Source organism: Petromyzon marinus, chromosome 68, assembly GCF_048934315.1.
Source record: "Petromyzon marinus isolate PM22_M1 ecotype Great Lakes invasive population chromosome 68, UKy_Petmar_22M1.pri1.0, whole genome shotgun sequence".
Classification (NCBI taxonomy): Eukaryota; Metazoa; Chordata; class Hyperoartia; order Petromyzontiformes; family Petromyzontidae; genus Petromyzon; species Petromyzon marinus.
This window is the reverse complement of record NC_133734.1, coordinates 4582998-4655086: the sequence shown is the minus strand read 5'-3', so window position 1 is coordinate 4655086 and position 72089 is coordinate 4582998. Positions and strand designations below refer to the sequence as shown.

Below are 72089 nucleotides of genomic sequence, written 5' to 3'. Positions count from 1 at the left end.
AGTCACAGAGACCCACACTCATATGGACCCACACTCATAGAGACTCACACTCACAGAGACCCACACTCACAGAGACCCACACTCACAGAGACCCAGACTCTTAGAGACCCACACTCATAGAGATCCACACTCAATAGAGACCCACACACATTGAGACCCCCACTCATAGAGACTCACACTCACAGAGACCCACAGTCACAGAGACCCACACTCATATGGACCCACACTCATAGAGACCCACACTCACAGAGACCCACACTCATAGAGACCCACACACACAGGGACCCACAGAGACCCACAGAGACCCACACTCATAGAGACCCACACCCATCGACATCCACACTCACAGAGACCCACACTCATAGAGACCCACACTTATGGAGACCCACACTCACAGAGACCCACACTCACAAAGACCCAGACTCTTAGAGACCCACACTCATAGAGATCCACACTCAATAGAGACCCACACTCATTGAGACCCCCACTCATAGAGACTCACACTCACAGAGACCCACAGTCACAGAGACCCACACTCATATGGACCCACACTCATAGAGACTCACACTCACAGAGACCCACACTCACAGAGACCCACACTCATAGAGACCCACACACACAGGGACCCACAGAGACCCACAGAGACCCACACTCATAGAGACCCACACCCATCGACATCCACACTCACAGAGACCCACACTCATAGAGACCCCCACTTATGGAGACCCACACTCACAGAGACCCACACTCACAGAGACCCAGACTCTTAGAGACCCACACTCATAGAGATCCACACTCAATAGAGACCCACACTCATTGAGACCCCCACTCACAGAGACCCAGACTCTTAGAGACCCACACTCATAGAGATCCACACTCAATAGAGACCCACACTCATTGAGACCCCCACTCATAGAGACTCACACTCACAGAGACCCACACTCACAGAGACCCACAATCATAGAGGCTCACACTCATAGAGACTCACACTCATAGAGACTCACAATCATAGAGACCCACACTCATAGAGACTCACAATCATAGACACCCACACTCACAGAGACCCACACTCATAGAGACTCACACTCATAGAGACCCACACTCATAGAGACCCACACTCATGGAGACCCACACACACACAGACCCACAGAGACCCACAGAGACCCACACTCATAGAGACTCACACTGATAGAGACCCACACTCACAGAGACCCACACTCATAGAGACCCACACTCATAGAGACCCACACTCACAGAGATCGACACTCATAGAGACTCACACTCACAGAGACCGACACTCACAAAGACCCACAATCACAGGGACCCACACTCATAGAGGCCCACACCCATAGAGACCAACACTCATGGAGACCCACACTCATAGAGACCCACACCCATAGAGACCCATACTCATAGAGACCCACACTCACAAAGACCCACACTTATAGAGACCCACACTCACAGAGACCCACACTCATAGAGACCCATACAAACAGAGACCCACACTCACAGAGACCCACACTCATAGAGACCCACACACACAGGGACCCACAGAGACCCACAGAGACCCACACTCATAGAGACCCACACCCATCGACATCCACACTCACAGAGACCCACACTCATAGAGACCCACACTTATGGAGACCCACACTCACAGAGACCCACACTCACAGAGACCCAGACTCTTAGAGACCCACACTCATAGAGATCCACACTCAATAGAGACCCACACTCATTGAGACCCCCACTCATAGAGACTCACACTCACAGAGACCCACAGTCACAGAGACCCACACTCATATGGACCCACACTCATAGAGACTCACACTCACAGAGACCCACACTCACAGAGACCCACACTCATAGAGACCCACACACACAGGGACCCACAGAGACCCACAGAGACCCACACTCATAGAGACCCACACCCATCGACATCCACACTCACAGAGACCCACACTCATAGAGACCCACACTTATGGAGACCCACACTCACAGAGACCCACACTCACAGAGACCCAGACTCTTAGAGACCCACACTCATAGAGATCCACACTCAATAGAGACCCACACTCATTGAGACCCCCACTCATAGAGACTCACACTCACAGAGACCCACACTCACAGAGACCCACACTCATATGGACCCACAGTCATAGAGACTCACACTCACAGAGACCCACACTCACAGAGACCCACAATCATAGAGGCTCACACTCATAGAGACTCACACTCATAGAGACTCACAATCATAGAGACCCACACTCATAGAGACTCACAATCATAGAGACCCACATCCACAGAGACCCAGACTCATAGAGACCCACATCATAGAGACTCACAATCATAGACACCCACACTCACAGAGACCCACACTCATAGAGACTCACACTCATAGAGACCCACACTCACAGAGACCCACACTCATAGAGGCCCACACTCATAGAGACCCACACTCATGGAGACCCACACACACAGAGACCCACAGAGACCCACAGAGACCCACACTCATAGAGACCCACACCCATCGACATCCACTCTCACAGAGATCCACACTTATTGAGACCCACACTCACAGAGACCCACACTCACAGAGACCCACACTCTTAGAGACTCACACTCATAGAGATCCACACTCAATAGAGACGCACACTCATAGAGACCCCCACTCATAGAGACTCACACTCACAGAGACCCACACTCACAGAGACCCACAATCATAGAGGCTCACACTCATACAGACTCACACTCATAGAGACTCACAATCATAGAGACCCACACTCATAGAGACTCACAATCATAGAGACCCACATCCACAGAGACCCACACTCATAGAGACCCACACTCATAGAGATTCACAATCATAGACACCCACACTCACAGAGACCCACACTCATAGAGACTCACTGATAGAGACCCACACTAATAGAGACCCACACTCATAGAGACCCACACTCATAGAGACCCACACTCACAGAGACCCACACTCACAGAGACCCACACTCATAGAGACTCACACTGATAGAGACCCACACTCACAGAGACCCACACTCATAGAGACCCACACTAATAGAGACCCACACTCACAGAGACCCACACTCACAGAGACCCACACTTACAGAGACCCACACTCACAGAGACCCACAATCGTAGAGACCCACACTCAGAGACCCACAGAGATCCATACTAATATAGAGCCATAGAAACCCACAGAGACTCATACTCATAAAGACCCACAAAGATCCACACTCATAGAGACCCACAAAGACTCATTCGCATAGAGACCCACAGAGATCCACACTCATAGAGAGCCATAGAGACCCACAAAGACACATACTCATAGAGACCCACAGAGACTCATACTCATAGAGACCCACAGAGACTCATGCTCATAGAGACCCACAGAGACTCATACTCATAGAGAGCCACAGAGATCAATTGTCAATTTTTTTTCACTTTAATATTATTTTCATTTTCCATCTACGTGACTTCACCGAAAGAACCAAGAATCATAATTACACTTGCGTGGTTCATTTACATTGAGCCCATAACCGGCTTCGCCTGGCACAGCGATACGTGCCGAAGTCACCGTCAGTTAGTGGCGAACGGGAGGCTGCATCGGTGTTGGGAAGGGGCTGTAATGAAGTGCAAGCTCTGTGAGCTCGTTGACATTAGGCCGATGATACACGAGCCAGGGAAGAGATGGAGCCGATGTGGTCACAGGAGGACGTGGAGCTGAGTGGGACTTGCCGATGAGCGGCACCGGCGGTGTTCACGACCGGCCTCTGCGGTGGAGAAGGCTCGTGAAGGACGCTGCTGCTACTGGGGACAGTGCCAGCATAGGTGCACCTCGGGGCTACTGGGCAGTTGGGAGGCAGTCGCCCCTCCAGCAACAACGGAGGGCGGAGGAGCGACGCTCACAACAACAAGCGGAGCGCCCGGTGGCTAAAGCACAGCAGGTTGGCACAGTAGGGGGCACAGGTGGTGCATCAGCCAGTCATCTCAGTCATCTCAGTCAGTCGACCCGTGGCACCTGGGTCTGCCCGGTGACCTCCTTCCAGCAGGCGTTCGACACTTCACGTAGCCTCAACGTGCACCTGGCCTGGCACAACCGTCGTGGTGATGTCACCGCCACTTAGTGGAGAATGGTGGTTGCAAACACAAAGCGGTGTTAGAATAGAGGATGCCAAAAGGCGCCGTTTGGCATCGTCCACTGGTCTAGGACCGCTTGAGACGAGGATCTAAAGAAAGCTGTCTCTGGTGTGGACCAGTCTCGAAGACAATGCCACAGATATTAATCAGAGCGTGTTTTTTGTTTGCATTCTGACCACAAGTCTTGTGGTTAGTCCGGGCGTGATTCCTCGTAAAAGGTTTCAGTTTGGTGTTTTAACTTCTCGAAGCGGCTGTTTTGTTGCCAGACAAAAGGGGAAAACCTTTTCTCATATTTTGGTACCATCAAAGGAGGTCCCAGCGCATATTGATTGATGGTTGTGGCAAGTGCCGTTCGCCTTTTGGTATCGCCCTCTGGTCTAGCTCCGCAAGAGACGAGGCTCTAACGCAGGGGTGGGGAACGTCCGAGGCCCTCGTGCCATACAAGGCCCGCGAAATCATTTGGGTCTCTGGCCATGCCAAGGCAACCGCAGGCGGGACTCGAAATTCAATAAATCTAGGAGAGCAAACCTGGAAAAGCAGTTGCGAGTAGCAGCAACATCGTCAATACCAGCTAACATCATCAATACCAGCTAACATCATCAATACCAGCTAACATCATCAATACCAGCTAACATCATCAATACCAGCTAACATCATCAATACCGGCTGACATCATCAATACCAGCTAACATCATCACCACGCCTCGCCAACGAGAAGCAGTTCCAGCCCATCACATTAGGGGTGAGTTCATTAAATGTTTGACCGAATATAAACGGGATAATTTTTAAGTTGATCATTTTGTATGGCCCCGCGAACGATGTTTTATAAATATCCAAATGGCCCTTGGCAGAGAAAAGCTTCCCCGCCCCTGCGAGTCTAAAGAAAGCTGTCTCTGGTGTGGACCAATCAGTTTCAAAGACGATGCCACATACTGTCAGAGCGTGTGTTTTTGTCTCTTTGTTTGAATGTTCACCGCGAGTATTTGTGCTGAACGCAAACAGGATTCCTCGCAAAACCTTTCAGTTTGGTCTTTTGAACATCTTAACACACCTCCCGTGTTATTGCCGGAAAGGTGGACAACCCCTATTCTTTGATTGATTCGGGGCCCAAGGTTCAAGTGGTCGCGATAGGTGGCACTTTTTAAGACCGGAAGCAGGTGGATGGCTTCACCGTTCCGGCAAATCGCCTGACGATGCTGGATGTGGTTTCCAGCGAAACGTCGCGCCACTCAAATCGTAAATGCTGTGGATCCACTCTTCAAACAACACCTGGTGGGCTGAAGTCGTGAAACTATTTTGTCTTTTGTCAACGTGACGCATTTTGTTTTACTGATTGGCCGTGTCGGGTGGTGGAGACACAACATTTATAAATAACGTGATCTAACCCCAAAACACCTTGACCATGAATAATACCGGTCGCGACATCCTGCTAAGTGTTAAACGGATTCCTTTAAATTTTGATTTAAAGCTTTCGTGACTGCGGGAATCCAGACTCTTTGGCTCTTTCGCGTAGTAGGTAGGAAAACAAAATGAAAATAAAAAAAATTACATATCACGACGTTTCGATCGCAACACAAGCGATCGTCCTCACGCGAAACAAAATCCAGCAGTAAAACTGCTGAAGCAGTATTTCGTAATGACAGATTTAAGTTAATTTAAGAGTTTTGGTCTCTCTGTATTGGATGTGGCGGTAATGGCAGTTAAAGCAGGATAACGTAATGGATGATTTGGGATTTGTAATAATACAATGATAATTCACGTTTCTTAACACATTGCTAATTGCGATCGGACTGAAATATCGTCAAGCTGCCGTGCACAAGTCTCTTCTGAAAATGCCACGCCTCTAATTTATCCGAATCACAGGAACATTGTTTGGACAGACAGACGGACGGACACACCGATTAATTTATTCCTCCGTTTAAAAAAAGTTACACCTTACAAAAAGGATTACATGGAAAACAGTGGATGAAAACGTTGCCCAATTTACCAAAAACCTCAGCCTGGATCTGCCCCTTGGGGTTTGGGGGCGCTGATGGCAACGATTCGCCTTGAGGCGTCATTTTGCTTGCAGCTGGTTTACGGAGCACCCTTGAACCCGGCGACCGATGAACGATCTTCCCCAGGAGGTGGTCGTCGTCGTTACCGCGAACTTCCGTCCACTGCTGGAACGGCAACGACGATGACGGAGAGGCTGCCGAGAACGCTGCCGGGAGCCGGACTGATACGGCAGCCGCGTTCGGGGTCGGCCCGGATTATCCTTGGATCTCTGTCGAGTGAATAAAAGATTTAATGAATGTTGAAGATCTATGGGATATGCCTTTTTTTTGGTATTAGTATAAGAAAAAAATGTATGAATAAATAACAATATGGTGTTAAAACTCCTTTCTGACAATAAAACAGAGGGAGTGAAGATCTTCAAACCACCAAATAAGATACCCAGGGACTCCTCTATGCGCGAACATTCGACTTACGAACGTTCAGAGATATGAACAAAGCTGTCCGTATGTCTAGTTGCCTGTTCGGAACGAGAGTCGTAAGTTCAATCACTGCGCAATAGATGGCGGTGGTGGCATCTTCGTCTGCAGAACGTGAAGAACCAGTGGCATCTACATCTGCAGAACGTGAAGAACCAATGGCATCTACATCTGCAGAACATGAAGAATCAGTGGCATCTACATCTGCAGAACTTGAAGAACCAGTGGCATCTACATCTACAGAACGTGAAGAACCAGTGGCATCTACATCTGCAGAACGTGAAGAACCAGTGGCATCTACATCTGCAGAACGTGAAGAACCAGTGGCATCTACATCTGCAGAACATGAAGAACCAGTGGCATCTACACTGCAGAACATGAAGAACCAGTGGCATCTAAATCTACAGAACGTGAAGAACCAGTGGCATCTACACTGCAGAACATGAAGAACCAGTGGCATCTACATCTGCAGAACACGAAGAACCAGTGGCATCTACATTTACAGAACGTGAAGAACCAGTGGCATCTACACTGCAGAACATGAAGAACCAGTGGCATCTACATCTACAGAACGTGAAGAACCAGTGGCATCTACACTGCAGAACATGAAGAACCAGTGGCATCTACATCTGCAGAACGTGAAGAACCAGTGGCATCTACATCTGCAGAACATGAAGAACCAGTGACATCTACACTGCAGAACATGAAGAACCAGTGGCATCTACAGAACGTGAAGAACCAGTGGCATCTACACTGCAGAACATGAAGAACCAGTGGCATCTACATCTGCAGAACGTGAAGAACCAGTGGCATCTACATCTGCAGAACGTGAAGAACCAGTGGCATCTACATCTGCAGAACGTGAAGAACCAGTGGCATCTACATCTGCAGAACGTGAAGAACCAGTGGCATCTACATCTGCAGAACGTGAAGAACCAGTGGCATCTACATCTGCAGAACGTAAAGAACTAGTGGCATCTACATCAGCAGAACGTAAAGAACCAGTGGCATCTACATCCGCAGAACGTAAAGAACCAGTGGCATCTACATCTGCAGAACACGAAGAACCAGTGGCATCTACATCTGCAGAACGTGAAGAACCAGTGGCATCTACATCTGCAGAACACGAAGAACCAGTGCCATCTACATATGCAGAACGTAAAGAACCAGTGGCATCTACATCTTTAGAACACGAAGAACTAGTGGCATCTGTAGAACGTAAAGAACCAGTGGCATCTACATCTACCGGAGATTATACAACTTTTAAAGCCACGCGTTTAGTGTACATGCCACAAAACACTTTTGGAACCAATGGGAGTAAAGTTGGACTTAAAAACAAATTAACTTCAGAACAGACCTCTGGAACGTAACTCGTTCATAACCGAGGAGTCCCTGTACATTTTATTGCCATGGTATAAAGAGGCTATCCACATATACAAACACAGAGACAATGTCAACCGAGAAGATGGATTCTGGCTTAGCCATCATTGGAAGGATTTGATAAACTATTTCGGGTCTTAATTGATTGTTGACGCTTATGGTGGCTTTCAGACCGCATCCATTATTTTCGTCTCCCCCCTCCTCTTTTCCGAGCATAGATGGACTCGTCCATCTGAACAAACTGTCAAATCTCTCTCCGTGTTGCTAACGTTAACAAAACCCGCCACTTATTTCAAATTTTCTTGCTGTGGTTTTCACACCTGATGATGATTGCTTGTGTTGGAGTCGAAACGTCGTGATAATTGTATTGTTTTATATTTTATTATTTTATTGTTTCCCTTCTACGTGACTTTACCGAAAGAACCAAGAATATGGTATAAAGAGTGAAACCTTTTCTTATTTTTTTTAATGTTTGATGCTATTGAGAATAAAAGCTATCCCAGAGATAAATAACTTGCTTCGCCCGAGGTATAAGTGCCTTTGATGTTTGGCAGTGTCTCTGTGCTGTCCACCTGTTGGTGTTGGTCTCTGGTCTACTAACACTGCTGGTCCAGAGACGAGGCCACAAACAGAAGCCTGTCTCTGTCGTAGGCCAATCAGTTTCAACGACAATGGATACAATATTATTATTATTATCATCAGACATTGGATATCATATTAATATCAGAGCGTGTTTGTTTGAAAAATCTGCCACAAATACTGTGCGTGGTGAATGCAGACTTAATGACTTGGCAACACTGGGTGTCTATTTGTTGTTTGAACGTCTTTAAACAACTCCTGTTTCATTGCCGGAAAGGATGGTGGAGCTAATGATGATGATGGTGATGATAGCAATGACGGTGGGAATCATGACGACGATGTTGACGACGATGATGAAGACGACCTACCACTGAACCATCCCTTCAGCTGCGGGTAGTTGTCCTGCAGGGCGACCAGCACGTTAATGAGCACCAGGCACTCGTCCCTGTCAATGAAATCGTCGATGAGGAAGTTGGCTCTCTGCGCCCTTCCGGCGATGTCGCGAGCCTCCAGGTACTTGTCACGAGGGATCAGCTCGTTGCTGTCCAGGTAATCCAGCAGGTAGGTGGGGTCCCGGCCGATCCAATGCTTCAGCAGCGGCCTCTTTCCCTTGATCAGCTTTGAGGCGCGAGTTTCGTCCATCGCCTCCTCCTTCCTCCTCCTTCCTCCTTCCACCGGCCTCAGCTCCTCACGCCGGCTGCCCTAAAATCGCTCCTGGGGAAGTGCGCGCACACGACGGCAAAACAGCGGCGAGTTGTAGAGGTCGCTGATCGGTGGTTGTGGTAGCAGTAGTCTCTGTGTGTTTGAGTGTGTCTGTATGTGTGTCTGTATGTGTGTGTATGTATGTGTAGGGGGCACAGGTGGTGCATCAGCCAGTCATCTCAGTCAGTCGACCCGTGGCACCTGGGTCTGCCCGTGACCACCTGCCAGCGGGCGTTCGACACTCCACGTGGCCTCAAAGTGCACTTGTCCTGGCACAAGCGTCGTGGTGATGTCATCGCCACTTAGTGGCGAATGGCGGTTGTTGTTGATGTTGATATCTGTATGTATGTGTGTCTGTATGTGTGTCTGTATGTGTCTATATGGATGTGTGTCTGTATGTATGTGTGTATGTATGTGTGTCTGTATGTATCTGTGTATGTATGTGCGTCTTTATGTGTGTCTGTGTGTCTTTATGGATGTGTGTCTGTATGTATGTGTGTCTGTATGTGTGTTTGAGTGTGTGTCTGTATGCGTGTGTGTCTGTATGTGTGTGTGGACAGTGCTGTGGGGGGAGGTCCAATTTCGATTGGCTCCTCCCCTCATGGCATCTGTGTCCACCACAGGGGCTAAACGGGGGCTCTAGACGGGTGCGAGGGGCTGGTAACCCCTCCACCTTCAATTAATTACCACTGAACCGCGAAATAAGTATATAACTAATAAGCTTATGCCGAAGGCCCCGGGGGCCAGGTGTCTATGACGTCTCCTGGCCAAACCCCAATTGGCGGAGCCAGGAGATTGAATATCTACCCTCGGGGCTCACTGCGGAGAAGAGGCTGCCACTCCTCTGTCGGGAGCTGGACCGGTACCGCCTGGATCTATGTGGCATTCAGGAGGTCCGGTGGACCGGTTCTGGCTCCTGCCACCATGAGGGGTGGACAGTCCTCTACTCGGGGCAGCAGACTGCCACATAACAGGGTGTGGATCTTCTTTTGAAGGGGGCGAGGGAGCGTGGCGGTGAGGTGTGGGAAGCTGTAAGCCCCAGGCTACTTTGGGCTCGCCTTCCCATCAACCGGAGGCGAGGAATGGTGGTCGTGGTTACTTATGCCCCCACCGAAGATGAACATCCGTGGAGGGATGCAGGCAAAGCCGATGAGTCAGATGCCTTCTATGACCTCCTGTCACAGGTGCTGGCTAAAGTGGCCCCTCGGGATAGAGTCATCATGTTGGGTGACTTCAATGCCCGAGTTGGTCATGATGCTGGCACCTGGTCTGGAGTGATTGGAGGGCATGGGCCAGATCAGCTCAATAACAATGGTAGGAGGCTGCTAGATTTTTGTGCAGCCCATGGGCTTGTAATTACCAACACGCTGTTCCGGCATCGGCGCATCCACACAACATCATGGATGCATGCCGGGTCCAAGCAAGAACATCTGCTGGACTACATAGTGATGCACCAGCGGATGCGAGCCCATGTCCTCGACACCAGGACCTACCGTGGAGCTGATTTGCTCTCTGACCATCGACTAGTCATCTGTTAGATGCGCCTGCGATTCTTCCACTCCGGTGGTGGGTGTACACCCAGGACCCCATTCCAACATAAAGTGGCCTGGTCTCAGTTATCTGATGAAAGTTGCAAGCGAAAATTTCATCATCGCTTGTAGCTGGGGTTGGCATCGTCCCCGACTCCTCCTGATGTCGAGGGTAAATGGGCGAGGTTTAGGGCTGTGACTCATGCAGCTGCACTGGCTGCTTTGGGTACGCGGTCCAGACCTCCCCAGAGACCCTGGCTGACAGGGGAGGTGTTCAGGATGGTTGAGAAAAAGCGATAGGCCCACTGTTATCGGCTACAGAATCCCACGTCAGAGAATGAGGAGGCTTACCGCAGCCTTCGCTCGGAGGTTCGGAGAGCCGTGAGGCGCTGCAAGGATGGGTGGTGGTCACGGGTTGCTGAGGAGATGGCGTTTGCCTGAGTGGCCCGTGATCACAAATCTCTATTTAACTCCATCAAAAAAGTAACCTGCAGCGCCACACCTATTACCATCATTAGGGGAAAAAACGGTGATCCAATCTCCGACCCCCAGGAACAGGTTTGCAGATTTGCTGAGCATTTCTGTGAGGTCATGGGGGAGGGAAAATCCCTCAGCCAGGAAAACATCGTGGCACAAAGTGAGGATGACCCTGGACTTGCCGATGACTGGTACCAGCGGTGTCAAGATCGGCCTCTGTGGAGGAGGCTCGTGAAGGACGCTACTGGGCAGTTGGAGGCAGTCGCCCTCAACAACAACGGAGGGCGGAGGAGCGACGCTCACAACAACGAGCGGAGCGCCGGGTGGCTAAAGCACAGCGGGTTGGCACAGTAGGGGGCACAGGTGGTGCACCAGCCAGTCATCTCAGTCAGTCGACCCGTGGCACCTGGGTCTGCTCCGTGACCTCCTGCCAGCGGGCGTTCGACACTTCACGTGGCCTCAGGGTGCATATAGCCTGGCACAAGCGTCGTGGTGACGTCACCGCCACTTAGTGGCGAATGGCGGTTGTTGTTGTTGTGTGTCTGTGTGTGTGTGTCTGTGTGTGTGTGTCTGTCTGTGTGCGTGTCTGTGTGTGTGTCTCTTTGTGTACCTGCTGATCCGAGATGCTGTGGTTGGGCGCAGACACCGACACAGACAGACACAGACACACACATAGACAGACAGACACACACACAGACAGACGCCTGCCTCCGCCTCCTGCTGTCGAGTAAACTTAACGAGGAAGTGTTTCAGAGTTCACTTCTCATCCAGCCCATCTCCCTGACCCTGCCCATCGACCTCGCCCCTCCCTCCTCCCCACAGCCCCGCCCCACTCCTTTTTCCGAGAGTCCAGACCGCGACTTCTCAAAAGTGACGTCACACGAGGGCGTGACATCACCTGTTAAACCGTTTCATTGTTACACTTCATTACAATGTTACACTTCGTTACAATGTTACACTATAATACCGCTAGACTGAGTTGTAATTCAGCAGGTGTGAGGCCCTCCTGAGCTACTGTTGCTGCTGTGTAGATCTCATAGAGACCCACAATCATAGAGACCCACACTCATAGAAACCCACAATCATAGAGACCCACAATCATAGAGACCCACACTCATAGAGACCCACAATCATAGAGACCCACACTCATAGAGACTCACACTCACAAAGACTCACAATCATAGAGACTCACAATCATAGAGACTCACACTCATAGAGACCCACAATCATAGAGACCCACACTCATAGAGACCCACACTCACACTATGATTGTGAGTCTCTATGAGTGTGTGTCTCTATGAGTGTGAGTCTCTATGATTGGGGGTCTCTATGAGTTTGGGTCTCTATGAGTGTGGGTCTCTATGATTGTTAGTCTCTGTGAGTGTGAGTGTCTATGAGTGTGAGTCTCTATGATTGTGAGTCTCTATGATTGTGAGTCTCTGTGAGTCTGGGTCTCAGTGAGTGTGGGTCTCTGTGAGTGTGGGTCCTGTGAGTGTGAGTCTCTATGAGTGTGAGTCTCTATGAGTGTGGGTCTCTATGAGCATGGGTCTCTATGAGTGTGGGTCTCTGTGAGTGTGAGTCTCTATGAGTGTGGGTCTCTTCGAGTGTGGGTCTCTATGAGTGTGAGTGTCTATGAGTGTGAGTCTCTATGAGTGTGTGTCTCTGTGAGTGTGGGTCTCTGTGAGTGTGAGTCTCTATGAGTATGGGTCTCTATGAGTGTGAGTCTCTGTGAGTGTGTGTCTCTGTGAGTGTGGGTGTCTATGATTGTGAGTCTCTGTGAGTGTATCTCTGTGAGTGTGGGTCTCTGTGAGTGTGTGTCTCTTTGAGTGTGTGTCTCTGTGAGTGTGGGTCTCTATGAGTATGGGTCTCTATGGGTGTGGGTCTCTATGGGTGTGGGTCTCTGTGAGTGTGGGTCTCTATGAGTGTGAGTCTCTATGAGTGTGAGTCTCTATGAGTGTGGGTCTCTATGGGTGTGGGTCTCTGTGAGTGTGGGTCTCTATGAGTGTGAGTCTCTGTGAGTGTGTGTCTCTGTGAGTGTGGGTCTCTGTGAGTGTGTGTCTCTGTGAGTGTGGGTCTCTGTGAGTGTGGGTCTCTATGAGTGTGGGTCTCTATGAGTGTGGGTCCCTGTGAGTGTGTGTCTCTATGATTTCGAGTCTCTGTGAGTGTGAGTCTCTGTGAGTGTGGGTCTCTGTGAGTGTGGGTCTCGATGAGTGTGGGTCTCTATGATTGTGAGTCTCTGTGAGTGTGGGTCTCTGTGAGTGTGGGTCTCGATGAGTGTGGGTCTCTATGATTCTGAGTCTCTGTGAGTGTGAGTCTCTATGAGTGGGGTCTCTATGAGTGTGTGTCTCTGTCAGTGTGGGTCTCTGTGAGTGTGGGTCTCTATGAGTGTGGGTCTCTGTGAGTGTGAGTCTCTGTGAGTGTGTGTCTCTGTGAATGTGGGTTTCTATGAGTGTGGGTCTCTATGAGTGTGGGTCTCTATGATTGTGAGTCTCTATGAGTGTGGGTCTCTATGAGTGTGGGTCTCTATGATTGTGAGTCTCTATGAGTGTGGGTCTCTGTGAGTGTGATTCTCTATGAGTGTGAGTCTCTATGAGTGTGGGTCTCTGTGAGTGTGAGTGTCTGTGAGTGTGTGTCTCTGTGAGTGTGGGTGTCTATGATTGTGAGTCTCTGTGAGTGTGTCTCTGTGAGTGTGGGTCTCTGTGAGTGTGTGTTTCTGTGAGTGTGTGTCTCTGTGAGTGTGGGTCTCTGTGAGTGTATGTCTCTGTGAGTGTGGGTCTCTGTGAGTGTGGGTCTCTATGAGTGTGGGTCTCTATGAGTGTGGGTCCCTGTGAGTGTGTGTCTCTATGATTTGGAGTCTCTGTGAGTGTGAGTATCTGTGAGTGTGGGTCTCTGTGAGTGTGGGTCTCGATGAGTGTGGGTCTCTATGATTGTGAGTCTCTGTGAGTGTGGGTCTCTGTGAGTGTGGGTCTCGATGAGTGTGGGTCTCTATGATTCTGAGTCTCTGTGAGTGTGAGTCTCTATGAGTGGGGACTCTATGAGTGTGTGTCTCTGTGAGTGTGGGTCTCTGTGAGTGTGGGTCTCTATGAGTGTGGGTCTCTGTGAGTGTGAGTCTCTGTGAGTGTGTGTCTCTGTGAATGTGGGTTTCTATGAGTGTGGGTCTCTATGAGTGTGGGTCTCTATGATTGTGAGTCTCTATGAGTGTGGGTCTCTATGAGTGTGGGTCTCTATGATTGTGAGTCTCTATGAGTGTGGGTCTCTGTGAGTGTGAGTCTCTATGAGTGAGAGCCTCTATGAGTGCGGGTCTCTGTGAGTGTGAGTCTCTGTGAGTGTATGTCTCTGTGAGTGTGAGTCTCTATGAGTATGGGTCTCTATGGGTGTGGGTCTCTGTGAGTGTGGGTCTCTATGAGTGTGAGTCTCTGTGAGTGTTTGTCTCTGTGAGCGTGGGTCTCTACGATTGTGCGTCTCTGTGAGTATGGGTCTCTATGAGTTTGGGTCTCTATGAGTGTGGGTCTCTATGAGTGTTAGTCTCTGTGAGTGTGAGTCTCTATGAGTGTGAGTCTCTATGATTGTGAGTCTCTATGATTGTGAGTCTCTGTGAGTCTGCGTCTCTGTGAGTGTGGGTCCCTGTGAGTATGGGTCTCTATGAGTGTGAGTCTCTATGAGTGTGGGTCTCTGTGAGTATGGGTCTCTATGAGTGTGGGTCTCTGTGAGTGTGAGTCTCTATGAGTGTGGGTCTCTTTGAGTGTGGGTCTCTATGAGTATGAGTGTCTATGAGTGTGAGTCTCTATGAGTGTGTGTCTCTGTGAGTGTGGGTTTCTGTGAGTGTGAGTCTCTATGAGTGTGAATCTCTATGAGTATGGGTCTCTATGAGTGTGAGTCTCTGTGAGTGTGTGTCTCTGTGAGTGTGGGTGTCTATGATTGTGAGTCTCTGTGAGTGTGTCTCTGTGAGTGTGGGTCTCTGTCAGTGTGTGTCTCTGTGAGTGTGTGTCTTTGTGAGTGTGGGTCTCTGTGAGTGTGTGTCTCTGTGAGTGTGGGTCTCTATGATTGTGAGTCTCTGTGAGTGTGGGTCTCTGTGAGTGTGGGTCTCTATGAGTGTGGGTCTCTATGAGTGTGGGTCCCTGTGAGTGTGTGTCTCTATGATTTCGAGTCTCTGTGAGTGTGAGTCTCTGTGAGTGTGGGTCTCTGTGAGTGTGGGTCTCGATGAGTGTGGGTCTCTATGATTGTGAGTCTCTGTGAGTGTGGGTCTCTGTGAGTGTGGGTCTCGATGAGTGTGGGTCTCTATGATTCTGAGTCTCTGTGAGTGTAAGTCTCTATGAGTGGGGTCTCTATGAGTGTGTGTCTCTGTCAGTGTGGGTCTCTGTGAGTGTGGGTCTCTATGAGTGTGGGTCTCTGTGAGTGTGAGTCTCTGTGAGTGTGTGTCTCTGTGAATGTGGGTTTCTATGAGTGTGGGTCTCTATGAGTGTGGGTCTCTATGATTGTGAGTCTCTATGAGTGTGGGTCTCTATGAGTGTGGGTCTCTATGATTGTGAGTCTCTATGAGTGTGGGTCTCTGTGAGTGTGATTCTCTATGAGTGTGAGTCTCTATGAGTGTGGGTCTCTGTGAGTGTGTGTCTCTGTGAGTGTGGGTGTCTATGATTGTGAGTCTCTGTGAGTGTGTCTCTGTGAGTGTGGGTCTCTGTGAGTGTGTGTTTCTGTGAGTGTGTGTCTCTGTGAGTGTGGGTCTCTGTGAGTGTATGTCTCTGTGAGTGTGGGTCTCTGTGAGTGTGGGTCTCTATGAGTGTGGGTCTCTATGAGTGTGTGTCTCTATGATTTGGAGTCTCTGTGAGTGTGAGTCTCTGTGAGTGTGGGTCTCTGTGAGTGTGGGTCTCGATGAGTGTGGGTCTCTATGATTGTGAGTCTCTGTGAGTGTGGGTCTCTGTGAGTGTGGGTCTCGATGAGTGTGGGTCTCTATGATTCTGAGTCTCTGTGAGTGTGAGTCTCTATGAGTGGGGACTCTATGAGTGTGTGTCTCTGTGAGTGTGGGTCTCTGTAAGTGTGGGTCTCTATGAGTGTGGGTCTCTGTGAGTGTGAGTCTCTGTGAGTGTGTGTCTCTGTGAATGTGGGTTTCTATGAGTGTGGGTCTCTATGAGTGTGGTTCTCTATGATTGTGAGTCTCTATGAGTGTGGGTCTCTATGAGTGTGGGTCTCTGTGAATGTGAGTCTCTGTGAGTGTATGTCTCTGTGAGTGTGAGTCTCTATGAGTATGGGTCTCTATGCGTGTGGGTCTCTGTGAGTGTGGGTCTCTATGAGTGTGAGTCTCTGTGAGTGTGTGTCTCTGTGAGCGTGGGTCTCTACGATTGTGCGTCTCTGTGAGTGTGGGTCTCTATGGGTGTGGGTCTCTATGAGTGTGAGTCTCTATGAGTGTGAGTCTCTGTGAGTGTGGGTCTCTATGAGTGTGGGTCTCTATGAGTGTGCGTCTCTAGGAGTGTGGTCTCTGTGAGTGTGGGTCTCTATGATTGTGAGTCTTTGTGAGTGTGGGTCTCTATGAGTGTGGGTCTCTATGAGTGTGGGTCTTTGTGAGTGTGTGTCTCTGTGAGTGTGGGTCTCTATGATTTCCAGTCTCTGTGAGTGTGAGTCTCTGTGAGTGTGAGTCTCTGTGAGTGTGGGTCTCTATGAGTGTCGGTCTCTGTCAGTGTGAGTCTCTGTGAGTGTGGGTCTTTGTGAGTGTGGTTCTCTATGAGTGTGAGGCTCTATGATTGTGAGTCTCTATGAGTATGGGTCTCTGTGAGTGTGAGTCTCTATGAGTGTGGGTCTCTATGAGTGTGGGTCTCTATGAGTTTGAGTGTCTATGAGTGTGAGTCTATATTAGTGTGAGTATTTATGGGTGTGGGTCTCTGTGAGTGTGAGTCTCTATGAGTGTGGGTCTCTATGAGTGTGGGTCTCTATGGGTTTGGGTCTCTATGAGTGTGATTCTCTATGATTGTGAGTCTCTATGAGTATGGGTCTCTGTGAGTGTGTGTCTCTGTGAGTGTGAGTCTCTATGAGTGTGGGTCTCTATGAATGTGGGTCTCTATGAGTGTGAGTGTCTATGAGTGTGAGTCTCTGTGAGTGTGTGTCTCTGTGAGTGTGGGTCTCTGCGAGTGTGAGTCTCTATCAGTGTCTGTCTCTATGAACTTGCGTCTCTATGAGTGTGAGTCTCTGTGAGTGTGAGTCTCTATGAGTGTGTGTCTCTGTGAGTTTGGGTCTCTGTGAGTGTGAGTCTCTATGAGTGTGAGTCTCTATGAGTATGGGTCTCTATGGGTGTGGGTCTCTGTGAGTGTGGGTATCTCTGAGTGTGAGTCTCTGTGAGTGTGTGTCTCTGTGAGTTTGGGTCTCTGTGAGTGTGAGTCTCTATGAGTGTGAGTCTCTATGAGTATGGGTCTCTATGGGTGTGGGTCTCTGTGAGTGTGGGTCTCTATGAGTGTGAGTCTCTGTGAGTGTGTCTCTGTGAGTGTGGGTCTCTATGAGAGTGAGTCTCTATGAGAGTGAGTCTCTATGAGTGTGGGTCTCTATGAGAGTGAGTCTCTGTGAGTGTGAGTCTCTATGAGTGTGAGTCTCTATGAGTGTGAGTCTCTATGAGTATGGGTCTCTATGGGTGTGGGTCTCTGTGAGTGTGGGTCTCTATGAGTGTGAGTCTCTGTGAGTGTGTCTCTGTGAGTGTGGGTCTCTATGAGAGTGAGTCTCTATGAGTGTGAGTCTCTATGAGTGCGGGTCTCTGTGAGTGTGAGTCTCTGTGAGTGTATGTCTCTGTGAGTGTGAGTCTCTATGAGTATGGATCTCTATGGGTGTGGGTCTCTGTGAGTGTGGGTCTCTATGAGTGTGAGTCTCTGTGAGTGTTTGTCTCTGTGAGCGTGGGTCTCTACAATTGTGCGTCTCTGTGAGTATGGGTCTCTATGAGTTTGGGTCTCTATGAGTGTGGGTCTCTATGAGTGTTAGTCTCTGTGAGTGTGAGTCTCTATGAGTGTGAGTCTCTATGATTGTGAGTCTCTATGATTGTGAGTCTCTGTGAGTCTGCTTCTCTGTGAGTGTGGGTCTCTGTGAGTGTGGGTCCCTGTGAGTGTGAGTCTCTATGAGTGTGAGTCTCTATGAGTGTGGGTCTCTGTGAGTATGGGTCTCTATGAGTGTGGGTCTCTGTGAGTGTGAGTCTCTATGAGTGTGGGTCTCTTTGAGTGTGGGTCTCTATGAGTATGAGTGTCTATGAGTGTGAGTCTCTATGAGTGTGTGTCTCTGTGAGTGTGGGTTTCTGTGAGTGTGAGTCTCTATGAGTGTGAATCTCTATGAGTATGGGTCTCTATGAGTGTGAGTCTCTGTGAGTGTGTGTCTCTGTGAGTGTGGGTGTCTATGATTGTGAGTCTCTGTGAGTGTGTCTCTGTGAGTGTGGGTCTCTGTCAGTGTGTGTCTCTGTGAGTGTGTGTCTCTGTGAGTGTGGGTCTCTGTGAGTGTGTGTCTCTGTGAGTGTGGGTGTCTATGATTGTGAGTCTCTGTGAGTGTGAGTCTCTGTGAGTGTGGGTCTCTATGAGTGTCGGTCTCTGTCAGTGTGAGTCTCTGTGAGTGTGGGTCTTTGTGAGTGTGGTTCTCTATGAGTGTGATTCTCTATGATTGTGAGTCTCTATGAGTATGGGTCTCTGTGAGTGTGAGTCTCTATGAGTGTGGGTATCTATGAATGTGGGTCTCTATGAGTTTGAGTGTCTATGAGTGTGAGTCTATATTAGTGTGAGTATTTATGGGTGTGGGTCTCTGTGAGTGTGAGTCTCTATGAGTGTGGGTCTCTATGAGTGTGGGTCTCTATGGGTTTGGGTCTCTATGAGTGTGATTCTCTATGATTGTGAGTCTCTATGAGTATGGGTCTCTGTGAGTGTGTGTCTCTGTGAGTGTGAGTCTCTATGAGTGTGGGTCTCTATGAATGTGGGTCTCTATGAGTGTGAGTGTCTATGAGTGTGAGTCTCTGTGAGTGTGTGTCTCTGTGAGTGTGGGTCTCTGCGAGTGTGAGTCTCTATCAGTGTCTGTCTCTATGAACTTGCGTCTCTATGAGTGTGAGTCTCTGTGAGTGTGAGTCTCTATGAGTGTGTGTCTCTGTGAGTTTGGGTCTCTATGAGTGTGAGTCTCTATGAGTGTGAGTCTCTATGAGTATGGGTCTCTATGGGTGTGGGTCTCTGTGAGTGTGGGTATCTATGAGTGTGAGTCTCTGTGAGTGTGTGTCTCTGTGAGTTTGGGTCTCTGTGAGTGTGAGTCTCTATGAGTGTGAGTCTCTATGAGTATGGGTCTCTATGGGTGTGGGTCTCTGTGAGTGTGGGTCTCTATGAGTGTGAGTCTCTGTGAGTGTGTCTCTGTGAGTGTGGGTCTCTATGAGAGTGAGTCTCTATGAGAGTGAGTCTCTATGAGTGTGGGTCTCTATGAGAGTGAGTCTCTGTGAGTGTGAGTCTCTATGAGTGTGAGTCTCTGTGAGTGTGAGTCTCTATGGGTTTGGGTCCCTGTGAGTGTGAGTCTCTATGAGTGTGAGTCTCTATGAGTATGGGTCTCTATGGGTGTGGGTCTCTGTGAGTGTGTGTCTCTGTGAGTGTGGGTCTCTATGAGTGTGGGTCTCTGTGAGTGTGGGTCTCTATGAGTGTGTGTCTCTGTGAGTGTGTGTCTCTGTGAGTGTGGGTCTCTATGAGTGTGGGTCTCTGTGAGTGTGAGTCTCTGTGAGTGTGGGTCTCTATGATTTTGAGTCTCTATGAGTGTGGGACTCGAAGGCACGGCCAACCTCGAACTCTGCTGTGTCACGTGTTCGCGTGACATTTCATCATTTCCCAAAGCTGCCTTTTGTTTGGCTTGGCAGGAGGCAGTAGCGGGGAGGGAGTGTTCAGGGGTCCAGGTCACTCACCCTGTCACCTGATTAAACTTGTGAAAAATAATAGGCAGAATCATTCATACTCAAAGAGACCCATAGAGACCCACACTCATATGCGTCTCTATGACCCTTCCTCATATGAATCTCTATGCGTCTCTGTGAGCATGGGTCTCAATGGGTCTCTATGAGTATGGGTCTCTTCAGTATGAGTCTCAGTGGGTATCTGAGTATGGGTCTCAGGCAGTGTGTGTCTCAGTGGGTCTCTATGAATATTAATCTATCTGCGTCTCTGTGAGTATGTGTATATATGAGTATCGTTGAGCTGAGTTTCGTTTGAAGGGTACTCATCAAGCCATCTGAATTTCGTCACCCTGAGTCGGGATTTTCCCCGGTGCTTTACCTGAGAACCCCTTTGTCACGCCGCACCTGTCCAAGCTACACCTGTCCAAGCCTCACCTGTCCAAGCAGCACCTGTCCAAGCCTCACCTGTGGGCTCAAATGTCAGGGAAATCACTTTGAGGCTGTTACACTATTACACTGTTACACTGTTAAACCATTACATTGTTAAACTATTACACTTTTACACTATTACACTGTTAAACGATTACACTGTTACTCTATTACACTGTTACACTATTACACTGTTACACTATGTTCTATGTTACACTATTACACTTACACTGTTACACCATTACACTGTTACACTATTACACTGTTACACTGTTAAACCATTACATTGTTAAACTATTACACTTTTACACTATTACACTGTTAAACGATTACACTGTTACTCTATTACACTGTTACACTATTACACTGTTACACTATTACACTGTTAAACCATTACATTGTTAAACTGTTACACTTTTACACTATTACACTGTTAAACTAATACACTGTTACTCTATTACACTGTTACACTATTACACTGTTACACTATGTTCTATGTTACACTATTACACTGTTACACTATTACACTGTTACACTGTTACACTATTACACTGTTACACTATGTTCTATGTTACACTATTACACTGTTACACTATTACACTGTTACACTGTTAAACCATTACATTGTTAAACTGTTACACTTTTACACTATTACACTGTTAAACTATTACACTGTTACTCTATTACACTGTTACACTGTTACACTATTACACTGTTACACTATTACACATTACACTGTTAAACTATTACACTTTTACACTATTACACTATTACACTGTTAAACGATTACACTTTTACACTATTACACTGTTACACTATTACACTGTTACACTATTACACTGTTACACTGTTAAACCATTACATTGTTAAACTATTACACTGTTACACTATTACACTGTCACACTGTTACACTATTACACTGTTACACTGTTACACTATTACACTGTTACACTATTACACTGTTACACTGTTACACTATTACACTGTTACACTATTACACTGTTACACTATGTTCTATGTTGCCTGGTGTAAGACACCAATGGGCTGCTGTTTATCTCGGCCTGGCCAACACAAACAAGAGCAGCTGGACCAAGTGCCTGATATCATCGCCAAAGACTCTGAACGCGTGATTCTACAAACTCATAGGGACCCATAGAGATTTATATAGAATAGAGAGACCCATACTCATAGAGACCCACAGAGACCCATACTCACCTTGTGTGTACGTATGAGTGGCTCTTCTTCGGAACAAAAAAATGAAGGGGATGGGGGCATTGTAGCGTGGCGGTGAGGTGTGGGAAGCTGTAAGCCACAGGATACTTTGGGCTCGCCTTCCCATCAACCGGAGGCGAGGAGTGGTGGTCGTGGTTACTTATGCCCCCACCGATGACGAACGTCCGTGGAGGGATGCAGGCAAGGCCGATGAGTCAGATGCCTTCTATGACCTCCTGTCACAAGTGCTGGCTAAAGTGGCCCCTGGGATAGAATCATCCGGCGGGGTGACTCTAATGCCCGAGTTGGTCATGATGCTGACATCTAGGCTGGGGTGATTGAAGGCATGGGCAAGATCAGCTCAATAACAAGCAACGGAGCATGCACACATCCACACAACATCATGGATGCATGCCGGGTCCAAGCAAGAACATCTGCTGGACTACATAGTGATGGAACAGCGGATGAGGGTCTATGTCCTTGACACCAGGACCTACCGTGGAGCTGATCTGCCCTCTGACCATCGACTTGTCATTTGTAAGATGCGCCTGCCATTCTTTCACTCCGGTGGTGAGTGTACACCCAGGACCCCATTAAAACCCATAGTGGCCTGGTCTCAGCTAGCTGATGAAAGTTTCCAGCGAGAATTTCATCATCGCTTGCGGATGGGGTTGGCATCGTCCCCCACTCCTCCTGATGTCGAGGGTAAATGGGCGAGGTTTAGGACTGTGACTCATGCAGCTGCAATGGCTGCTTTGAGTACACGGTCCAGACCTCCCCAGAGACCCTGACTGACAGAGGAGGTGTTCAAGCTGGCTGAGGAAAAGTGACAGGCTCACTCTCATCGTCTACAGCATTCCACGTCAGAGAATGAGGAGGCTTACCGCAGCCTTCGCTCAGAGGCGCTGCAAGGATGGGTGGTGGTCGCGGGTTGCTGAGGAGATGGAGTCTGCCTCAGTGGCCCGCGATCACAAATCTCTATTTAACTCCATCAAAAAAGTAACCTGCAGCGCCACACCTATTACCATCATTATAGGAAAAACGGTGACCCAATTTCCGACCCCCAGGAACAGGTTTGCAGATTTGCTGAGCATTTCTGTGAGGTCCTGAGGGAGGGAAAATCCCTCAGCCAGGAAAACATCGTGGCACAAAGTGAGGATGACCCTGCTGAGGTTGCAGTGCCTCAAATATTGGAAGAAGTCACCCCCTGTGAGTGGCTGGCTGAGGTGCCATCTGTTCAGGAAGTACTGAAGGTGATCCAGAGTCTGAGACCAGGAAAGGCACCGGGCAGAGATGATCTCCCAAGCAAAATGCTGAGGGAGGGTGGCGTTTGTACACAAACTGTCCTATATGACATCATAACAACAGTCTGGACCACTGGACGGGTTCCGCAGGACTGGAAGGATGCCCTGATGGTCCCCCTCTTTAAGAAGGGGGACCACACAGACTGTAACAACTACAGGGGCATTTTACTCCTCAATGTGCCAGAAAAGGTCCTGGCAAGGGTTATTCAACATCGCCTTGCCAGGCACGCTGAGGAGAAGCTTGCGGAGCCCCAATGCAGTTTCAGGAAAGGGCGGTCCTGCACAGATTCCATATTTTCTGTCCGTCTGCTACAGCAGAGGTGTAGGGAATTCCAACAAGACCTACATCTCTGCTTCATTGACCTGGTCAAGGCCTATGATACCATCAGGAACCCTGAGCTCTGGGTTGTTCTTCGTGCTTTTGGAGTCCCTAACCCTCTGCTCACGATCATTAAGGACCTTCATGATGGTGAGCGGGCCCGGGTAAAGCTACGTGGCCGGGAGTCAGAGCCATTCCCTGTACACCTTGGGGTGCGACAGGGATGTCCTCTGGCTCCCACATTATTTACCATCTATTTTGACCACGTAGTTCGTGAAGCCTTCAAATGCTGTACCGGCGGAATCTCCATCTGGTACAGATACGGTGTTGTAAATGTTGACGAGTAAACTTTTTTTACGAGGCACACGTTGTTTTATTGTCTTTCACTGCAGGGTCCCGAGCATGAAGGGCATATCGGTCCCTTCACCTAGCCGCTATGGCCTCCGAACTATACGGGACCTACTCTGGTGACCTGTTCCCTATCGTCCACCGGCTGGGACGGAGGTGAGGCTGACTGACCCCGACCTCCTGGTCCGTGGGTCCTGACCACTGTCCTCACTGAGCTACAGGCCTTAGAAGGGCTGCAGAGCTTGGGGTCCAGGGTCCTGTTCTCCAGCCCGGGCTTCAGTCTTCGGCGTGTAGATAACTGAGCCAGAGCTCCCTGAGCCCTGACTTGTATACAAGTTCGTGGCCGGCTCCGCCCTGGCCACGCCTTCCTTCTGGAACACTCTCTGGAAGGTGACATCATTCTCCCGGTTGCCCCCCACCCGGGGGCACGGGGAATGTGTCCCAGCATCCGTTGACTGGGATCCACCGTTGGCCTTTACTCTGTGCCCTGGCGAGGTAATACCTCTGCACGCAATTGACAGTAAGTGGAACTACAGGCTGTTGAATGGTGAGTGACAATCACCCAAACACAGATACAATGGGAGGCTGATCGTTGCCCGGGTGCGGTCAAGGGATGGCTCCCTTTTGGTCAACCACGTGATGTGTGCCGATGTTCTGGTGATTGCTGCTTACTCAGAGGAGGAGTTGGAGACGCTGCTGCTGAGACTGGAGCGTGCCACTAAGAGATGGGGCCTTACCATCAGCCCCACCAAAACTAAGCAACTGCCTGGGTATTTTGTGCCATCGGACACTCCACTCCCAAAACTCTCAATCGGTGATGGGGCAGTTGTGGAGAAAGTGGAGAGTTTTCCATACCTAGGCAGTGTACTCATGACCAGCTCCGGTTCGATAGCAGAGGTCTCACAATCGAGTGGCAATATCTTTCATCGGTTGCGTAACGCTGTGTGGAAGCTACCTGGTCTGTCGCTCCACATGAAGCTTCAGGTCTTCTCGGCTACAGTCATTCCCTCTCTTCTCTATGGGTCTCAGTGTTGAGTCTATGGGTTTCAGTGGTGAGTCTATGGGTCTCAGTGCTGAGTCTATGGGTCTCAGTGTTGACTCTATGGGTCTCAGTGTTGAGTCTATGGGTCTCAGTGTTGAGTCTATGGGTCTCAGTGTTGAGTCTATGGGTCTCAGTGCTGAGTCTATGGGTCTCAGTGTTGAGTCTATGGGTCTCAGTGTTGAGTCTATGGGTCTCAGTGTTGAGTCTATGGGTCTCAGTGTTGAGTCTATGGGTCTCAGTGTTGAGTCTATGGGTCTCAGTGGTGAGTCTATGGGTCTCAATGGTGAGTCTATGGGTCTCAGTGTTGAGTCTATTGGGCTCAGTGTTGAGTTCATGGGTCTCAGTGGTGAGTCTATGGGTCTCAGTGTTGAGTCTATGGGTCTCAGTGTTGAGTCTATGGGTCTCAGTGTTGAGTCTATGGGTCTCAGTGGTGAGTCTATGGGTCTCAGACTTGAGTCTATGGGTCTCATTGTTGAATCTATGGGTCTCAGTGCTGAGTCTATGGGTCTCAGTGTTGAGTCTATGGGTCTCAGTGTTGAGTCTATGGGTCTCAGTGTTGAGTCTATGGGTCTCAGTGCTGAGTCTATGTGTCTCAGTGTTGAGTCTATGGGTCTCAGTGTTGAGTCTATGGGTCTCAGTGTTGAGTCTATGGGTCTCAGTGTTGAGTCTATGGGTCTCAGTGTTGAGTCTATGGGTCTCAGTGTTGAGTCTATGGGTTTCAGTGCTGAGTCTATGGGTCTCAGTGTTGAGTCTATGGGTCTCAGTGTTGAGTCTATGGGTCTCAGTGCTGAGTCTATGGGTCTCAGTGCTGAGTCTATGGGTCTCAGTGTTCAGTCATTGGGTCTCAGTGTTGAGTCTATGGGTCTCAGTCCTGAGTCTATGGGTCTCAGTGTTGAGTCTATGGGTCTCAGTGCTGAGTCTATGGGTCTCAGTGCTGAGTCTATGGGTCTCAGTTTTCAGTCATTGGGTCTCAGTGTTGAGTCTATGAGTCTCAGTGTTGAGTCTATGTGTCTCAGTGTTGAGTCTATGGGTCTTAGTGTTGAGTCTATGGGTCTCAGTGTTGAGTCTATGGGTCTCAGTGTTGAGTCTATGGGTCTCAGTGTTGAGTCAATGGGTCTCAGTGTTGAGTCTATGGGTCTCAGTGTTGAGTCTATGGGTCTCAGACTTGAGTTTATGGGTCTTAGTGTTGAGTCTATGGGTCTCAGTGTTGAGTCTATGGGTCTCAGTGTTGAGTCTATGGGTCTCAGTGTTGAGTCTATGGGTCTCAGTGTTGAGTCTATGGGTCTCAGTGTTGAGTCTATGGGTCTCAGTGTTGAGTCTATGGGTTTCAGTGCAGAGTCTATGGGTCTCAGTGCTGAGTCTATGGGTCTCAGTGTTGAGTCTATGGATCTCAGTGCTGAGTTTATGGGTCTCAGTGTTGAGTCTATGGGTCTCAGTGCTGAGTCTATGGGTCTCAGTGCTGAGTCTATGGGTCTCAGTGTTCAGTCATTGGGTCTCAGTGTTGAGTCTATGGGTCTCAGTGTTGAGTCTATGGGTCTCAGCGCTGAGTCTATGGGTCTCAGTGCTGAGTCTTTGGGTCTCAGTTTTCAGTCATTGGGTCTCAGTGTTGAGTCTATGAGTCTCAGTGTTGAGTCTATGTGTCTCAGTGTTGAGTCTATGGGTCTTAATGTTGAGTCTATGGGTCTCAGTGTTGAGTCTATGGGTCTCAGTGTTGAGTCCATGGGTCTCAGTGTTGAGTCTATGGGTCTCAGTGTTGAGTCTATGGGTCTCAGTGTTGAGTCTATGGGTCTCAGGCTTGAGTTTATGGGTCTCAGTGTTGAGTCTATGGGTCTCAGACTTGAGTCTATGGGTCTCAGTGTTGAGTCTATGGGTCTCAGTGTTGAGTCTATGGGTCTCAGTGTTGAGTCTATTGGTCTCAGTGTTGAGTCTATGGGGTCTCAGTGTTGAGTCTATGAGTCTCAGTGTTGAGTCTATGGGTCTCCGTGCTGAGTCTATGGGTCTCAGTGTTGAGTCTAGGGGTCTCAGTGTTGATTCTATGGGTCTCAGTGTTGAGTCTATGGGTCTCAGTGTTGAGTCTATGGGTCTCAGTGTTGAGTCTATGGGTCTCAGTGTTGAGTCTATGGGTCTCAGTGTTGAGTCTATGGGTCTCAGTGTTTAGTCTATGGGTCTCAGTGCTGAGTCTATGGGTCTCAGTGTTGAGTCTATGGGTCTCAGTGTTGAGTCTATGGGTCTCAGTGTTCAGTCATTGGGTCTCAGCGTTGAGTCTATGAGTCTCAGTGCTGAGTCTATGGGTCTCAGTGTTCAGTCATTGGGTCTCAGTGTTGAGTCTATGGGTCTCAGTGCTGAGTCTATGGGTCTCAGTGTTGAGTCTATGGGTCTCAGTGCTGAGTCTATGGGTCTCAGTGTTGAGTCTATGGGTCTCAGTGTTGAGTCTATGGGTCTCAGGGCTGAGTCTATGGGTCTCAGTGTTGAGTCTATGGGTCTCAGTGTTGAGTCTATGGGTCTCAGAGCTGAGTCTATGGGTCTCAGTGTTGAGTCTATGGGTCTCAGTGTTGAGTCTATGGGTCTCAGTGTTGAGTCTATGGGTCTCAGTGTTAAGTCTATGGGTCTCAGTGTTGAGTATATGGGTCTCAGTGGTGAGTCTATGGGTCTCAGTGTTGAGTCTATGGGTCTCAGTGTTGAGTCTATGGATCTCAGTGCTGAGTCTTTGGGTCTCAGTGTTGAGTCTATGGGTCTCAGTGCTGAGTCTATGGGTCTCAGTGCTGAGTCTATGGGTCTCAGTGTTGAGTCTATGGGTCTCAGTGCTGAGTCTATGGGTCTCAGTGCTGAGTCTATGGGTCTCAGTGTTCAGTCATTGGGTCTCAGTGTTGAGTCTATGGGTCTCAGTGTTGAGTCTATGGGTCTCAGACTTGAGTCTATGGGTCTCAGTTTTGAGTCTATGGGTCTCAGTGTTGAGTCTATGAGTCTCAGTGTTGAGTCTATGGGTCTCAGTGCTGAGTCTATGGGTCTCAGTGTTGAGTCTAGGGGTCTCAGTGTTGAGTCTATGGGTCTCAGTGTTGAGTCTATGGGTCTCAGTGTTGAGTCTATGGGTCTTAGTGTTGAGTCTATCGGTCTCAGTGTTGAGTCTATGGGTCTCAGTGTTGAGTCTATGGGTCTCAGTGTTGAGTCTATGGGTCTCAGTGTTTAGTCTATGGGTCTCAGTGCTGAGTCTATGGGTCTCAGTGTTGAGTCTTTGGGTCTGGGCGTTTAGCTCATGTGGCTGCTACTATGAATCCCCCACGTGTCATGATGATGATGATATCAGCCACTACGATGACGAGCTATCGTCATGCACGCAATAACCAAGTCGGGTTCACCTGGTGAGAAATGAAAAACAAAAATGGTTCATGAGGGAAGCGATTTCAGTTCTGAGACCGCAGCGACCGGCAGAGGGAGGCAGAGCGTCTCAGAATCGGAATATTTATTTGTTTATACCACTGGTAGGATTCTGACGAATTACAAAGATCTCAATCGCGACCCGAAAGCTTTCGTGACTGCAGGAATTCACATTATTTGGGTCTTTCGGTAAATGTCACGTAAAGTGGTTCTTTTTTTTGTGTCATTTTCTTTGAACCTATCGAAAGACCCCAAGAATTTGAATTCCTGCAGTCACGAAAGCTTTCGAGTCGAGATTTTGCCGAGAGACCCAGACAATGCGAAGATCTCCTTCACAGACGTCCAGCGTGGTGGGGGGAGAGACTCCAGCGATGGACCTCGGGGAAGATGAAGACATCGCGCAACGCTTCCGTCCCACGTGGCTCTTCGGCCTCTCATTTTTGCCCAGGCCTCTCAGAACTCGTCGAAGATGTCCAGCAGGCGCGTGTAGGTGTCACGCGTGGCCCACAGCGCCAGCCAGAACTTCCGCGCCTCGCGGCGGCCCTTCTGCTCGACGATGTCCAGCAGCTCAGTGGCGGCAGCGGCACCTCCATTGTTTGACCTGGCCTTGACCTTCTACTCTCAAGCAACCACGACAAGACACACACACAGAACATCAACACACACAGCATCATCAACACGACACACACACATCATCATCAACACAACACACACACAACATCAACGCACACATCATCAACATGACCCACACACAAAATCAACACACACACACAACATCAACACACACATCATCAACACGGCACACACACACAACATCAACACACACACAACATTAACATGACACACACACACATCATGAACACGACACACACACACATCATCAACACGACACACACAACTCAATCACTCATTCACCCACTCACCCACCCACTCACTCATTCACCCACTCACTCACTCACCCACTCACTCACTCACCCACCCACTCATTCACTTCGTTGTGAGCAAGGCAGTGGCGACATCTTGTCCAGCGGCTGGACGAAGTAACAATGCGTGAACAGTGGCGGTAGTAGTGGTGACCTTGGTGGGCAGCAGTAGCCACCGTTGGGACGTTATCACTGAAGAGACTTACGGAACAGAAGTGCCCAGGGCCTTTAAAAAAAATAACAACCTTAATCCACCTCTGCCTATATCCCCGAATCGTCAGCTCCGCTTGGGAGGCGACAGAGCCTCACGTCTCTCTCGGCCACCGTGATGACCTCCCTGGCGCTCAGCTCGTTGAGTATCGGCAGGAGGTTGCCCTGCAGGGCTTGCACGAGCTGCGGCGTCAGAGGAACGATCCTCCGCAGGAGCTCCTTGTCGTCGCCGCAAGCTTGCAGCTTCGCCTCGAACGACGTCGCAGCGGGAGGCCGAGAGGCTGCCGGTAACGCCGCCGGGAGCTGGACAGATACCGTGGCGGCAGCAGCGGATCCTGGGCCCGGCTGCCCCCGGGCCGTGCTGTCGGAGTCGGCCCTCGCTACGGAAATGGAGACAGAGTGGGGGGGGTGGGTGGGGAAAGCTGCTGAAAGCCTCGGCCACGGAGGGCGGTAATCGATGAAGTGGAATCTTTTATTTATTTTTTATACGCGCAGAGTAGTGGCGCTGGCCGCTGACGGAAAGTTGTACCTGCAGCGTACGGCAGTGCACACGTCAGCAGGCGACAGTATACACGGCGGGGGGGGGGGGGGGGGGGTAAGACAGCAAAGTTCCTGAAGGGGTCCGTCCGGAAGCCGCTGGAAACCCTTCCTGCGTGGACGAAAGCTTTAGGTCAAGATTTGACCGCCTCTGCGGGGGGGAGGGTTTCCACACAACCATTCGATCATCTTTTAACGGACTCCGAGACGCAGGAAGGCCTCATCTGATCGAGTCTCCTCACTTCTCTGAAGAGATGCCGCGACACCGAGGTCATTCCGACCGCGCTGTTATTTTGTTTGCATTCCGGCCACGAGTATCGTGGATCAATGCGGCGACGCGATTCCTCGTAGCAAGCTTTCAGTTTGGCGCTTTAACATCTTAACGCAGCTGTTTTGTTGCCGGGAGGAAAGGGGGGGGGGGGGGGAACCTACGGTCTTGTTTTGGTGCCGGCAAAGGAGTTCCCGTGATGTAAAAGTTACTCTCTTTCATTTTGTTTCTTACTTTTAACATATCTCACCACACCAACCCCCACCCCAACCCCAGCGCGCCCCCCCACCCACCCTCTCTCTCTCCCACCTCTCCTCCTCAACATTCGCTACTCCACGACCGGTGTGGCCCTCTCGTCCGAGACGCGAACACGAAGACGAGAGTGTCGCAAGGGCTACCAGCAAAGACGAGAGTGTCGCAAGGGCTACCGGCGAAGACGAGAGTGTCGCAAGGGCTACCGGCGAAGACGAGAGCGTCGCAAGGGCTACCGGCAAAGACGAGACCGTCGCAAGGGCTACCGGCGAAGACGAGACCGTCGCAAGGGCTACCGGCGAAGACGAGAGCGTCGCAAGGGCTACCGGCGAAGACGAGAGTGTCGCAAGGGCTACCAGCAAAGACGAGACCGTCGCAAGGGCTACCGGCGAAGACGAGAGCGTCGCAAGGGCTACCGGCGAAGACGAGAGCGTCGCAAGGGCTACCGGCCGCTCACGGAGGGTCGAGGCTAAACCGCCCCGCGCGCACGGCACTGGCGAGGGAGAGGGGGTGGAGGCGGGAATCGCTCACGGAGGCTGTCGAGGAGCCCGACGAGGCCCTCGTATTTGTCCCGCAGCTCGCGGAGAGCCTCGAGGAGGTCGACCGCCGCCGGCTGCCCCAGGGCGAGCATCTCGGAGATCAGCCGCTCGGCCTGAAGCTCCTGCCGTGGGGGGGGGGGGGGGCGGTCACCGGCCGACATTACGACGTCCACCATCGCCATCATCGTGATCGCCGCCATCGCCGCCGCCGCCATCATCACCATGATGACCACCAACATCATCACCACCATCGCGACTGTCACCATCGCCGATGCCACCACCGCCGATGCCACCACCACAATCATCGCCATCGCCACCATCGCCACTGCCACCACCACCATCATCACTATCGCCACTGCTACCACCACCACCATCGCCACGGCCACCACCACCACTATCACCACCATCACCACTATCACCACCAACATCATCATCGCCACCGCCACCATCACCACTGCCACCACCGCCACCACCATGATCACCAGCATCACGGCCTAAGCCTGAGTACCACGCTGGCTAGGAGACATTACCTACCTCGCCTGGTATGGAAGAGGTCGTGGGTTCGATGCAGGACCCTGTGTGGTAGATCTATGGGTCTCTGTGCGGTGAGTCTGTGGGTTTTTATTTTTTTATTTAAAGCTTTCGTGACTGCAGGGATTCATATTCTTGGTTCTTTCGGTAAAGTCACCACGTAGATAGGGAAACAATAAAATAATAAAAAATATAAAACAATCAAATTCTCACGACGTTTCGGCTGCAACACAAGCAGTCATCATCAGGTGTGAAAACCACAGCAAGAAATTTTTTTATTATTTTATTGTTTCCCTTCTACGTGACTTTACCGAAATAACCAAGAATATGAGTATATGGGTATCTGTATGAGTGATGAGTCTATGGGTCTCTGTGTGGTGAGTCTATGGGTCTCTGCGTGATGAGTCTATGGGTCTCTGTGTGATGAGTCTATCGGTATCTGTGTGGTGAGTCTGTGGGTTTCTGTGTGGTGAGCCTATGGGTCTCTGCGTGATGAGTATATGGGTATCTGTATTAGTGATTAGCCTATGGGTCTCTGTGTGGTGAGTCTGTGGATCTCTGCGTGATGAGTATATGGGTATGTGTGAGTGATGAGTCTATGGGTCTCTGTGTGGTGAGTCTATGGGTCTCTGTGTGGTGAGTCTATGGGTCTCTGCGTGTTGAGTATATGGGTATCTGTATGAGTGATGAGTCTATGGCTCTCTGTGTGGTGAGTCTGTGGATCTCTGCGTGATGAGTATATGGGTATCTGTGTGAGTGATTAGCCTATGGGTCTCTGTGTGGTGAGTCTGTGGATCTCTGCGTGATGAGTTTATGGGTATTTGTGTGAGTGATTAGCCTATGGGTCTCTGTGTGGTGAGTCTGTGGATCTCTGCGTGATGAGTATATGGGTATCTGTGTGAGTGATTAGCCTATGGGTCTCTGTGTGGTGAGTCTGTGGATCTCTGCGTGATGAATATATGGGAATCTGTGTGAGTGCTTAGCCTATAGGTCTCTGTGAGTCTCCATGGGTCTACAAGTCTCTTGGGTCTCACGTCAGTGGTGGCGGTTCTGGCCTTTTCGTAGACGTCGCTGTAGCCCATGGACTCCACCTCGTCCATGAGGGCTCCCGGATCGGCACAGACGAGACGCAGGAGCTCCCCGCGGTTCTCCATGAGGAAGAGCAGCTCCATCGCTGCAGAGACTCATAGACTCACCACACAGAGACTCATAGACTCACCACTCACACAGAGACTCAGACTCACCACACAGAGACTCATAGACTCACCACTCACACAGAGACCCATAGACTCACCGCTCACACAGAGACCCACAGACTCACCACACACACAGAGACCCGCAGACTCACCACTCACACAGAGACCCATAGACTCACCACACAGAGACCCACAGACTCGCCACACGGAGACCCATAGACTCACCACACAGACACCCATAGACTCATCACACAGAGACCCACAGACTCACCACACGGAGACCCATAGACTCACCACACAGAGACCCACAGACTCACCACTCACACAGAGACCCATAGACTCACCACACAGAGACCCATAGACTCACCACACAGAGACCCACAGACTCACCACACGGAGACCCATAGACTCACCACACAGAGACCCATAGACTCACCACACAGAGACTCATAGACTCACCACGCAGAGACCCATAGACTCACCACACGGAGACCCATAGACTCACCACACAGAGACCCACAGACTCACCACACGGAGACCCATAGACTCACCACACAGAGACCCATAGACTCACCACGCAGAGACCCACAGACTCACCACACAGAGACCCATAGACTCACCACACAGAGACCCATAGACTCACCACACAGAGACCCACAGACTCGCCACAGGGAGACCCATAGACTCACCACACAGAGACCCATAGACTCACCACACAAAGACCCATAGACTCACCACACAGAGACCCACAGACTCACCACACGGAGACCCATAGACTCACCACACAGAGACCCATAGACTCACCACACAGAGACTTATAGACTCACCACGCAGAGACCCATAGACTCATCACACAGAGACCCACAGACTCACCACACGGAGACCCATAGACTCACCACACAGAGCCCCACAGACTCACCACTCACACAGAGACCCATAGACTCACCACACAGAGACCCATAGACTCACCACACAGAGACTCATAGACTCACCACGCAGAGACCCATAGACTCACCACACAGAGACCCATAGACTCACCACACAGAGACTCATAGACTCACCACACAGAGACCCATAGACTCACCACACAGAGACCCACAGACTCACCACACGGAGACCCATAGACTCACCACACAGAGACCCATAGACTCACCACACAGAGACCCATAGACTCACCACACAGAGACCCACAGACTCACCACACGGAGACCCATAGACTCACCACACAGAGACCCATAGACTCACCACACAGAGACCCACAGACTCACCACACGAAGACCCATAGACTCACCACACAGAGACCCATAGACTCACCACGCAGAGACCCATAGACTCACCACTCACACAGAGACGTTGATGGTGGTGATGGTAGTGGTGATGGTGGTGATGGTAGTGGTGGTGATGGTAGTGGTGGTGATGGTTTCTGTTGAAGTTTCGGGCGTTTTCCCTCGAAAGTGAAACTGGAGCAGTTCCGCTGCCGCTTCCTCAGTCTCACAGAGACAAAAGTCCCCCAGGTAGCCTCTAGTAGGGCTGTAGGGGCAAGTGCTGATACACAGACAAATATCCCCCAGGTAGCCTCTAGCAGGGCTGTAGGGGCAAGTGCTGTTACACAAACACAAAGATCCCCCAGGTAGCCTCTAGCAGGGCTGTAGGGGCAAGTGCTGTTACACAAACACAGACAAATATCCCCCAGGTAGCCTCTAGTAAAGCTGTAGGGGCAAGTGCTGTTACACACACAGACAAAGATCCCCCAGGTAATCTCTAGCAGGGCTGTAGGGGCAAGTGCTGTTACACACGAAGATCCCCCAGGTAGCCTTTAGTAGGGCTGTAGGGGCAAGTGCTGTTACACACACAAAGACAAAGGTCCCCCAGGTAGCCTCTAGCAGGGCTGTAGGGGCAAGTGCTGTTACACACACAAAGACAAAGGTCCCCCAGGTAGCCTCTAGCAGGGCTGTAGGGGCAAGTGTTGTTACACACACAGACAAAGATCCCCCAGGTAGCCTCTAGCAGGGCTGTAGGGGCAAGTGCAGTTACACAAACACAGACAAAGATTCCCCAGGTAGCCTCTAGCAGGGCTGTAGGGGCAAGTGTTGTTAAAACAACCGTCATTCGCTACTAAGTGGCGGTGACGTCACCACGACGCTTGTGCCAGGCCATGTGCACCTTGAGGCCATGTGAAGTGTCGAACGCCCGCTGGCAGGAGGTCACGGGGCAGACCCAGCAGGTGCCACGGGTCGACTGACTGAGATGAGTGGCTGATGCACCACCTGTGCCCTCTACTTTGCCAACTTGCTGTGCTTTAGCCACCCGGCGCTCCGCTCGTTGTTGTGAGCGTCGCTCCTCCGCCGTCCATTGTTGTTGCTGGAGGGGCGACTGCCTCCCAACTGGCCCAGTAGCCCCAAGGTGCACCTAGCCTGGCACCAGCCCCAGTAGCAGCAGCGTCCTTCACGAGACCCCTCCTCCTCCTCCACAGAGGTCAAGTAGCTGCTGCTCGATCGCTACTTTGTGCAATTCGTTCATTCATGCCCATGGGTAGTAAGTGTTACTTTCCTTATTGCTTATTCCTCAAAAGTACGGAAAATTGGCTGTCAGAGAATCATTACTACCCACAAACTTTGTGACCAGGACACAGAATGCTGCTGCATTGGCATTGCTACTGCATAGCCAGCATAGCTAGTGTAAGTGTATACACATAGCCAGCATAGCTAGTGTAAGTGTACACACATAGCCGACCGAGCTAATGTAAGTGTACACACGTAGCCGACCGAGCTAATGTAAGTGTACACACATAGCCAGCATAGCTAATGTAAGTGTACACACATAGCCGCCCGAGCTAGTGTAAGTGTACACACATAGCCGACCGAGCTAGTTTAAGTGTACACACATAGCCGACCGAGCTAATGCAAGTGTACACACATAGCCGATCGAGTTAGTGTGAGTGTACACGGATAGCCGACCGAGCTAATGTAAGTGTACACACATAGCCGACCGAGCTAGTGTAAGTGTACACACATAGCCGACCGAGCTATTGTAAGCGTACACACATAGCCGACTGAGCTAATGTAAGTGAACACACATAGCCAGCATAGCTAGTGTAAGTGTACACACATAGCCGACCGAGCTAGTGTGAGTGTACACACATAGCCGACCGAGCTAATGTGAGTGTACACACATAGCCGACAGAGCTAGTGCAAGTGTACACACATAGCCGACCGAGCTAGTGGAAGTGTACACACATAGCCGACCGAGCTAGTGGAAGTGTACACACATAGCCGAGCGAGCTACTGTAAGTGTACACACATAGCCGACCGAGCTAATGTAAGTGTACATACATAGCCGACCGAGCTAATGTAAGTGTACACACATAGCCGACCGAGCAAATGTAAGTGTACACACATAGCCGACCAAGCTAATGTAAGTGTACACACATAGCCGACCGAGCTAGTGTAAGTGTACACACATAGCCGACCGAGCTAATGTAAGTGTACACACATAGCCGACCGAGCTAATGTAAGTGTACACACATAGCCGACCGAGCTAGTGTAAGTGTACACACATAGCCAGCATAGCTAGTGTAAGTGTACACACATAGCCGACCGAGCTAGTGTGAGTGTACACACATAGCCGACCGAGCCAATGTAAGTGTACACACATAGCCGACCGAGCTAGTGTAAGTGTACACACATAGCTGACAGAGCTAGTGGAAGTGTACACACATAGCCGACCGAGCTAGTGTAAGTGTACACACATAGCCGACCGAGCTAATGTAAGTGTACACACATAGCCGACCGAGCTAATGTAAGTGTACACACATAGCCGACCGAGCTAATGTAAGTGCACACACATAGCCGACCGAGCTAGTGTAAGTGTACACGGATAGCCGACCGAGCTAGTGTAAGTGTACACACATAGCCGACCGAACTAATGTAAGTGCACACACATAGCCGACAGAGCGAGTGTAAGTGTACACACATAGCCGACCGAGCTAGTGTAAGTGTACACACATAGCCGACCGACCTAATGTAAGTGTACACACTATTCTTAAGAATGCTAAGAAACCCATTAGTAACATCAGCAAAAATGAACGCTCTGAACTCGCGAATTTAAAAAACAGAAGTGATATAGTCATCCTCTCAGCCGATAAAGGAAACGCTACTGTTATTATGGATAAAGATTCATACAACAACAAAATCCAGAATCTGCTCAACGATGGAAGTTACTCAAAAATAAAAAAATGACCCCACTAATAGCCTAGCGATAAAAACCAACAAGATCATTACAAGTTCGACCTCCCTAATCGACCCAACTAAACGTCCCTCCCTAAAACCTTCTGCTGCAAGACCCCCTAGATTCTATGGTCTTCCCAAGATTCATAAAGAAGGCCCCCCACTACGACCCATCGTATCCACGATCAACTCCCCTACCTATAGACTAGCCCGTTTTCTGTCAGATACCTTGCTGCCTTTCACTGGCAAGACCGCCTCAGCAGTACTTAACTCAGCCCAATTGGTCTCTATGGTCAAAGACGTTGTACTGTCCCCTGACGATATCCTTGTCAGCTTCGATGTGGTCTCTTTGTTCACCAAGGTCCCAGTACCTGATACCATTGAAATAATTGAAAATTTGGTCCAACATGGACTAGACCCCGACACACCTGCACTGGTTAGGCACTGCCTCAACAATACCTACTTTACTTGGAATGGCACCTTCTACAAACAAAATGAGGGTACCCCCATGGGTTCCCCCTTGTCATCAGTGATAGCCAATATTTTCATGGAGAAATTTGAATCAGACGCCATCCAGACTTCCACCCTCAGACCTTCCCTGTGGAAGAGATATGTGGATGACACTTTCGTCATTTGGCCACATGGCCTCCCAGCTCTGAACCTTTTCCTACACCACATCAATTCCAGACATCCCGCCATCAAATTCACCATGGAAGTGGAGAAAGATGGCAAGCTACCATTCTTAGACGTTCTGTTTCAGAGGAGACCTGATGGCTCATTGGGGCATTCTGTCTACAGGAAACCCACCCACACAGATTCCTACTTGAAACCTGATTCCCACCACCACCCAGCCCAAAAGAATTCTCTCATCAAAACTTTATACCATAGGGCTCATTGCATTTCGGACCAACACCACCTGACCAGTGAATTAAAACATGTACACCTGGCCCTCAAAAGGAATGGTTACTCTGACCGTACCATCCGCCAAGCTGTCTCTCCCTCCATACGGAAACAACCACTTGATACTCCGGTCAAAACCATCACACTTCCATATATAGCAGGCGTTACTAAAAAGATTTCCAAAATTCTAAACAAACACAAGATCCAGGTCCGGTTCAATACAGTACACAAAATTCGTGATCTGATCCCATCCGTGAAGGATGTCATTCCTGATTTACAGTACCCCGGGGTTTACAAATTGAGTTGTACCTGCGGTTATTGCTACATCGGTGAGACAAAGCGACATGTCTCTGACCGAATTCGCGAGCACAAATCAGATTTGAAACACGACAAAACGAATTCTTCTGCCGTAGCTGATCACTGTTACAACACTGTGGGGGATCACGATATAATTTTTTCCGATACCAAGGTTCTTTGCAAACCCACGGGCTTTTATCAGAGATTTGTTCATGAAGCAATTCAGATCTACAAACACAGACACAATTTCAACCGAGAGGATGGTTTCAAATTAAGCAACCATTGGAAAGATGTTCTAAATCGAACTAAACATTAAACTAATTTCAATGGTACAGTATATTTTTCGAGTAGTGGTACCCCAAACTTTCGCAGCTCTTATAAATTCCCATTTTCACACCATCAATAGGTAAAATCCCCCTCCCCCCTTCCCCCCCGTGCCAAACTGCAAGTCCACCGGCACGTACACCACCTCTTTCCTAAAATCCGCCAATCAAATGCTAATTTTTATGCTAATCTCTTTGTCAGAACACCTTGTAGGCTCGCACACAGGTCCGATGTCTGAGCGTGGTTGTGTTTCGCTAAATTCTCCTGTTTGATGAGTACTAGGTGCCTCGGTGAATGTATATGCTCTGACTTTAACATAGCTATTTCTGTGACCAGTTACTAGCTAATCACTCAGCTATTTCAATGCTAAATTCGATGCTAATTCCTTTGTCAAGGGGCACCTCTGCGGATGTGTATACTTTAACTTAGCTATTTCAATGAGCCATTTCAATGCTAAATTATATGCTAATTCCTTTGTCAAAGCCCGTGGTATTTTTCTTCTTCTCACACAGCTTAAATGTCGTGATCTAAGCGTGGCTTCTTCCACTCCAGCGCTGTCCTCCAGACAGGCTCGTCCCTTCACCTGATGAAGGCTGCTTGTGTTGTGGCCGAAACGTCGTGATTTTTTGTTATTTTATTTTCACCTACGTGACTTTACCCAATAGAACCAAAGAGTATGTACACACATAGCCGACAGAGCTAATGTAAGTGTACACACATAGACGACCGAGCTAATGAAAGTGTACACACATAGCCGACCGAGCTAATGTAAGTGTACACACACAGCCGACCGAGCTAATGTAAGTGTACACACATAGCCGACCGAGCTAATGTAAGTGTACACACATAGCCAGCATAGCTAGTGTAAGTGTACACACATATAGAATGAGAAAAAAATAATAAATTGATAAAATAAAATAACACAATAATATTCTCACGACGTTTCGGCCACAACACAAGCGGCCTTCATCAGGTGAAGGGACGAGACTGTCACTCCAGCGCTGTCCTACCAGTCTCGTCCCTTCACCTGATGAAGGCCGCTTGTGTTGTGGCCGAAACGTCGTGAGAATATTATTGTGTTATTTTATTTTATCAATTTATTATTTTATTCTCATTCTACGTGACTTTACCGAAAGAACCAAAGAAGATGAATCATTGCAGTCACGAAAGCTTTAAATCGAAATTTGTACACACATAGCCGACCGAGCTAATGTAAGTGTACACACATAGCCGACCGAGCTAATGTAAGTGTACACACATACTCTGTTTTTTTTTCGGTAAAGTCACGTCGGTGAAATAAAACAATTAAATCACGACGTTTCGGAGGCAACACAAGCTTCCGTCTTCAGGTGGCAGTCACAGCAAGATCGCTCCATTGATGCAGCGATCTTGCTGTGACTGCTGTGACTGTTCCACCTGAAGGCGGAAGCTTGTGTTGCCTCCGAAACGTCGTGATTTAGTTGTTTTCTCTCATTTCACCTACGTGACTTGACCGAAAAAAAACAAAGAGTATGAATCCTTGCAATCACGAAAGCTTCAAATCTAGAATGTACACACATAGCCGACCACGCTATCGTACGCACGTTGAACCTCTTTCATGCCGCGCGTAGCAAAAACAAAACCCGCGGACTCGGAAGGCATTCGGTGAGTTTGTTGTTGTTATTATTTTTTATTATTGAACGCATCGCGGGTGTCGCATCGTCTCAATCGCTTAAGGCAGATCCCGTCGAAGAGAAAGCGAGCGACCAGCAGGGGGCAGCACTGCCGGTCGGTCAGCAAGTCTCAGACAGGGAGGGGCTTTGCTTGCGTCACTTTCCTTCGAATCACCATCATCATCAATCTCTCTCCATCACCATATCTCTCTCTCCACCATCTCACTATCATCTCTCCATCACCATCTCTCTCTCCATCACCATCTCTCTCTCTCCATTACCAACTCTCTCTCCACCATCTCTCTCCATCCCCATCTCTCCCTCCATCACCATCTCACTATCATCTCTCCATCACCATCTCTCTCTCCACCACCATCTCTCTCCATCACCATCTCTCTCCATTCCCATCTCTCTCTCCATCACCATCTCTCTCTCCATCACCATCTCTCTCTCCATCTCCATCTCCACCATCTCTCTCCACCATCTCTCTCCATCACCATCGCGTTTAAAACAAATAAGACAGCAGTCAGACCGCTTACAAAAATATATATCGATGTGTATATATATAAGCATTGAGTAGTAATCATCACCTATAGCGATCCCAGCCGTCAATAAAAACATATAGAGAGTGTATGTGTGTGAGTCTGTGTGTGTGGGAGTGTGTGCGTGTGCACGAGTACGGTCAAGGGATGGCTCCCTATTGCTCAACCACGTTCTGCATGCCGATGATTTGGGAACAGCTGCTCATTCAGAGGAGTTGGAGACGCTGCTGCTGAGACTGGAGCGTGCCACTAAGAGGTGGGGCCTTACCATCAGCCCCACCAAAACTAAGCACCTGCCTGGGTATTTTGTACCATCGGACACTCCACCCCCACAACTCCCAATCGGTGATGGGGCAGTTGTGGAGAGTAGAGAGTTTCCCATACCTGGGCAGTGTGCTTATGACCGGCTCCAGTTTAACAGCAGAGGTCTCACTCCGAATCAGTAAAGCGGCAATATTTTTTCATCGGTTGCGTAACGCTGTGTGGAAGCTACCTGGGCTGTCGCTCCGCACTAAGCTTCAGGTCTTCTTGGCCATGGTCATTCCCTCCCTTCTCTTCGCTTGCGAAACGTGGACCCCCTTAATGGAACATCTTCGCCGGTTAGAAACATTTAGGCTAGCCTGCCTACGATCCATCCTGGGTTTAAGCAGGCTGGATTGTGTGAGCTCACAAATCCTTGAAAGATCTGGGCAAGGTCCCATCGGTGAGCTCCTCCGGCAGGCAAGGCTGTGTTGGCTGGAACATGTAGCCCGCATGCCCAGCCACCGCATGCCGAAACAGCTTTTGTTCGGCCGGATTGAGGGGGCTAAACAGGCGCGGCATGGGCTAGATAAGAGGTGGAGTGATGTGGTACAGGAGGACGTGAAGCTGAGTGGACTTGCCTATGACTGGTACCAGCGGTGTCAAGATCGGCCTCTGTGGAGGAGGCTCGTGAAGGACACTGCTACTGGGCAGTTGGAGGCAGTCGCCCTCCAACAACAACGGAGGGCGGAGGAGCGACGCTCACAACAACGAGCGGAGCGCCGGGTGGCTAAAGCACAGCAGGTTGGCACAGTAGGGGGCACAGGTGGTGCACCAGCCAGTCATCTCAGTCAGTCGACCCGTGGCACCTGCCAGCGGGCGTTCGACACTTCACGTGGCCGCAAGGTGCACATGGCCTGGCACAAGCATTGTGGTGACGTCACCGCCACTTAGTGGCGAATGGCGGTTGTTGTTGTGCGAGTGTGTGAGACGAGCCAGTGGAGCGGTGGTGGAGCGGTTAGCGCTACGCTGCGCTACAAAACCCGGAGACCCGGGGGTTCGATTCCCGCTCACGGCCAACGCCGGTGGCGATTATCCGAACCGGTTCTGGGCCTCCCGTAGGTCGACTCAGCCTCAAATGAGTGCCTGGCGCAGTGGTGGTGCAGTGGTGGTGCTGGTAGCTACCCACCCCCTCTGCGTGTGCCCACAGTGACGGTAGCCTTCACAGGTGATGCTCGCTAACAGCACTTGCCCCTACAGCCTGTTAGAGGCTACCTGGGGGATCTTTGTGTGTAACAGCACTTGCCCCTACAGCCTGTTAGAGGCTACCTGGGGGATCTTTGTCAGTGTGTGTAACAGCACTTGCCCCTACAGCCCTGCTAGAGGCTACCTGGGGGATCTTTGTCTGTGTGTGTAACAGCACTTGCCCCTACAGCCCTGCTAGAGGCTACCTGGGGGATCTTTGTCTGTGTGTGTGACAGCACTTGCCCCTACAGCCCTGCTAGAGGCTACCTGGGGGGTCTTTGTCTTTATAGAACACAGTCTTGAGACGCTTCAACCGCAGGTGAAATGATGGGTAAAGAATCTCATAAGCACCAACAGTGACCCCCACACACAGACCCATAGACACACAGACACATAGACACATAGACACCCACTCACAGGAAGACCCATAGACAGACACATACACATAGGCACAAAGATCCCCCATGTAGCCTTAACAGACTGTAGGGGCAAGTGTTGTTAGCGAGCACCTATGAAGGCCCGAACGGCACACGAGGGGCTGGGTGGCCAGCACCACGCCCGGCCGCCTTTGTCTCCCCAGTGGCGATGTTTACACACCGCACCAGGTACTCATTTGAGGGTGAGTCGACCTAGGGGAGGCCCGGGACCGGTTCAGATAATCGTCACTGGTGTTGGCCGTGAGCAGGAATCGAACCCGGGTCGCCAGGTTCATAGCGCAGTGCGCTAACCGCTACACTACCGCTCCCCACACACACAGACACACACACAGACACATAGACACACACATAGACACACAGACACACAGACACATAGACACACACACAGACACATAGACACACACATACATACACACACATGAAGTGAGCAGAGTTGATGCTGAACGGCAACGCTGTTACGGTGCCAGGCTAAGTGCAGGTGGAGGTCACGTGACAGACCCTGCAAGTGCCATGGGTTGACTGCTGTGCCAGGCTAGGTGCAGGTGATCACGGGATAGACCCTAGCACGTGCCACGGGTTGACTGCTGTGCCAGGCTAGGTGCATGAGGTGATCACGGGATAGACCCTGCACGTGCCACGGGTTGACTGCTGTGCCAGGCTAGGTGCAGGAGGAGGTCATGGGACAGATCCTACAGGTGCTATGGGTTGACTGCCATGCCTGGCTAGGTGCTGGAGGTCACGGGACAGACCCTGCAGGTGCTATGGGTTGACTGCTGTGCCAGGCTAGGTGCAGGAGGAGGTCACGGGACAGACCCTGCAGGTGCCACGGGTCGACTGCTGTGCCAGGCTAGGTGCAGGAGGTCACGGGACAGACCCTAGCAGGTGCCACGGGTCGACTGCCGTGCCAGGCTAGGTGCAGGAGGAGGAGGTCACGGGTCAGACCCTAGCAGGTGCCACGGGTCGACTGCCATGCCAGGCTAGGTGCAGGAGGAGGTCACGCAGACGATCGCTCCGGGCGTAGGCGTGGCTGTGTGTGCGTGTGGCGAGGCGGGGTGGGGCAGGTGGGATGGGTGGTGAACCCCACAGCGTCGGCCCCTCCTCCCGCCTCTAACCCCTCCCCTTACTCCTGGGGTAACCTCCGGGAGAGACAGCGACAGGTGCCGCCTCTCCACCACCCCTGGCTCCTCCCCCTCATGGGGGTGGGGGACCGGGGTGGGGCGGGGGGTGGGGCGGGGGGTGGGGCGGGGGGAGGAGCCAGCGCGCAGACGCAGGCAGGGAGCGCCATCGCTGCTGCTGCCGTTGCTCCCGTTGCTACTGCTGGGGGTGGGCGTGGCTGTGTGTGTGGGGGGGTGGGGGCGTGGCTGTGTGTGTGGGGGGTGGGGGCGTGGCTGTGTGTGGGGGGGGTGGGCGTGGCTGTGTGTGTGGGGGGTGGGGGCGTGGCTGTGCGTGTGGGGGGTGGGCGTGGCTGTGTGTGTGGGGGGGTGGGCGTGGCTGTGCGTGTGGAGGGTGGGGCGTGGCTGTGTGTGTGGGGGGTGGGCGTGGCTGTGTGTGGGGGGTGGGCGTGGCTGTGCGTGTGGGGGGTGGGCGTGGCTGTGTGTGTGGGGGCGTGGCTGCGTGTGTGGGGAGTGGGGGCGTGGCTGTGTGTGTGGGGGCGTGGCTGTGTGTGGGGGGTGGGGGCGTGGCTGCGTGTGTGTGAGGGATGGGTGAACCCCACAGCGTTGACCCCACCTCTAACCCCCTCCAACTCACTGGGGACGCTACTCAGGGGCAGCCTCCGGGAGAGACGGCCGAGCCCCGAGCAGCGCGGAGGGGCTGTAGTCGCCGGCGGGCAGACGGCAGGGCGTGCCACCACTATGCCGCCAAATCGGGGGCAGCCGTGGTTTGTGTGGGTGGTGGCACGGGTGGTGGACCCCGCAGCTTTAACCCCCCCCCCCCCTCCACATCTAACAACCACCGCCGCCACCGCTCCCACTCACTGGGACGCTACTCAGGGGTAGCTGCCGGGAGACAGCCGCGCCCCGTACAGTGCGTAGGGGCTGTAGTAGCCTGCGGTCGCCGCCCCTCCGCCGCCCCCGGCTCCTCCCCCCGGCGGCTGCGGCGGCGGTGGGGGGGGCGCGGCGGGAGGGGCCAGGGCGTAGACGGCGGGGGGCGTCGCCGCCGATGCCGCCGTAGCCGCCGAAGTCGCCCCCAGGGCGTGCGCCTTCACGTACGGGTGGTAGCGGCCCATCCCCGGCACCAGCCCCACCGGGCTGTAGGCCCCTCCTCCCCCGTAGGCCCCTCCTCCCCCGTAGGCCCCTCCTCCCACGTAGGCCCCTCCTCCCCCGTAGGCGCCTCCTCCGACGTAGGCAGCTCCTCCCCCGTAGGCTCCTCCTCCCCCGTAGGCCCCTCCTCCCACATAGGCTCCTCCCACGTAGGCCCCTCCTCCCACGTAGGCCCCTCCTCCCACGTAGGCCCCTCCTCCCACGGCCGCTGCCGCCGACGCGGACCGCAGCGGCGAACCCCCCCGGCCGCTCGCGAGCCCCGCCAGCAACAGCTGCTGCTGCTGCTGCACCTGCTGCTGCTGCTGCTGCAGCATCGCGTGGTAGTGGGCGGCGCTGGCGTAAGGGGACTGCTGGAACTTCTCCGGGGGCGACGAGCAGAGGGACGCTTTGTCGTGGAGGCCCGCGGACGGACGCCCTGCTGCTGCCGCCGCCGCCGCCGCTGCGGCCGGCCAGACGTGGCAGGCCTTGTCAGCGTAGGCGTCCGGCGGCGGAGGCGACGAAGCAGCCGCCGCCGCCGCCGCCGCAGCAGCGGCGGCCGCTCGCCCTCGCGGCTGCGGCTGCGGCTGCTGTGGGCCCGCCAGGAGGAGGAGGAGGTGGTCGTCGGCGGCCGGCGGTCGCCGCTCGCCCGACGCCAGCCAGCGGCACGCGGAGGAGTAGGCGGCGGCGGCGGCGGCGTCGCCGCGGTCGCCGGAGGACGCGGAGGCGGCGGCGGAGGCCGCGGCGTTTTGTAGGAGGAGGCCGTAGGGGTAGGCCGTGGCGGCCGTGGCGGCGAGGGACAACGCCGGGTAGCAGCCCGCGTAGTAGGGGGAAGAGGAGGAGGAGGAGGAGGGCGCCGGCGCCCCCCCGGAGTAGGCGGCGTGGGCCGACTCGGGCGCCAGCGCCAGCGCCAGCGGCAGCGAGGCGGCGGCGGCGGCGGCGGACGACGACGACGACGACGGGGAGGCGGCGGCCATCAGGGCGGCGCGGGTGGCGGCGTCGTGGACGCAACCGCCGGGAGCGTGGAACCCCAGGCAGCAGCAGCCGCCGGCGCTGCCGCCGGCGCCGCCTCCGTAGAAGTAGTTGTAGTTGCCAACGCTGCCTCCGCTGACGCCGCCGTTGTAGAAGTAGTAGGGCTCGTGGCCGCACGACGCAGACTGCTGCTGCTGCTGCTGCAGCAGCTGCTGGTACTGCAGCTGCTGCTGGTACTGCTGCAGCTGCTGCTGGTACTGCAGCTGTAGCAGCTGCTGCTGCTGCTGCTGCTGGTGGTGCTTGGAAGGGGAAGCGCAGGCGGCGGCGGCGGCGGCGGGGGGAGCGAAGGGGTGCGGCGAGGAGTATGACGTGGGGCGGGAGTGGTGGGACAGCGTTGACGGCTGCGCGTCGCCGGGTTTGTAGGGAGAGACGGGCACCACGTGGCCGTGCTGGTGGGCCGCCGGCGGCGGCGGCGGTGGCGGCGGCGAATGGCGATTCACCTGCAAACAAACGGCAACGGCGGACCCTGTGACGTTCGCGGACGCCGCACGGTGGAGGTTTTGTTGGGGTGGATCGCCGCGTAAATGTATCAATGTTGTGTCGTTAAAAGCCGCCGCCGCCGCCGCCCGGCACGGCCCAACTGGTAAGAGGTTTGTGTCACGTAAACAGAACGTGGCCACTTCGTCACTAGTACAGCACTAGTGTGTAGTGTAGTAGTGTAGTGTATAATAGTGTAGTGTAGTAGTGTGTAGTATATAGTGTAGTGTATAGTAGTGTATAGCGTGTAGTGTAGTGTATAGTGTAGTGTATAGTGTAGTGTATAATAGTGTAGTGTATAATAGTGTAGTGTATAGTGTAGTGTGTAGTGTATAGCGTAGTGTATAGTGTAGTAGTGTATAGTGTAGTAGTGTATAGTATAGTAGTGTATAGTGTAGTAGTGTATAGTGTAGTGTATAGTGTAGTAGTGTATAGTGTATAGTATAGTGTAGTGTATAGTGTAGTGTATAGTGTAGTAGTGTATAGTGTAGTAGTGTATAGTGTAGTGTATAGTATAGTGTAGCAGTGTATAGTGTAGTGTATAGTGTAGTGTAGTAGTGTATAGTGTAGTGTATAGTGTAGTGTGTAGTGTATAGTGTAGTGTATAGTGTAGTGTAGTAGTGTATAGTGTAGTGTATAGTGTAGTGTAGCAGTGTATAGTGTAGTGTAGTAGTGTATAGTGTAGTGTAGTAGTGTATAGTGTAGTGTATAGTATAGTGTAGCAGTGTATAGTGTAGTGTAGTAGTGTATAGTGTAGTAGTGTATAGTGTAGTGTACAGTGTAGTGTGTAGTGTATAGTGTAGTGTATAGTGTAGTGTATAGTATTGTGTAGCAGTGTATAGTGTAGTGTAGTAGTGTATAGTGTAGTGTATAGTGTAGTAGTGTATAGTGTAGTGTATAGTGTATAGTGTAGTGTGTAGTGTATAGTGTAGTGTATAGTGTAGTGTATAGTGTAGTGTATAGTGTAGTGTAGTAGTGTATAGTGTAGTGTATAGTATAGTGTAGCAGTGTATAGTGTAGTGTAGTAGTGTATAGTGTAGTGTATAGTGTTTTAGTGACAAACGGCGGCCGGGCGTGGTTGTGGTAGCCACCCACCCCCCATGTGCCATGCCAGTAGCATTCACAGGTGCTGCTCGCTAACAGCGCTTGCCCCTACAGTCTGTTACAGGCTACACGGGGGATCTTGGTCTTTGGCAGCGTTCATGGGCACTGCCGCTACCCGCTGATATAATCCCGTTGTGTTTTCGGCCGTTATCTGCACTGCAATTAAATATTGCGGATTTAAATGGGCAATCTTTCGTTGATAGATGCAGCGTGCTATTTGACAATAATCCACGTTTCACTTAATTTTTCTCATTAACAAAAATATATTTTTTTAAAGTCACATTGCGATTTGCTGGCAAGCAATTCCTCCTTTCTTTCTCCCTCTCGCTCGTCTGCCATTGTTCATTGTTGCCGGACTGATTTTACCGTGGAGACACTCATGCAGCCAGCTATGGCTCTAGGATTTGGTGTTACATGTTATTTATGTAGTTTATTGTAAAAATTCGGTCACAGTCCCTGTGATCAACTGTCCGTTGCAATTATGGCTTATTTTTGGTGATTTCGAAAACGTTTTTTGGTTTGGACATGTTTGTTTTATTGTAGTACGGAGTGAGACTGATGGCCTAAATCTAAGTTTCTTGTGGCTGTTGTTGTTGTTTGACTTGCATCCCACTGGGATTTTTTTGCACACAGCGTTGGTGTACGGTGCTTTTTTTTTCAGGAATATTTTGCCGTTTTTTGCATGGATTTTCTGTTTGCACAGTCACACAAAGGCACTTTAAGATGTTTTTCTTGTTCATGTTTTTGTTTTTTTGCTTGTTGCGGTTGCACCCGATTCAAGAGATGAATGGCTCACAGGGCTATACCAAAATAAATAAACTGAAACTGAAACCGCGACCCGCGGCGTAGCGTCGGTGCAGCACGTGGTTTTGTTGTCGTTGATGAAATGCGATTAAGGAGACGGCAAGGGGCCCCTGCCGTCTGTGTTGAGGCTACGCGGAGAGGCGCTTTGTGTGAGCGCGTGGGGAGGCTGAGGTGGTGTCGCTGCTAGCGCTGCGAACCCGGCGAACCCAGGTTCGATACCCGCTCACGGCCAACACCGGCGACGGTTATCTGAACCGGTCCTGGGCCTCCCCTAAGGTCGACTCTGACTCAAATGAGTAGTTGGTGTAGCGGTGGTGGTGGTGTGGTGGTGGTGTAGCGGTGGTGGTGGTTAAGCTGTGGTGGTGTAGCGGTGATGGTGGTGTAGCGGTGGTGGTGGTGGTGGTGGTGTAGCGGTGGTGGTGGTGGTGTAGCGGTGGTGGTAGCAGTGGTGGTGGTGTAGCGGTGGTGTAGCAGTGGTGTAGCGGTGGTGGTAGCGGTGGTGGTGGTGTAGCGGTGGTGGTAGTGTAGTGAACATCGCTAGCACTGAGGAGACAAAGGCGGCTGGGCGTGGTGCTGGTAGCCACACAGCCCCTCATGTGCCGTGCCGGCCTTCATAGGTGCTCCTCGCTAACAGCACTTGCCCCAAAAGTCTGTTACAGGCTACACGGGGGATCTTTGTCTTTGTGTGTGCGTGCGTGTGTCCGTGTGTGTGCGTGTGTGCGCGTGCGTGCGTCCGTGTGTGTGCGTGCGTGTGCGTGCGTGTGTGTGTGTCCGTGTGTGTGTCCGTGTGTCTGTGTGTGTGTCCGGCAAAACAACCCCCTACCTTCTCGCGGTGCCGGACGGGCAACTCTGTCGTGGACAGTGCTGTGGGGGGAGATCCAATTTTGATTGGCTCCTCCCCTCATGGCATATGTGTCCACCACAGGGGCTAAACGGGGGCTCTGGACGGGTGCGAGGGGCTGGTAACCCCTCCACCTTCAATTAATTACCACGAAACCACGAATTAAACTGAAATATGTAACTAATAAGCTTGTGCCGGAGGCCCCGAGGGGCCAGGCGTCTATGACGTCTCCTGGCCAAACCCCAATTGGCGGAGCCAGGAGATTGAATACCTACCCTCGGGGCTACTCCAGAAACAACGAAAAGCCACTACGGGTGGCCACGTGGAATGTTCGAACGCTCACTGCAGAGGAGAGGCTGCCACTCCTCTGTCGGGAGCTGGACCGGTATCGCCTGGATCTATGCGGCATTCAGGAGGTCCGGTGGACCGGCTCTGGCTCCTGTCACCATGAGGGGTGGACAGTCCTCTACTCGGGGCAGCAGACTGCCAAACAACAGGGTGTGGGTCTTCTTTTGAACAAAAGAATGAAGGGGGCGTGGGAGCGTGGCGGTGAGGTGTGGGAAGCTGTAAGCCCCAGGCTACTTTGGGCTCGCTTTCCCATCAACCGGAGGCGAGGAATGGTGGTCGTGGTTACTTATGCCCCCACCGAAGATGAACATCCGTGGAGGGATGCAGGCAAAGCCGATGAGTCAGATGCCTTCTATGACCTCCTGTCACAGGTGCTGGCTAAAGTGGCCCCTCGGGATAGAGTCATCATGTTGGGTGACTTCAATGCCCGAGTTGGTCATAATACTGGCACCTGGTCTGGAGTGATTGGAGGGCATGGGCCAGATCAGCTCAATAACAACGGTAGGAGGCTGCTAGATTTTTGTGCAGCCCATGGGCTTGTAATTACCAACACGCTGTTCCGGCATCGGCGCATCCACACAACATCATGGATCCATGCCAGGTCCAAGCAAGAACATCTGCTGGACTACATAGTGACGGACCAGCGAATGCGAGCCCATGTCCTTGACACCAGGACCTACCGTGGAGCTGATCTGCCCTCTGACCATCGACTAGTCATCTGTAAGATGCGCCTGCCATTCTTCCACTCCGGTGGTGGGTGTACACCCAGGACCCCATTCCAACATAAAGTGGCCTGGTCTCAGTTATCTGATGAAAGTTGCAAGCGAGAATTTCATCATCGCTTGCGGCTGGGATTGGCATCGTCCCCGACTCCTCCTGATGTCGAGGGTAAATGGGCGAGGTTTAGGACTGTGACTCATGCAGCTGCAATGGCTGCATGAGTACGCGGTCCAGACCTCCCCAGAGACCCTGGCTGACAGAGGAGGTGTTCAGGATGGTTGAGAAAAAGCGACAGGCCCACTGTCATCGGCTACAGAATCCCACGTCAGAGAATGAGGAGGCTTACCGCAGCCTTCGCTCGGAGGTTCGGAGAGCCGTGAGGCGCTGCAAGGATGGGTGGTGGTCGCGGGTTGCTGAGGAGATGGAGTCTGCCTCAGTGGCCCGTGATCACAAATCTCTATTTGACTCAATCAAAAAAGTAACCTGCAGCGCCACACCTATTACCATCATTAGGGGAAAAAATGGTGATCCAATCTCCGACCCCCAGGAACAGGTTTGCAGATTTGCTGAGCATTTCTGTGAGGTCCTGGGGGAGGGAAAATCCCTCAGCCAGGAAAACATCGTGGCACAAAGTGAGGATGACCCTGCTGAGGCTGCGGTGCCTCAAATATTGGAAGAAGTCACCCCCTGTGAGTGGCTGGCTGAGGTGCCATCTGCTGAGGAAGTATTGAAGGCGATCCGGAGTCTGAGACCAGGAAAGGCAGCGGGCAGAGATGATCTCCCAAGCGAAATGCTGAGGGAGGGTGGCGTTTGTGCACAGACTGCCCTATATGACATCATAACAACAGTCTGGACCACTGGACGGGTTCCGCAGGATTGGAAGGATGCCATGGTGGTCCCCCTTTTTAAGAAGGGGGACCGCACAGACTGTAACAACTACAGGGGCATCTCACTCCTCAGTGTGCCGGGAAAGGTCCTGGCAAGGATTATTCAGCATCGCCTTGCCAGGCACACTGAGGAGAGGCTTGCGGAGCCCCAATGCGGTTTCAGGAAAGGGCGGTCCTGCACAGATGCCATATTTTCTGTCCGTCTGCTACAGCAGAGGTGTAGGGAATTCCAACAAGATCTACATCTCTGCTTTATTGACCTGGTCAAGGCCTATGATACCATCAGTAGGCCTGGGCTCTGGGTCGTTCTTCGTGCTTTTGGAGTACCTGACCCTCTGCTCACGATCATTAAGGACCTTCATGATGGTGAGCGGGCCCGGGTAAAACTACGTGGCCGGGAGTCAGAGCCATTCCCTGTACACCTTGGGGTGCGACAGGGATGTCTTCTGGCTCCCACATTATTTAACATCTATTTTGACCACGTAGTTCGTGAAGCCTTCAATAGCTGTACCGGGGGAATCTCCATATGGTACAGATATAATGGGAGGCTAATCGATGCCCGGGTGCGGTCAAGGGATGGCTCCCTATTGCTCAACCACGTTATGTATGCTGATGATTTGGTAATAGCTGCTCAGTCAGAGGAGGAGTTGGAGACGCTGCTGCTGAGACTGGAGCGTGCCACTAAGAGGTGGGGCCTTACCATCAGCCCCACCAAAACTAAGCACCTGCCTGGGTATTTTGTACCATCGGACACTCCACCCCCACAACTCCCAATCGGTGATGGGGCAGTTGTGGAGAGAGTGGAGAGTTTCCCATACCTGGGCAGTGTGCTTATGACTGGCTCCAGTTTAACAGCAGAGGTCTCACTCCGAATCAGTCGAGCGGCAATATCTTTTCATCGGTTGCGTAACGCTGTGTGGAAGCTACCTGGTCTGTCGCTCCGCACTAAGCTTCAGGTCTTCTCGTCCACGGTCATTCCCTCCCTTCTCTACGCTTGCGAAACGTGGACCCCCCTAATGGAACATCTTCGCCGGTTAGAAACATTTAGGCTGGCCTGCCTACGACCCATCCTGGGTTTAACCAGACTGGATTGTGTGAGGAGCTCACAAATCCTTGAAAGATCTGGGCAGGGTCCCATCGGTGAGCTCCTCCGGCAGGCAAGGCTGCGATGGCTGGGTCATGTAGCCCGCATGCCCAGCCACCGCATGCCGAAACAGCTTTTGTTTGGCCGGATTGAGGGGGCTAAGCGGGCGCGGCACGGGCTAGAGAAGAGATGGAGTGATGCGGTACAGGAGGACGTGGAGCTGAGTGGACTTGCCGATGACTGGTACCAGCGGTGTCAAGATCGGCCTCTGTGGAGGAGGCTCGTGAAGGATGCTACTGGGCAGTTGGAGGCAGTCGCCCTCCAACAACAACGGAGGGCGGAGGAGCGACGCTCACAACAGCGAGCGGAGCGCCGGGTGGCTAAAGCACAGCAGGTTGGCACAGTAGGGGGCACAGGTGGTGCATCAGCCAGTCATCTCAGTCAGTCGACCCGTGGCACCTGGGTCTGCCCCGTGACCTCCTGCCAGCGGGCGTTCGACACTACACGTGGCCTCAGGGTGCACATAGCCTGGCACAAGCGTCGTGGTGACGTCACCGCCACTTAGTGGCGAATGGCGGTTGTTGTGTGTGTGTCCGTGTGTCTGTGTGTGTGTCTGTGTGTGTCCGTGTGTGTGTCCGTGTGTGTGTCCGTGTGTGTGTCCGTGTGTCTGTGTGTGTGTGTGTCCGTGTGTGTGTCCGTGTGTGCGCGTGTGTACCTGGCTCACTTCCACGTTGATGCCCGCGCAGCTGACGCTGATCTTGTTGCGGCCGGCGCTGACCTCCGCCTGCGCAGAGACGCACACGGACGCCGAGACGGACACGGACGCCGCCACTCCCGCCCCTCCCGCCCCTCCCGCCACTCCCGCCACTCCCGCTCTCTCCTCTCTCCCCCGGCCGCCGGAACCGCTCCCCCCGCACCCCGAGCCGCAGGACACTCCGGTGGCATCGGCAGTTGGCCGTGCGCCACCTCCTCCTCCACCTCCTCCGCCGCCTCCACCTCCTCCGCCTCCTCCGCCTCCTCCGCCGCCTCCGCCGCCACCAAACGGGCCGGGTGCTGCCGCGTCCCTCCTGATTCCCACGGTGGGCATCCCTGGCGGCGGTGGCGTTCCGTCTCCTCCTCCGCCGGAGGAGGAGGAGGAGGAGCAGGAGCCGCCGCTGTCCCCCTCGGGAAGCATGCGGTGACCCGACTCCTGCTGCACCGCCACCGCCGTCGCCGTCACCGCGCCGCCGCCGCCGCGGTCGACCGATCGCTCCTCCGTGCCCACGTCCAAACATCTCGGCCCGGACTTGACCTGAGGTTTAGCCGGTGCCGCCATCGCCTGCTGATGTTGCTGCTGCTGATGAAGATGATGCTGGTGCTGCTGCTGCTGCTGATGCTGCTGATGCTGCTGATGATGCTGCTGGTGCTGCTGACCCTCCTCCTCCTCCTGCTGATGCTGCTGCTGATGCTGGTGCTGCTGCTGATGCTGCTGCTGATGCTGATGCTGCTGACCCTCCTCCTCCTCCTGCTGCTGATGATGATGGTGGTGCTGCTGCTGGTGCTGCTGCTGATGATGCTGCTGATGCTGAGATGCGGGCAAACCCAGGCCCAGCGTTCCACCGCAAAAGCCGCTGGCACCGGCGTCGATACCGTGGGTCGTGGCGGCGCTGGCGGCGGTCGTGGCGGTGGAGGTTGTTGTGGTTGTGAGCTGACCGTCGCTGCTGCTGCTGCTGCCGCTGCTGCTGCAACCGCTGGAGAGTGGCGGCGTCGCCGCCGCTGCCGTCGCCGGTGGCCTTTGACGCGATGTCCTGTGGGCGCCCTCGGAGCGGCCGATGAGCGAGCAGGTCTGAGCCAGCAGTGCCAGGGGGCTCTTCTTCGTGTCCAGCTGGACAATGGGGGGGGGAGGGGGGCGACACGAGGGGGTCACGTGGGGGTCACGTGGGGGTCACGTGGGGGGGGTCACTCATTCTGGCTGTCCTTCCCCCGACCCCCGCGCACCTCCGATGAGCGCGGATGGCTACGTACAGTGGTGCAAAAGAAGTTTGGCATACGCACAAAATACACTACACTATACACTACACTATACACTACACTAACACACTACACTATACACTACTATACACTACACTAATACACTACACTATACACTACTATACACTACTACACTATACACTACACTACACTATACACTACTACACTATGCACTACACTATACACTACACTACTATACACTAGACTATACACTACATTATACACTACACTATACACTACTATACACTACATTACTATACACTACACTATACACTACTACACTATACATTACACACTACGACACTAATACACTACACTATATACTACACTAACACACTACACTATACACTACACTCTACACTACTATACACTACACTAATATACACTACTACACTATACACTACACTCTACACTACACTATACACTACTACACTATGCACTACACTATACACTACACTACTATACACTAGACTATACACTACATTATACACTACACTATACACTACTATACACTACACTACTATACACTACACACTACATTCTACACTACACTGTACACTACTTCACCATACACTACACTTTACACTACACTACTATACACTACATTATACACTACACTATACGCTATACACTACACTATACACTACTACAAACTACACTACTACACTCACACTACACTATACACTACACACTACACTATACACTACTACACTCTAGACTACTACAAACTGCACTATACACTACACTACTATACACTACTACAAACTACACTATACACTGCTACACTATACACTACACACCACTATACACTACTACACTATACACTACACTATACACTACTACACACTACACTACTACAAACGACACTACTATACACTACACTATACACTACTACAAACTACACTACTATACACTACACTATACACTACTACAAACTACACTACTATACACTACACTATACACTACTACAAACTACACTACTATACACTACACTATAAACTACACTATACACATCTACACTACACTATACACTACAATACACTACATTACTATACACTACACTCTACACTACTATACACTACACTCTACACTACTACAAACTACACTTCACACTACTACAAACTACACTACTATACACTACACCATACACTACTACACTACTATACACTACACTATAAACTACACTATACACTACTACAAACTACACTATACACTACTACAGACTACATGATTAGAGACCCACAGAGATACATGGAGATACACAGAAAACCATAACTGATTAGAGACCAACAGAGATACATGGAGAACTACAGAATCCCTTAACTGATTGGAGACCCACAGCGATACATAGAGAACCACAGAATCCCATAACTGATTAGAGACCCACAGAGAAACATGGTGATCCACAGAATCCCATAACTGATTAGAGAGACCCACAGAGATACAGACTCAAATGGAATCACTAGCGGGAAGTACCCGGCGTTGCCCTGGCGAAAAAGACACACACATTCATCGACTTACACACACAAACATCGACTTATGATTAGAGACCCACAGAGATACATGGAGAACTACAGAATTCCATAACTGATTAGAGACCCACAGAGATACATGGAGATCCACAGAATCCCATAACTGATTAGAGACGCACAGAGATACATGGAGAACCACAGAATCCCATAACTGATTAGAGACCCACAGAGATACATGGAGAACCACAGAATCCCATAACTGATTAGAGAGACCCACAGAGATACAGACTCAAATGGAATCACTAGCGGGAAGTACCCGGCGTTGCCCTGGCGAAAAAGACACACACATTCATCGACTTACACACACAAACATCGACTTATGATTAGAGACCCACAGAGATACATGGAGCACCACAGAATCCCATAACTGATTAGAGACCCACAGAGATACCTGGAGAACCACAGAATCCCATAACTGATTAGAGACCCACAGAGATACATGGAGAATCACAGAATCCCATAAATGATTAGAGACCCACAGAGACACATGGAGAACCACAGAAACCCATAACTGATTAGAGACCCACAGAGATACATGGAGATCCACAGAATCCCATAACTGATTTAGAGACCCACAGAGATACATGGAGAATCACAGAATCCCATAACTGATTAGAGACCCACAGAGATAAATGGAGATCCAGAGAATCCCATAACTGATTAGAGAGACCCACAGAGATACAGACTCAAATGGAATCACTAGCAGGAAGTACCCGGCGTTGCCCTGGCGAAAAAGACACACACATTCATCGACTTACACACACAAACACATCGACTTACACACACACAAACATCGACTTACACACACAGACATCGACTTACACACACACAAACATCGACTTACACACACACAAACATCGACTTACACACACAAACATCGACTTACATACACACACAAACATCGACTTACACACACACAAACATCGACTTACACACACACACAAACATCGACTTACACACACACACAAACATCGACTTACACACACAGACATCGACTTACACACAGACATCAACTTACACACACACACACATCGGCTTAAACACACACAAACATCGGCTTACACACACACAGACATCGACTTACACACACACACCGACTTACACACACACACACACACATCGACCCACACACATACATAGACTCACAGACACATCTACCGATACACGCACACACATACGGACTTACACACACATTGATTAAAACACAAACACAAGGACTTACATACAAAGACAAAAATCTCCATATAGCCTTAACAGACTGTAGGGGCAAGTGCTGTTAGCGAGCACCTATGAAGGCCGGCATGGCACACGAGGGGGTGGGTGGCCAGCACCACGCCCGGCCGCCTTTGTCTCCCCAGTGGCGATGTTCACTACACACCGCACCAGGTACTCATTTGAGGCTGAGTCGACCTAGGAGAGGCCCAGGACCGGTTCAGACAATCGTCACCGGTGTTGGCCGTGAGCAGGAATAGAACCCGGGTCGCCAGGTTCATAGCGCAGCGTAGCGCTAACCGCTCCACTACCGCTCCCCATACATACTTACACACACACATGGACCCACGCACACACATCAACTTACACACACACACGCATCAGAGAGACCCACAGAGACCCCCATAGCGACCCACACTCATCAACGACCCAAACTAAAACTAACCCAAGTGACCGACATCATCGTCGCCGTCGCGAGGAAACTCACAGTAACCAAATGCTCTGAACGCATGGCGATGCATCGTAAAACTAAACGATTTTTTTTGTATCTTGCAAGATGACGCCCAACGAGCTGTGTACGGACCTGGCTATCACGAACGATGCTCGACCAGGTGGCTTGCCGCGTGGACATTTACAGCACTCTGAACGCGCGCGGTGGCGTCGATTCGAAATGTTGGGAGGGAAAAACAAAATCCAGGCGACCACGGAGGAAGAGAGACGCAGACTTCAAATATACAGCAGCAGGCATCGTCAGGGTCACGGGATCGAGCCCACGATCTCCTGTAGCCCTGGCGAGGTAGTCAACATCTCCCTAGCCACCGTGATGATGATGAGAGAGAGAGACGCAGACTTCAAATATACAGCAGCAGCAGGTATCGTCAGGGTCATGGGATCGAGCCCACGATCTCCTGTATACCAGGCGAGGTAGTCAACATCTCCCTAGCCACCGTGATGATGATGAGAGAGAGAGACACAGACTCCAAATTATACAGCAGCAGATATCGTCAGGGTCACGGGATGGAACCCACGACCTCCTGTAGACCAGGCGAGGTAGTCAACATCGCACGTATGTTGAACTCCTTCTGCACCAGTGCGGAAGCCATCCGTGCTAATCAGCAGTGCGGGCAGGGTTCAAGGACGACAAACTAGACATGGAAACAAGGAGAGGCAGTTCTAAAGAAGTGGGTTTGTCAATCTAGAGAGTGATTTAAAAGCGCATAGCTCCCTGTGGCTTCCTAATAATGACAGAGGAGCGTTCCAGACGGCCGCAGAAGCGCATCTGAAACCGCGCAGTGCGGTGACGGTACACTGTAGACTCCACACTATACATCACACACTATACACTATACATCACACACTGTACACCACACACTATACACTGCACACTATACACCACACACTACACACCATACACCCCACACACTATACACTATACACACTACACACCACACACTATACACTCCACACACTATATACTACAAACTACACACACCACACACTATCCACTACACACACCACACACTATACACTACACACCACGCACTATCCACTACACACTACACACTATCCACTATACACCACGCACTATACACCACACACTCTACACTATACACCACACACTATCCACTATACACCACGCACTATACACCACACACTCTACACTATACACCACACACTATCCACTATACACCACGCACTATACACCACACACTATACACACCACACACTATACACTACACACTCTACACTATACACCACACACTATCCACTATACACCACGCACTATACACCACACACTATACACACCACACACTATACACTACACACTCTACACTATACACCACACACTATACACCACACACTATACACACCACACACTATACACTACACACTATCCACTACACACTCTACACTATACACCACACACTACACACCACACACTCTACACTATACACCACACACTACACACTCTACACCACACACTATACACCATACACCACACACACTATACACCATACACCACATACACCATACACTATACACTCTACACTATACACCACACACTACACACCACACACTATACACCATACACACCACACTATACACCACACACTCTACACCACACTATATACACTCTACACAATACACCACACACTACACACCACACACTATACACCACACACTATATACTACACTACAAAACACACTACAAACCACACACTATACACCACACATTACACACTATACACTACACACCACACACTATACACCACACACTATACACTACACACCACACACTATACACCACACACTACACACCACACACTATACACCACACACTACACACCACACACTATACACTGTACACCACACCATACACCCCACACACTATACACTATACACTGTACACCACACACTATACACCACACACTATACACTACAAACCACACACTATACACCACACACTACAAACAACACACTATACACTACAAACCACACACTGTACACCACACTACGCACTGTACACCACACACTGTACACCACGCACTGTACTCTAACAATGTGAACGCAGCAAATGTGTACAGTGCAGTAGCATTGAGATACAAAAAAAATAAACTAGGATACAAAATTTACTATTTCATATTTGTTTACAACTATTACAACTATTCCACACACTATACACTACACACCACACACTACACACCACACACTACACACCACACACTACACACCACACACTATACACTGTACACCACACCATACACCCCACACACTATACACTATACACACTATACACCACACACTATACACTACAAACCACACACTATACACCACACACTACAAACAACACACTATACACTACAAACCACACACTGTACACCACACTACGCACTGTACACCACACACTGTACACCACGCACTGTACTCTAACAATGTGAACGCAGCAAATGTGTACAGTGCAGTAGCATTGAGATACAAAAAAAATAAACTAGGATACAAAATTTACTATTTCATATTTGTTTACAACTATTCCATGTTAAAACGTAAGTCTTTTAATTAGCAACTAAAGAAAATAAAAATAAATTTCCCGTTTCTTAAAAGTTTTGCGAGTCCCACCCCCCACCCCCCTCACCTCTATGGGGCTTGCGGCCATGGGCTGCGCGTAGTCGGGCGGGGCGGCCAGGCAAGCATGGGGGCCCGAGGCGGGGCCTGGGCCTCCGCGGGCCCCCCCCTGTTGCATGATTCTCTGCCCGGGTAGAGGCGTCTCGACCCCGGGCAGGGAGGGCGGCGGGGTGCCTTGGATCTGTAGGCCCGAATAGTCGGGCCGCTATAACAGATTAACTATATATATTTTTTAAAAAATCGCCGTTATTAATGTTTATTTGTATTATTCTTATTTTGCATTTGTTGTTCAATCGTTCGACTGAAGCGTTTGCGAGTAACAAGCCGTTAAACGTTGCGCCCCACGCAATGCAAGGCCACTTACGCTTCGCTTAACGTTACGATTATAAACATAAAATTTATCAGCGGCTATCGTCAAAACTTCGACCTTCTTCGTCCAATAGTACAAGCGAGCGTTACCAAGAGACACATTTGGATCATCGCAAGTGTTACGATGGGCTAAATAATAACAAAAAAAAAGATCGCAATCGCACATCTGCAATTTTGCACTATTGCAGTGTCTGTGTGTGTAGTGTAGTGTCTGTCTGTGTGTGTTGTGTCAAGTGCGTATCACAATATAAACATTCCCCTCCCACTAAACATACACCTAACTTCATCAATCGACTAGGGTGTGCACGTCGATATCCTTCGCGATAAACTTCTCCAGTAACTCTGCGTCAACGTGGCCTCGATATTTCACAGTGCTACCTTGGACAGCCATGTAAAAAAAACCCTTAAGTTTGTGCTCGTATATTGCGTTATATTGTACTATTTCAATTAGTTAAACACACTTTTGCTGTACACACACGCACTATATGAGTGTGTGTGTGTATATATCAGAATCAGAACATGTATCTTAGAGTGGAGGAATATATTCTGCTACTGTATGTGTGTGTGTTAATATCACTGTTCATATTGTATTGTGTACAATTTGTACACACACACCTACATCTGTATGTATAGTGAACGCTTTTGTACTGTGTATGTGTATATATATCAGAATCGGAATATGTATTAGCCTGGAGGAATATATCTCGATGCATAAGTGCTATGTGTGTGTTTATAGCCCTGTTTACATTCAACTTGATCAATTTGTATATTGTACACATGTACTATATGTGAGTGTATCAGAATCAGTTTTGATGTGTTAATATTGTACTATTTAAATTGTACACACACCCCTATCTGTTTATTGTACACATGTACTATATGAGTGTATCAGAATCAGTTTTGATGTGTTAATATTGTACTATTTATATTGTACACATGTACTATATGAGTGAGTGTGTCAGAATCAGTTTTGATGTGTTAATATTGTACTATTTCAATTGTACACACACCCCTCTATCTGTATATTGTACACATGTACTATATGAGTGAGTGTATCAGAATCAGTTTTGATGTGTTAATATTGTACTATTTAAATTGTACACACACCCCTCTATCTGTATATTGTACACATGTACTATATGAGTGAGTGTGTCAGAATCAGTTTTGATGTGTTAATATTGTACTATTTCAATTGTACACACCCCTCTATCTGTATATTGTACACATGTACTATATGAGTGAGTGTATCAGAATCAGTTTTGATGTGTTAATATTGTACTATTTAAATTGTACACACACCCCTCTATCTGTATATTGTACACATGTACTATTTGAGTGTATCAGAATCAGTTTTGAGTCTGGAGGAATATATTGTGCCGAAATAAGTGTGTTAATCTGTGTTTATATTGTACTATTTAAATTGTACACACACCCCTCTGTACACACGTGCTATATTAGTGTGTATATATCAGAATATATACTTCAATGCATCGGGTTCAATCGAGTCTAGTTATTTTTTAAACCTAGGATAGTGGTGGTGATGGTGTGTGTGTACAGTACTATGTATTATATCCACTTCAGGTCTCTGTGTGGCGAGTCTATGGGTCTCTGTGTGAGTGGTGAGTCTATGGGTCTCTGTGTGGTGAGTCTATGGGTCTCTGTGTGAGTGGTGAGTCTATGGGTCTCTGTGTGAGTGGTAAGTCTATGGATCTCTGTGTGAGTGGTGAGTTTATGGGTCTCTGTGCGGTGAGTCTATGGGTCTCTGTGTGAGTGGTGAGTCTGTGGGTCTCTGTGTCAGTGGTGAGTCTGTGGGTCTCTGTGTGAGTGATGAGTCTATGGGTCTCTGTGTGAGTGGTGAGTCTGTGGGTCTCTGTGTGAGTGGTGAGTCTATGGGTCTCTGTGCGAGTGGTGAGTCTATGGGTCTCTGTGTGAGTGGTGAGTCTATGGGTCTCTGTGTGGTGAGTCTATGGGTCTCTGTGTGAGTGGTGAGTCTATGGGTCTCTGTGTGAGTGGTAAGTCTATGGATCTCTGTGTGAGTGGTGAGTTTATGGGTCTCTGTGCGGTGAGTCTATGGGTCTCTGTGTGAGTGGTGAGTCTGTGGGTCTCTGTGTCAGTGGTGAGTCTGTGGGTCTCTGTGTGAGTGATGAGTCTATGGGTCTCTGTGTGAGTGGTGAGTCTGTGGGTCTCTGTGTGAGTGGTGAGTCTATGGGTCTCTGTGCGAGTGGTGAGTCTATGGGTCTCTGTGTGAGTGGTGAGTCTATGGGTCTCTGTGCGGTGAGTCTATGGGTCTCTTTTTTAATGGGTCTCTGTGAGTGGTGAGTCTATGGGTCTCTTGTGTGTGTGAGTGGTGAGTCGATGGTTCTCTGTTGGATGAGTCTATGGGTCTGTGTGTGTGTGGTAAGTCTATGGGTCTGTGTGGTGAGTCTATGGGTCTCTGTGTGTGTGTGAGTGGTGAGTCTATGGTTCTCTGTATGATGAGTCTATGGGTCTCTGTGAGTGGTGAGTCTATGGCTCTCTGTATGATGAGTCTATGGGTCTGTGTGTGTGTGGTAAGTCTATGGGTCTGTGTGTGTGTGTGAGTGGTGAGTCGATGGTTCTCTGTATGATGAGTCTATGGGTCTGTGTGTGTGTGGTAAGTCTATGGGTCTCTGATGAGTCTGTGGGTCTTTGCGTGATGAGTTTACGGGTCTGTTTGATAAGTCTATGGGTACTCTTTGGTTTTATTCGGTAAAGTCACGTGACTTTACCGAATAAGACCAAAGAGTATGAATACTTGCAATCTAGAATTAAGTCTATGGGTCTCTGTGTGGTGAGTCTATGGCTGTCTGTGTGGCGAGTCTATGGGTCTCTGTGTGGTGATTCTATGGCTCTCTGTGTGGCGAGTCTATGGGTCTCTGTGTGGTGATTCTATGGCTCTCTGTGTGGCGAGTCTATGGGTCTGTGTGTGTGTGTGGTGAGTCTATGGGTCTGTGTGTGTGTGTGGTGAGTCTATGGGTCTGTGTGTGTGTGGTGAGTCTATGGGTCTCTGTGTGTGTGTGGTGAGTCTATGGCTCTGTGTGGTGAGTCTGTGGGTCTCTGTGTGTGTGTGGTGAGTCTATGGGTCTCTGTGTGATTCTATGGGTCTCTGTGTGGTGAGTCTATGGCTCTGTGTGGTGAGTCTATGGCTTGTCTGTGCGGTGAGTCTATGGCTTCTCTGTGCAGTGAGTCTATGGGTCTCTGTGTGTGTGTGGTGAGTCTATGGCTCTCTGTGTGGTGAGTCTGTGGGTCTCTGTGCGGTGAGTCTATGGGTCTCTGTGTGTGAGTGCGGTGAGTCTATGGCTCTCTGTGCGGTGAGTCTGTGGGTCTGTGTGTGTGTGGTGAGTCGATGGGTCTCTGTGTGATTCTATGGGTCTCTGTGTGGTGAGTCTATGGCTCTGTGTGGTGAGTCTATGGCTTGTCTGTGCGGTGAGTCTATGGCTTCTCTGTGCAGTGAGTCTATGGGTCTCTGTGTGTGTGTGGTGAGTCTATGGCTCTCTGTGTGGTGAGTCTGTGGGTCTCTGTGCGGTGAGTCTATGGGTCTCTGTGTGTGAGTGCGGTGAGTCTATGGCTCTCTGTGCGGTGAGTCTGTGGGTCTGTGTGTGTGTGGTGAGTCGATGGGTCTCTGTGCGGTGAGTCTGTAGGTCTCTGTGCGGTGAGTCTATGGCTCTCTGTGTGGTGAGTCTATGGATCTCTGTGTGTGTGGTGAGTCCATGGGTCTCTGTGTGGTGAGTTTATGGCTCTCTGTGTGGTGAGTCTATGGGTCGCTGTGTGGTGAGTCTGTGGGTCTCTGTGTGGTGAGTCTATGGGTCTCTGTGTGGTGAGTTTATGGCTCTCTGTGTGGTGAGTCTATGGGTCTCTGTGTGGTGAGTCTGTGGCTCTCTGTGCGGTGAGTCTATGGGTCTGTGTGTGTGTGGTGAGTCTATGGCTCTCTGTGCGGTGAGTCTATGGGACTCTGTGTGTGTGGTGAGTCTATAGGTCTCTGTGTGTGTGGTGAGTCTATGGCTCTCTGTGCGGTGAGTCTATGGGACTCTGTGTGTGTGGTGAGTCTATAGGTCTCTGTGTGTGTGGTGAGTCTATGGCTCTCTGTGCGGTGAGTCTGTGGCTCTCTATGCGGTGAGTCTATGTGTCTCTGTGTGGTGAGTCTATGGCTCTCTGTGCAGTGAGTCTATGGGTCTCTGTGTGTGTGGTGAGTCTATGGGCCTCTGTGTGGTGAGTCTATGGGTCTCTGTGTGTGTGGTGAGTCTATAGGTCTCTGTGCAGTGAGTCTATGGCTCTCTGTGCGGTGAGTCTACGGGTCTCTGTGCGGTGAGTCTATGGCTCTCTGTGTGAGTGGTGAGTCTATGGCTCTCTGTGTGCGTGGTGAGTCTATGGCTCTCTGTGTGCGTGGTGAGTCTATGGGTCTCTGTGTGCGTGGTGAGTCTATGGCTCTCTGTGTGCGTGGTGAGTCTATGGGTCTCTATGGGCGTCTGTGCGGTGAGTCTATGGGTCTCTATGCGCCCTCCGCACAACCATAATCAGCGCTTGCCCTCCACGTTCTGCTGAGGCTACACTGCTGCTGCTGCTGGGAGGGGGGCCCTTTTGCCTCTATCTCTGCGTGAATCTTCGTCACCCTTTGGAGCAGCAGGGAGCCCCGCCTGCAAGAGACAGGGGGGGGGGGGGGCGGAGGTGAGAGTTAAGACTCCGGGACATGCGTGAGAGTTTGATCGCAACGGGGGGGGGGGGTTGTGGGGGCGATCCATTTTACAGGTGAATCTGTGATTCGAAGCTTCGGTGACTGCGGGAAATCCGTACTCTCTGGTTCTTTTCGGTAAAAGTCCACGTAGGTGGACAAGGCGACAGGGTCACGACGGCGTTTACCGGCCGCCACGCGGGGGAAGAACTCGGCCTGCCGAAGCAGCCTCCCGCCTGATGTCGATCGCTAGCGTTGCGACCGGGAAAGCGTCGTCGTGATCTGCTGTTTGTCTGCCTACGAACCAAAGAGGGCATTTACAGATAACCCCGCTGAGGCAGGCCCCAGCAGAATTCCATCGGGTTCAGGTCACCGCTGGCGGATTATGTGGAACCTTCTTGGTTGGAGCGAGAGGGTGGTGGCTCGCCCGAGGGTCTATGGGTCTCTATCTGTGTGTGTGTGTGTGGTGAGTCTATGGGTCTCTGTGTGGTGAGTCTATGGGTCTCTGTGTGGTGAGTCTATGGGTCCCTGTGTGTGTGTGGTGAGTCTATGGGTCTGTGTGTGTGTGAGTGGTGAGTCTATGGGTGTCTGTGTGTGTGGTGAGTCTATGGGTCTCTGTGTGTGTGTGGTGAGTCTGTGGGTCTCTGTGTGTGTGGTGAGTCTATGGGTCTCTGTGTGTGAGTATGTGGTGAGTCTGTGGGTCTCTGTGTGAGTGGTGAGTCTATGGGTCTCTGTGTGAGTGGTGAGTCTATGGGTCTCTGTGTGTGAGTGTGGTGAGTCTATGGGTCTCTGTGTGTGTGGTGAGTCTATGGGTCTCTGTGTGTGAGTGTGTGGTGAGTCTATGGGTCTCTGTGTGTGTGTGGTGAGTCTATGGGTCTCTGTGTGTGTGTGGTGAGTCTGTGGGTCTCTGTGTGTGTGTGGTGAGTCTATGGGTCTCTGTGTGTGAGTGTGTGGTGAGTCTGTGGGTCTCTGTGTGTGAGTGTGGTGAGTCTATGGGTCTGTGTGTGAGTGTGGTGAGTCTATGGGTCTGTGTGAGTGGTGAGTCTATGGGTCTCTGTGTGTGTGTGGTGAGTCTATGGGTCTCAATGTGTGCGTCTATGGGTCTCTGTGTGTGAGTGTGGTGAGTCTATGGGTCTGTGTGTGAGTGGTGAGTCTATGGGTCTCAATGTGTGAGTCTTTGGGTCTCTGTGTGTGTGTGGTGAGTCTATGGGTCTCTGTGTGGAGGATACACTCACAATAAACACACTACAGTACACACACAACTACAGTATACACACAACTACAGTACACACACAACTACAGTGCACCCACAACTACAGTGCACACACAACTACAGTACACACACACAACTACAGTGCACACACAACTACAGTACACACACAACTACAGTACACACACAACTACAGTGCACACACAACTACAGTACACACACAACTACAGTGCACACACAACTACAGTACACACACAACTACAGTGCACACATAACTACAGTACACACACAACTATAGTGCACACACAACTACAGTACACACACAACTACAGTACACACACAACTACAGTACACACACAACTACAGTGCACACACAACTACAGTATACACACAACTACAGTACACACACAACTACAGCACACACAACTACAGTGCACACACAACTACAGTAAAGTAATGACACGTGGCTAGGAACAGGCGAATACATTTACACACCACATAGCACTCATTCCTAACACACACACACACTCCCACACACACTCACACTCCCACACACACTCACACTCTCACACACTCTCAAACACACTCACACACTCTCACACACACACTCACACACACTCTCACACACACACACACACTCTCACACACACACTCATACACACACTCACACACACACTCACACACTCTCACACACACACTCACACACTCTCACACACACTCACACACACTCTCACACTCACACACTCAGACACTCACACACACTCAGACACTCACACACTCCAACACACACATTTAGACACTCACACACAGTCACACACACTCACTCACACACACACTCACACACACACTCAGACACTCACAAACACACTCCAACACACACATTTAGACACTCACACACACTCACACACTACCACACACACACTCAGACACTCACACTCAGACACACATTCCTAACACTCACACACACCCCCACACACACACTCAGACACTCACTCTCACACACACACTCCCACACACACTCACACACACTCATACGCACACTCACACACACATTCCTAACACTCACACACTGCCACACACACACTCAGACACTCCCACACACACTCACACACACTCCCACACACACACCCACCCACACACACACACCCACACACTCCCACACACACTCAGGCACTCACTCACACACACACTCCAACACACATTTAGACACTCACACAGTCACACACTCCCACACACACACTCAGATACTCACTCACACACATACACTCAGACACTCACTCACACACACATTCCTAACACTCACACACACCCCCACACACACACTCAGACATTCACTCTCACACACACACTCACACACACACACTCATACACACACACTCATACACTCATTCACACACACATTCCTAACACTCACACACTGCCACACACACTCAGACACTCACTCCCACACACACACACTCAGACACTCACACACACACATAATCCAACACACATTTAGACACATACACACACTCACAGACACACACTCACACACACTCACAGACACACATTCCTAACACACACTCACACACAGACACACATACTCACACACACTAACACACACACAGACACACACACACTCCCTCACACACACATTCCTAACACACTCACACTCCCACACACACAGACACACACACACTCACTCACACACATTCCTAACACACTCACACTCCCACACACACACAGACCCACACACACACAGACCCACACACACACTCACACACATTCCTAACACACACGATCTCGCGTTAACCTAATACGCTGTGTAAATGTGTATACGTGTCTGTGTGTATACGTGTGTATATGTATCTGTTTGTCCGTGTGTGTCTGTGTGTATGTGTGTCTGTGTGTATACGTGTCTGTGTGTGTGTGTCTGTGTGTATATGTGTCTGTGTGTCTGTGTGTGTGTCTGTGTGTGTGTGTGTCTGTGTGTGTCTGTATGTCTGTGTGTGTCTGTGTGTCTGTGTTGTCTGTCTGTATACGTGTCTGTGTGTGCCTGTGTGTATACGTGGCTGTGTGTCTGTGTGTATATGTATCTGTGTGTATACGTGTCTGTGTGTATATGTATCTGTATCTGAGTGTGTATACGTGTCTGTGTGTATACGTGTCTGTGTGTATACGTGTCTGTGTGTGTGTATGTGTGTCTGTGTGTGCGTCTCTGTGTGTGTCTATATGTGTGTCTATGTGTGTGTCTGTATGTCTGTGTGTGTGTCTGTATGTCTGTGTGTGTGTCTGTGTGTAAACGTATGTCTGTGTGTATACGTGTCTGTGTGTGTCTGTGTATACGTGTGTGTCTGTGTGTATACGTGTCTGTGTGTCTGTGTGTATGTGTCTGTGTGTGACCTCGTGCCAGCGGGCGTTCGACACTTCACGTGGCCTGAACGTGCACCTAGCCTGGCACAAGCGTCGTGGTGACGTCACTGCCACTTAGTGGCCAATGGCGGTTGTTGTTGTGTGAACGTGTGTCTGTGTGTGCGTCTGTGTGTGTCTGTGTGTGTGTCTGTCTGTGTGTGTGTCTGTCTGTGTGTGTGTCGTGTGCGTCTGTGTCTGTCTGTGTGTGTGTTTGTGTGTGTGTCTGTGTGTGTGTAGGGTGTCTGTGTGTGTCTGTGTGTGTGTCTGTGTGTGTGTAGTGTCTGTGTGTGTCTGTGTGTCTGTCTGTGTGTGTGTTTGTGTGTGTGTCTGTGTGTGTGTCTGTGTGTGTCTGTGTGTGTGTGTAGTGTGTCTGTGTGTGTGTGTCTGTGTGTGTAGTGTGTCTGTTTGTCTGTGTGTGTGTCTGTGTGTGTGTAGTGTGTCTGTGTCTGTGTGTGTAGTGTGTCTGTCTGTGTGTGTCTGTGTGTGTGTCTGTGTGTCTGTCTGTATACGTGTCTGTGTGTGTGTCTGTGTGTGTCTGTGTGTGTAGTGTGTCTGTGTGTGTGTCTGTGTGTGTGTAGTGTGTCTGTGTGTCTGTGTGTGTAGTGTGTCTGTGTGTGTAGTGTGTCTGTGTGTGTGTCTGTGTGTGTGTCTGTGTGTGTGTAGTGTGTCTGTGTGTGTGTCTGTGTGTGTGTGTGTGTAGTGTGTCTGTGTGTGTAGTGTGTCTGTGTGTGTGTCTGTGTGTGTGTGTCTGTGTGTGTGTCTGTCTGTGTAGTGTGTCTGTCTGTGTAGTGTGTCTGTGTGTGTAGTGTGTCTCTGTGTGTGTCTGTGTGTGTGTCTAGTGTGTGTGTAGTGTGTGTGTCTGTGTGTCTGTGTGTGTGTCTGTGTGTCTGTGTGTGTGTCTGTGTGTGTGTATGTCTGTGTATCTGTGTGTGTGTCTGTGTGTGTTTGTGTGTGTGTCTGTGTGTGTGTTTGTGTGTGTGTCTGTGTGTGTGTGTCTGTGTGTGTGTGTCTGTGTGTGTGTATCTGTCTGTGTGTCTGTGTGTGTATCTGTGTGTGTGTGTGTCTGTGTGTTTGTGTGTGTGTGTCTGTGTGTGTGTGTCTGTGTGTGTGTGTCTGTCTGTGTGTGTGTCTGTGTGTTTGTGTGTGTGTACCTACTGTATGTTGCACGGGGGATACAAAGGCGGCCGGGATCGTGGTAGTCGCCCACTCCACCCCCCACTGCTGGAGGCTACCCGGGTGAGCTTTGTCCGTCGCGCACTGTACGCCTACTGTACCTCGCCGTGCCACCTCGACCGCCTTTGTCTTCCCGCCTCCTCTACCGCCTTTGTCTTCCCGATGTCCCCTCCGCTCCTCCCTCTGAGTGTCGCCCCCTGCTCCCTGCGGACATCTCTCCACTCTCTACTCACGGCAACACCAACACCACCACCACACCTCACTCTCTACTCACGGCAACAACACCAACACCTCACTCTCGCTCTTCCTTCTTCACTGTACGCAGCTCTCTCTCTAGACTCCTCCCACTCTCTCTAGACTCCGCCCACTCTCTCTAGACTCTTCCCGCGCTCTCTAGACTCCTCCCACTCTCTCTAGACTCCTCCCACTCTCTCTAGACTCCTCCCACTCTCTCTAGACTCCGCCCACTCTCCTCTCTAGACTCCGCCCACTCTCTCTAGACTCCTCCCACTCTCTCTAGACTCCGCCCACTCTCTCTAGACTCCTCCCATTCTCTCTAAACTCCTCCTACTCTCTAGACTCCTCCCACTCTCTCTAGACTCCTCCCACTCTCTCCTCTCTAGACTCCTCCCACTCTCTCTAGACTCCTCCCACTCTCTCTAGACTCCTCCCACTCTTATTTTAGCTCTTTCGGTAAAGTGACGTTGAAGGGAAACAATAAAATAATAAAAAAATATATATCCTTAGTTTTTTCGGTAAAGTCACGTTGAAGAGAAACAACAAAATAATAAAATATATAAAACAATAAAAAATTCTCACGACGTTTCGACCGTTTGAGTTATGGTCGAAACGTCGTGAGAATTTTTTTTATTGTTTTATATATATTTTATTATTTTGTTGTTTCTCTTCAACGTGACTTTACCGAAAAAATTAAGAATATGAATTACTGCACTCACGAAAGCTTTAAATAAAAAAATATATAAAACAATAAAAAAAATATCACGACGTTTCGACCATACACCGACACACCTGATGACGACCGTTTGTGTTATATATATATAGTTTATTATTTTATTGTTTCCCTTCAACGTGACTTTACCGAAAGAGCTAAGAACATGAATTACTGCAGTCACGAAAGCTTTAAATAAAAATTTAAATCCTCCCACTCTCTCTAGACTCCTCCCACTCTCTAGACTCCTCCCACTTCTCTCTCTACTCTCTAGACACCTCCCACTCTCTCCGACTCCTCCCACTGTCTCTAGACTCCTCCCACTCTCTCTAGACTCCTCCCCCACTCTCTACTCTCTAGACTCCTCCCACTCTCTCTACTCTCTAGACTCCTCCCACTCTCTAGACTCCTCCCACTCTCTCGACTCATCCCACTCTCTAGACTCCTCCCACTCTTATTCTTAGTTTTTTCGGTAAAGTCACGTTGAAGAGAAACAACAAAATAACAAAATATATATAAAACTCAAACGGTCATCATCAGGTGTGATGATGACCGTTTGAGTTATGGTCGAAACGTCGTGAGAATTTTTTATTGTTTTATATATATTTTGTTATTTTGTTGTTTCTCTTCAACGTGACTTTACCGAAAAAACTAAGAATATGAATTACTGCAGTCACGAAAGCTTTAAATCAAAATTTCCTCCCACTCTCTCAACTCTCTAGACTCCTCCCACTCTCTCTAGACTCCTCCCACTCTCTAGACTCCCACTCTCTGTACTCTCTAGACTCCTCCCACTCTCTCTAGACTCCTCCCACTCTCTAGACCCTCCCACTCTCTCTAGACTCCTCCCACCACTCTACTCTCTAGACTCCTCCTACTCTCTAGACTCCTCCCACTCTCTCTACTCTCTAGACTCCTCCCACTCTTATTCTTGGTTTTTTCGGTAAAGTCACGTAGAGAGTGGGAGGAGTCTAGAGAGAGTGGGAGGAGTCTAGAGAGAGTGGGAGGAGTCTAGAGAGGAGAGATGATTGCTTGTGTTGCAGTCGAAACGTCGTGAGAATTTTATTGTTTTATATTTTTATTATTTTATTGTTTCCCTTCTACACGGTGACTTTACCGAAAGAACCAGGAGTATGAATCCCTGCAGTCACGAAAGCTTTAAATATAAAAAAAAATCCTCTCACTCTCTCTACTCTCTAGACTCCTCCCACTCTCTAGACTCCTCCTACTCTCTCTAGACTCCGCCCACTCTCTCTACTCTCTAGACTCCTACTCTCTCTCTACTCTCTAGACTCCTCCCACTATCTAGACTCCTCCCACTCTCTCTCCTCTCTAGACTCCTCCCACTCTCTAGACTCCTCCCACTCTCCCGACCCTCTCTCTCCT

At 50.5% G+C, this 72089-nt stretch overlaps 2 protein-coding genes across 11 annotated transcripts; both read right to left on the bottom strand.

The window, feature by feature from the left end:
- Positions 1 to 28264: 28264 nt before the first annotated feature.
- On the bottom strand, positions 28265 to 34195 carry LOC116956976 (uncharacterized). Of its 4 annotated transcripts, none has more exons than XM_076054822.1 (5): positions 33988 to 34195; positions 32489 to 32628; positions 30916 to 31045; positions 29427 to 29707; positions 28265 to 28809 (listed from the first exon to the last, which is right to left on the bottom strand). In XM_076054822.1, the coding sequence occupies exons 2-5, from the start codon at positions 32624 to 32626 to the stop codon at positions 28648 to 28650; spliced, it is 711 nt and encodes a 236-aa protein (XP_075910937.1). In that variant the 5' UTR covers positions 32627 to 32628; positions 33988 to 34195; the 3' UTR covers positions 28265 to 28647. The 4 variants fall into 4 exon arrangements, with proteins under 4 accessions (XP_075910937.1, XP_075910938.1, XP_032834778.2 ...); XM_076054823.1 differs by having other exon boundaries at positions 33995 to 34195; XM_032978887.2 differs by having other exon boundaries at positions 32489 to 32645; positions 33995 to 34194.
- A 5842-nt stretch (positions 34196 to 40037) lies between these two features.
- LOC116956919 (uncharacterized) lies at positions 40038 to 70216 on the bottom strand. Of its 7 annotated transcripts, none has more exons than XM_076054819.1 (4): positions 69856 to 70216; positions 59935 to 60105; positions 52763 to 53911; positions 40038 to 46222 (listed from the first exon to the last, which is right to left on the bottom strand). In XM_076054819.1, exons 2-4 carry the CDS (start codon positions 60040 to 60042, stop codon positions 44501 to 44503), a joined length of 2979 nt encoding a protein of 992 aa, XP_075910934.1. In that variant the 5' UTR covers positions 60043 to 60105; positions 69856 to 70216; the 3' UTR covers positions 40038 to 44500. The 7 variants fall into 7 exon arrangements, with proteins under 7 accessions (XP_075910934.1, XP_075910931.1, XP_075910933.1 ...); XM_076054816.1 differs by having other exon boundaries at positions 59935 to 64945; positions 69856 to 70178; XM_076054818.1 differs by having other exon boundaries at positions 59935 to 64945; positions 70029 to 70177.
- Positions 70217 to 72089: the final 1873 nt, after the last annotated feature.

What these genes read in the sequence shown, in the direction of transcription:
- LOC116956976 (XM_076054822.1), bottom strand. Translation starts at nt 32,626, where the DNA reads ATGGAGCTGCTCTTCCTCATGGAGAACCGCGGGGAGCTCCTGCGTCTC. An exon ending in CGGGCTCCTCGACAGCCTCC is followed by an intron (nt 29,708 to 30,915) that starts GTGAGCGATTCC and finishes CCATTTCCGTAG; the next exon opens with CGAGGGCCGACTCCGACAGC. An exon ending in TCACGGTGGCCGAGAGAGAC is followed by an intron (nt 28,810 to 29,426) that starts GTGAGGCTCTGT and finishes GCTTGAGAGTAG; the next exon opens with AAGGTCAAGGCCAGGTCAAA.
- LOC116956919 (XM_076054819.1), bottom strand. Translation starts at nt 60,042, where the DNA reads ATGCAACAGGGGGGGGCCCGCGGAGGCCCAGGCCCCGCCTCGGGCCCC. An exon ending in TGGCCGCAAGCCCCATAGAG is followed by an intron (nt 53,912 to 59,934) that starts GTGAGGGGGGTG and finishes CCCATTGTCCAG; the next exon opens with CTGGACACGAAGAAGAGCCC. An exon ending in TCAACGTGGAAGTGAGCCAG is followed by an intron (nt 46,223 to 52,762) that starts GTACACACGCGC and finishes GTTTGTTTGCAG; the next exon opens with GTGAATCGCCATTCGCCGCC.